Raw genomic sequence first — 65,022 nt, 5'->3', positions numbered from 1 at the left:
TATATATATATATATATATATATATATATATAGAGAGAGAGAGAGAGAGAGATTTCTATTCAAATGTGGCCGCGCCTTCCCGTGCGGCCGTGCGGTTTACACCACTCAATGTTAAGAAATACACCACTCAATGTTACGAAATGCACCACAATGAAAATGCATTTCTTAATATGAAATGCACCACCCAATGTTATTTGTGTGGTACATTTCTTAATATTGAGTGGTGCATTTCTTAACATTGAGTGGTGTAAACCGCACGGTCGCACGGGAAGGCACGACCACACCTGAACATGACCCTATATATATATATATATATATATATATATATAGAGAGAGAGAGAGAGTTAATTCCACTTTTGGTCCTAGACTTATTAGGCGTATGCCAGTTTTAGTCCTCCATAATAAAAATGGTCAGATTCTAGCCACGCTTTTTGATCGTTGGACACTTTCAATCCTTCGTGACTTATGTCGTCCGTGGACCGTGAATTAGAAGGCCTTTTTGGTCTTTTATGTTGTCCTTTTCTAATTCTTTTGTTCTCCATTTTAGTGGTTGTTTTCAGCTACAACTCTCTTTTCTTCGCGAATTCTGCGTTGCAATCGAAGGTCTCCATGGACGTCCGCACCAAGCTTTATAATCTCGACTGGAAATTCCGTACCAAGGACTACCCCTCTGACGGCCTCATCATACTCCCCGCTCTCTACTTCCTCTTCTCCCTCATCTATTTCAGATTCACCGCCGTCTGGACGCAGATCTGCGCCGTGTTCATGTGAAAACCTGCTTAACGTGAGACCGTACGAACAACTGTATGAGTACAAACATTTTATTACATGAATGCACATTAACTACTCCAAGCATGTTCGGATGACGATGGAGACCCTAGGAGTAGTTAGTGTGCACTCATACCGTATATTGTGTGCATCATGTATTTATGTGAGAATACATGCCCCTATAAAAAGTGTGGATGCGTCCATACTCTCCATCTTGAGATATCAAATGCTAGGATCTTATCATTACTAAACTTTCAAGTTTTCAATAATTATAAAATGAACCCTGATCTTAAAAGTTTTCAATAATTATAAAATTGACCCCATTTTTTAAAAATAAAACTTTCAACCATTAATGAGCTTTGATGGAGTGATGGACAACTGAGATTAGTTATCACTTTTTACTGAAAGACCCTAATCTCATTTGATATGCCCCAATATATATAATAAATCATATCAGATTTTTTAAAAAAATATTGTGGCATTTTCGCAATTGTCGTCAACTTTACTTTGTGTTGAGCGTCGACCGAGTTCAGCCCCTGCTCGATTCGAAATATGGTGATGTGGCTTACTATGAAAGGGTGTAGTTAAATGGTTAATCAATTGCTTTTAAGAAGGATATGACAACCAGATAATCAAAAAACTTCGTGGTTAAGCATGTTTGACTTACAAGATGGGTGACCTACTGGGAAGTAAGCATACTGCAACTTTGAGATCCATCCATTGTTATAAGAGCCGAGGTCATGGGTTTGAATTAATGGCGAGGTAGTTGTCAAGTCTAGTCCCGGATGGGATGAGCGTAGGTTAGACCAAGTCCAATCCCGGGAAAGAGATTAATGGCGTGGAGGCCAAGGACCGAGTCAGGCATGCTGCGCAAATGGGATTTATGATCAAAGGTTGCGACATGTGCTGGGAGGAGGATTTGAGACGTGGCGTATTGTGGATTACCAAGGAGGGATGTGGGGTTCACCCACTTATCACCAATTGGTTTTAAGAAGGATATGACAACAAGATAATTAAAGAACTTTGTGGTTAAGCATGCTGGACTTACAAGTTGGGTGACCTGCTGGAACTCTAAATGTAGCTATTATGCATTAATGTAGTACTTACCGTGCAACCCTTCAGTTCGCAGGTTCGCATGGGAAAGCTGTCTAGCACCTAATCGGGACCCTTTCACATAAAAATTATGGACAAATTTGAACTCTCAATTTAGTAGATGTGTGTGATTGTAATTTTTTTGTTTTTCTTTTGTTTTTTAATTTTGTTATTTTTTAGAGGGGTAATTTGGGGTATTTATGCTTGTTTTAAATATGTATATTATTTTATTTGGCTCGATTTTAAGAAGTGTATTTATGGTAAAATTGAATTTTCTTGATGATGTATTCTCCTTCTTTTTGTGGGGTAGGGTTTTTTTTTCATCTGTCTTTGAATTGTTCTTCTTTTACCTTTCTTTTATTCAACCATGCACTAAAGTTTAATTTTGTGTTTTTTAATTGTCTATCATTTGAATATAATATTGTATATATTTGTGATTGACCTAAGTGTAGTTTTCACAAGCAATGTACTGGTGTACACTATGGCCTCAGTAGGTGTGCATTTGCACTACGATCTTCACTGCTAGATTTTTGTCGTATGTATGCACCTCGTCATGGCCCAGTGTGCACTTTGTGTTTGTGTAAAGTGTGTGTGCATTGTGAACTTGACATATGTGCACTATAATACATATGTGTGTGCATTACGATTTACATCTAATGATGTGTTTATGTACTAGTCAAGTATATGAATTATTTGGGATTTTCGTTTTCTTGATAGTGGTTGTAGTGTATGATGTGTATGTGTGCATTTCAACATCAACTTGTGCACGTGCAATTTTAGATCTAGTGTGTATAGTGTACGTAATGTATTAAGTGTGGTGTTTGTGCATTATAGTACTTATGTGCGCGCATTTGTTTCTAGGTAGTGTTGTTCGCATTTAATAATGTGTTTATGCACTAGTAAGATATATGAATCAATTGGGTTTTTATCCTTGTTTTCATTGCTACTGATAGTGTATGTGTGCATTTTAATGTGAAAGTGTGCACAAGTGTAATATTAGAGTGTGTCCAGTACAATGTATAAGTGTGCATAGGGCAACATAGAAGTGTGCTCACAATTTTGACAATAGTCTATGGTACAAACAATGTTGTGCATGAGTGCACACAGTCGCCCAGAGCACAACACAACACTACACTATGTTCTTCTGTTCTCTACTCCATGTGTTTGCCTCACTAAATTAAAGTACCAAATATTAACAAAACAATCAGATTTTCTTATATTTAATAATAATAACAATAATTTATTATTTAAATGAATGGATTTAATAAATAAAAACTCATATTTTGTTGTTGACTATGTGAGACGAGTCGAGTTGTAGACAACTATGTGAGATGCTAATGGATGTATACTTTGTAAGTATCACAATTTCAGTTATAAGTATTACAATATTTATCATTAGTAACAATCAATTTTACCCTAAATAGCATTACAATTTCACATATAAGTATTACAACATCTAACATATAATAAGTAACGATTTACTTTTAATTAAAATTGGTATTAAATTTTCTGCAATATATATGTATTACAATTTATGAAAATATATGTATTACAATTTCTTTCATAAGTAACATTTCACATATAAATATTACAATATTTACATTAGAATTATGCTTTGTAAGTATCACAATTTCAATATATCTAAATAGTATCACAATTCCACATATAAATATTATAATATATGTTATAAGTAACAGTTTATTTATTTCAAATTAGTATTAATTTTTATAATAAGTATTATGATTTCTATTTTAATAATAAGCAACTATCTTAGATTGATTTGTGAGACGGTATCACACAAATGTGACTCCCAACCTACACAATTTATATATGAAAACATATGGCAAGATGAGAAGTAATTGTGGATAACGCAATGCAAATGATTTTGATAGGAAGAAAGGGGTGGACGACATTAAGGAGGAAAATGGACAGCCATGCCCATGCAGTGAGATGGGCCTCCAGTCCGTCTCTACTCTCGAGTGAACCCTTCACCTAGTCCCCAACTCACTATTTTAAAAAATGATATGATGTTTCATATTCCAAAAAGATTGGTTGATTAGATAAATTATAAATCTTGATTATTTCACTTTTTCACATACAAGTTATAAATTAAGTTTGATTCTTGTTAACACTCTCTCGACTAAGACTGTTATACACAATAGTGGCAACAAGTTTCTTTTATAAAAATAAAATGTCATTTCGTGGATTGAGCATTTCTAATGACATATAACGTGTTTAAATATTTTAACGTGACATTAAAATTGATTGGAAACCCATTTGAGTTAACAGAGTTGTCACTTAATTTATTGTTAGTACTTTTCATTCATCTTGTTGGACTAATTGGTACTCTTCGTAAATTTAAAAATGTATTATACTATTATATTCTTTTCCCGCAAGGGATTTTCTGGAGGATGTAAATAAATCAAAGGTTGCTCCGACAATTGCGGGTGAAACTTAATCTCTGGTCTCTTCTCCAAAACTTTATCATTGTGACCAGTTGAGCTGTTCATGCGGGCAAAATACGTAAAAAGCTAACTCTATTAGACTGTAGTATTTGTTCAAACAGGCTCGCTCATAACCTTCCATATGAGAGAGCCACTACTCTGCCATCTGAGCACAAGGTGCTTGGCATATAAGGTTTATTATTAGTATATTGAATGTTAATTTTTAATATATTAAGTGTTTATTTTTTTAAAGTTTATTTTTTGTGTATTGAAGGATCATTGTTAAGTATATTACAATTAATTAAGGAGTGATTTTCATTTTTATTGAAGGTTCATTGTTCAATATAAATAAAATCATAATATAAGTTGGAGCTAAGCATGAGCTAGAGTACATTGATTATGTTAGAAAATGAAACTTTATTGTATTATAATTATTAATATCATTATTAAAATATTAGTATTTTGTAAGAAATAATTTCACAATAGACAATTTCTGTTTATTTAAAAAAAATAAACAAATCAAATAGAAAAAGACAATTTTATAATTCCAATTCAAACAAAAATAATAATAATTTTCTAACTTTCAATCAAACGGTATTAAAAAAATTAAAAATATATTTTAGAAAACGAGTCATTTTTCTAAAAATTATTTAGAAAATATTTTTCAAGAAAATATTTTTCAATTTTCTAAACTGACCATTAATTAGTTAAATTTAGACATTTATAGGGAATGGGTATGAAAGTGATTGCTAGTGTTTGGTTGATAGGTTTTGAGAATGCTACTATGGGTTTGGAATATCTCATTAATGAGAAAACCCATACCCTTATTAAATAAGGGTTTCATTTCAATTCCTTATTTCTTCCCCAACTATTAATAATCATTCTCATTCCACCCAACTACCAAACATGCTAAATACTTTCACCAAAACCCATTACCCTTACCAAGTATTTGATACCCATTCCGATTCCGATTCCCATGTACGAACCAAACGCGCCCTAAACTACTTTACCATTATTGAGGTCCTACCTATAATAAGCATGATCAGTCTCGATATATGATCCAAATTGACTAATCAATGAAACTAATAAATTTTACTCTACTTAGTAAAATAGTAAAATAGATTCTCAATTTAAATAACCAAAAAAAAAAAAAAAGTTGCATCAAAGTTTTTGAAATTGGGGAAATAAGTACAATTGGCTAATTTAGTCGATTGTTATCTAATAAGAGCTTACATGACTTTTACTTGTATTTTTCCATCTTGCCTATTTGAATTTTTAATTTTTAATATTTTGCTCTTAGAATTAAAAGAATAAAATGAATAAATAAAATCAGTAAAACTCAAAACGCTATACAATCTTACTAGAAACCAAAGCAAATTAAAAAGAAAGTCTTGAACTACCCTAACCCAAAACTCAAAACCCTAATGTCTATCTTTCTCTTCAAAATAAAACTTTGAACAATCACATTCGCTCCCCTAACTTTCGTCTCTTTTAGTGTTAGTGTCAAGCTAGTAGAGTACATGCTTTCGTCATTGGTGTTCTTTTCGATCTCTACACATTTAATAGATCCATCAGAAATTCCCTCTACCCCTACCGTACTCTAGCTTGATAATTTCCACTATCTAAGGTTGATCCATGAGATTTGATGATGGTCTTAAAAAGCCATAGAGACTCCCACATACAGAAAATGTCACAAATAGAGTTAAATCAAGTAACATTATTGCAAAGGCATAATCATAATAGGGTTAGGGTATCCTCGCCTTTTGAACCAAGCGTGAAGATCTCCCCTTACCTGACTTTCTGTAGGGAAATCTCCACTCATGGTTTCCTCTAATATCTTATGATTGCTTTACCGCATCATAAGGATTTATAGGAAATCTATAGGCTTGGTTGGAAAGACTGCTATATTTTTAAAATAGCAATGTATGAATAATTTATTTGACCAATATTCATAGAATACCTTGTAAAAATGAATGTAAGAAAATAATAGAGATTGGAGTTTTATTAGGTTTTAACATAGGGTTTGAAATTTTGCATTCGGAGCTTTCTTTTTGTTTTGATTTATAGCAAGAGTGTAGGCTTTGTTTTTAATATATATATATATATATATATATATATATATATATATATTCTTGTTAGTTAGGTAAAGCAAAAATAAATGGGTCAATTACACTTTTTTTCAATTTTAAGAGTTTTGATAGATTTTTTTTTAGTTAAAGAGTTCAATTATATTATCTTACTAAATACACCAAGTTATTTGACTCTTTTTTCTTTGACAAAAATAATGACATATTAAGTCATGTTATATTCTCCTCACACACACACACACATGTGTGGGGGGTGGGGGGTGGGGGGGGGGGGGGAAGGGGACTAGCTCCTATGAAAATCAAGCTCCATGTGAGAACTGTGAACTGATCAAGACAAAAGTTTTAAATGACCAATGGTCAGATTTCAAAGGAAAAATACAGATGTTTCACATTAATTGAGGAGATTGTGCACAATTAATGTGGGTGAGGGGTGGGGTGGGGTGGGGGGGGGTGGCTCCTATGAAAACCAAGTTCCATGTGAGAAATGTGAACTGATCAAGACAAAAGATTTTAAATGACCAATGGTCAGATTTCAAAGGAAAAAGACGGATGTTTCACATTAATTGAGGAGCGCGTGCACATCTAAACCCTTCAATAAGGGCATTCAGTAAATGATGTGCCCAATAACCAACTCACATAAGGAAACCATGTGTAACTTGCCATTTGTGATTTGCCATCTCCAAAACTCAAACCTATGATAAACCGCTAGTAACAACCAAATTCAAAGTAGTGATTGAACGCAGTGTCCCCTGAAAACCATAACTATAAACGAACAAATGAAATCAAAATATGTTACACAATTCACAACATCGGGTTTCACAACTCACAACAAAGAGTTACACAACTCACAACAACGGGTTACACAACTCACACAACGGGTTTGCACAACCAACACAAATAAATGTACAATCATATTGCCAAAGACCTTGTGGTCTAGTGGCACTCGATGTCTCGATTTACATTCCCACATGGATGATGGGAGTGGGTTCGAGTAAAAAAAAAAAAAGAAAAAAAAAAGGAGATAATTTGACATTCAATCAAACATCAAAAAAAAATAAAATATTTTTTAAAAAATGAGTATTTTAAAAAAAATCATTTTTCAAGTTTCCTAACCGGCCCAATAGACTTTCTAGCAATCATTATTACATGGACCATGGTCCACACATTTATGTGAAGTATAAAATATACTCTTTTGTTTTTAGTACTACTGACTCTTGTGAGAGTGTAAACCGGGATACTAGGTGCCACTAAACCATAAGGTCTTTGGCTACATTATTAATATACTAAAAATACATTATTTGTATACATAAAGTACATTATTTGAAAATACATAATTTTATATATATAATCAAATAATGTACATTCAGTACACAAATAATATACTTTTAGTATATTAAAAATGTATATTGCATTCAAGGTCCACACAGCTATGTGAACCATGATCCACACAATAATGTGTCACTTTCTATGGTTCCGTTTAAATTAGGTCTATTTGTTAAAATTTATTTTAAAAAAACAAAACAAAACAAAACAAAACAAAAAAAAAGGAGCAAATTAAAACATAGGAATCTAATTGACAGGTTTGACAAAATAAGAGGGCTAAATTGATAATTGGGCCAAATAAAATTTGTGGTAGTGACCGTAAATATACGAAAACCAAAGGGCCAAGTTAGTGCTTCATTTTGTGGCAGCAAGCACTGATTCCATGCTGCTTTTGTGGCTCCTCTCAAACATTACTGCTTTCAGCTTTGTGGCTCTCTCTCTCTCTCTCTCCCTATATTCGCTGCTCTTCGCTAACCCCACCATTCCCCGCTCATTTTTTACTTCCATCTTCACCCGCGAACTCAAGAAAATGGCACAGGAGAAGCCCAAGCCCGCCGCCGGCGTTTGGTCCGCTGTCAAGCCTTTCGTTAATGGCGGTTGCTCTGGTATGCTAGCCACTTGCGCCGTCCAGCCCATTGACATGGTCAAGGTAAACTGCTTCTGTCTTTCTACACTTTCATTTTCCCTCCTTTTTTTTTAATTATTAATTATGAGATGCGTTTGAGTGGTGGGTTGGTTGGGGTCTTGGAGCAACTGGATTTTCTTTTGTGTGTGTGTGTGTTTTCCTTCCCATTTGATTTTTTGGGTCTTTTAGGTATATATTCAGGTTTGGGATCTTTGTTTTCCCAAAATGTTTATCACTAGTGTCTAAAATTTGAATGCTTTTGAGATTGTGTGGCTAGTATCAGGCTATTAGCTTAGCCTGCCTTTTACTACATTGGAAGCTACTACTTGGGCTCCCTGAGTTGGCAAAGTGTAGTGATAGATTTCGGTTCTGTTTGGCAAAGATTATTTAGAGCCTATAGCTTATTTTAAGTTACTAATAAGTTATAAGTTCGATTTTATACTGTTCACAAAATAAGCTAGTAGCTTAGTTTATTTTGAAAAGTTATTTTAGGTAGCTTTTCAAAAATAAGGTAGTAGTTTTTTAATTTTTTTTCATTTTTATCCTCATTATTTTAAATAAATGGCATCTTTCCCCCTTCTCAATTAAAACACTTTTGCCCCTTTTCTCTTCAATATGTTTGGTTGTAATTTCAATTTGACATTTATATTTGAACATTAATTGTTGTATGAACTAATTTTATGAATTATAAACATTTTGTTTTACTTTATATATTTTCAAATATATGTTCTTACTATATATTTTATTAAAATATATTGATTTCATTATTTTATATTTTAATATATAAATAAACTTATTTAAATTTAAAACTATTTAAATTGTATGAAGATGTTCTTTTTAGTCTTTTTACATTTATCAACTTATCAAAAAGCTAATTTTACCAAACATTTTTAAACATAACAACCTAGCTTAATAGCTCTTCATATTTCAGCTTCGAATCTATAGCTTTTCAACTTTCAGCTACCTTTCTAGATTTGCCAAACATAGCCTTCTTGTGTGCTCAGTCACCGACAAGACTGATTGGGAGGTTGATTGAACGATTCACAATTTATCTCTGGCAATTCTTGGACAATGGTTCTTGAGTCTTAGAATTAGTGTGACTTAAGCTGTGAAACTTAATATATAAAAGAAAATAAAATAATAATAATAAGGCTTATCATGGAATCATTTTCATCTTTTAGAAGGCATTTGGTTGGGAGGAAAGAATTAGGAGAGAAAAGAATTGTAATTTGGTAGGAATAAAGTAAGAAATCAAATTACATTGTTTGGTAGAGAGGATAGAATTATTGGGAATGGATTGGGAAGAAGTGGTATAAAAACTAAAATGTCCTTTGTGTAATAATAATAATAACCAATGGTAGCAGTGTCATTGCATCCTTTTTCATTTCCCACACCCATTGAATTGCAATTTAATAAAAGGAGAGAATTGCAATTCCTTCCAACCAAGCACGGTAATTTCGGATGCCAAAGAATTATGTTGTAAGTGAATTGCAACTACATCCAACCAAACAGCTTGTTAGTGAATCTGCATTTGATGTGGTGGTAATAATTGTCAAAGACATAACTTTGATGGGTCTGAATTTTTTTCTTACATTGATGGCAGGTAAGAATACAATTGGGTCAGGGATCAGCTGGCGAGGTGACCAAGAACATGATTAAAAATGAGGGGTTTGGTGCCTTATACAAGGTTTGTCTACACTCTACAGCATTTGATTCTTTGAATTAGTTTAGTAATTGAAAATCTGTAATACTCCATTAGGTAATCTAATTCTAAGTCACACAAATGTGATGATGATAGGCATTCTATCCATCTGCTTTAATTGTCCCAGGTTGGGTTAGTCCATCATTTTGAATATTAGATTTAGATAGAGGGCCATGAATTCCCCAGCTTGAACAAGAAGCTTGGGAGTTTGGCAACTTCATACTACATTCTGGTTTTTGTATTTACTTAGCAAGACCAAGGAACTGAAATACTTGTTTGGCGGAGGCCAATAAGGGCCAAGTCCAGCACCATGTGGCTAGGGGGATTGTTGGGCAAAGGCCGATAAAGGCCCAAGTCCAGCACCCTGGCTCTCGAAAATGTGTGGCGGTATAAGAAAATAAAGTTGAGCCTTCGTTATGAGCTAATAGCTTTTCGCGTAAGTGCTTGATCCTAAGAAGTGGTATAAGAGCTAGGTAGTTCGAGTTCTAGAGCTATAGTTTTTGGTGTAGTGGTAAGTGCTTGATCCTAACAATACTGAATTGGTTTTTCCAATACCATCTGGGCAGTGTCAAACAGTACTGAATTGAGCAATAGTTTTTGACATAGTGGTAAGCGCTTGATCCTAACAATACTGAATTCATTATTCCAATACCATCTAAGCAGTGTCAAACAGTACTAAATTGGTTATTCCAATACCATCTGGGCAGTGTCAAACAGTAGTATTCATCATATGCTTGCGTGGCTTGGTGTATATGTTGTTGCACAATCTTTTGGAGTTGAATTGCCGACGAGGGTTCCATGACACTCCCTCCAGTCATCTAACTTTTAGACTAGTTTTATTCTTATTAGCTGCAATTTTTAATTTCTGCAATTAAAGTAACTTATTTAATAACATAATGCATGAACTGGAAATTGTGATCATATTTATTTATTGCCTCTTTTTAATGTTGATTATATTATCATGCATCTTGAGCAGGGGTTGTCTGCAGGGTTGCTTAGACAAGCTACTTATACCACTGCACGACTTGGATCATTCAGGTGAATTATACTTTGAGTTTTTCATAGAGCCATGATCAAATATCGTAATAATGAAGTCCAACCATTGAACTAAGAGCTTATGTCTTGTGAAATCTGTTCAACCTCATCTTTGACTTGTGCATTCTGTGTCACATTGGATGGTTGAAAGATACTCTTTTTATTTTTTGTTTTTATTTTCTCACGTAAATTTGGAAATTTCAAGTTATTCTTGCTTTGAGTGTTCATTTTCTGCCTCATGTCGGAAGTTATTCTTGATTTTCACCTTTGCATTGTAGTCTTGAGTATATGTTACTCTGTACTCTCTTTCGGTTTATGGCGTGTCTTTAAACAACAGAAGACCATCTAGATTTTTTGGATTAAACGATATTCATCTTTATGCCTACTTGCTGCCTTTGCCAAACCGAACTTTTAACAAGGAAGGCTAGCTGCTGAATAAGTGATATTGATCTCTATATGCTTATTTGCTAACTTTGTGGTCATAGAATTTTAACGAACAAGGCTGTTGAAGCGAACGAGGGGAAGCCCTTGCCTTTGTATCAGAAGGCGTTGTGTGGACTGACAGCGGGAGCAATTGGAGCATGTGTTGGCAATCCAGCCGATTTAGCACTGATCCGTATGCAGGCGGATGCGACATTGCCTGCTGCCCAACGGCGTAACTACACGAATGCCTTCCATGCACTTTACCGCATTGCTGCTGACGAAGGGGTTCTAGCCCTTTGGAAGGGGGCTGGCCCGACTGTGGTGAGGGCAATGGCGCTAAACATGGGAATGCTTGCTTCTTATGATCAAAGCGTGGAGTTCTTCAAGGATAATCTCGGTATGGGAGAAGCCGCCACTGTGTTAGGTAAGACTATTTTCCTTTAGTCTCGTTAACTGTCATCTGTCAGCCAATTACTATGTAGTGTGATGGCACTTCTGTTACCATTCTAAATGAGTGGTCACAGGATCGAACCTATATAAAACAGATACTACCTTGTAAAGAATCATCATAAACTCCACCAGATGGATTCTGCATGACTTCCAATTAACTTTTGCTCCCCTTAAAGCATCAAACTGTCAAATACTCCTCTCAATTATGACTTCCAATTAACTTTTGCTCCCCTTGAAGCATCAAAACTGTCAAATACTCCTCTCCAAATACTCCTCTCGTTATGACTTCGAATTAACTTTTGCTCCCCTTAAAGCATCAAAACTGTCAAATACTCCTCTTGTTATGACTTCCAATTAACTTTTGCTCCCCTTAAAGCATCAAACTGTCGAATACTCCTCTCTCGTTTTAGTTAAATACACTGTTTTTTCGTGTCTAGGGGCCAGCAGCGTCTCCGGATTCTTTGCTTCTGCTTGCAGTTTACCATTCGATTACGTGAAAACACAAATACAGAAGATGCAACCTGATGCAGAAGGGAAATATCCCTACACTGGTTCTATGGATTGCGCTATGAAGACACTCAAGGCGGGAGGGCCTTTCAAATTCTACACTGGATTTCCAGTATATTGCGTTAGAATTGCGCCTCATGTCATGGTAAGTCACTCCAAATCTCCAATCCATCATCCTCTGATATGTATATATGTTCGACGCCAAAATCATGTCCTTTCCTTGTCTAAACGCCTGCTGGATCATATTGTTGTTGTGCAGTTGACATGGATATTCCTCAACCAAATCCAGAAGATTGAGAAGAATGCAGGATGGTGAAAGAGGGGGAGAAACAAATTAATTAAAGATCAACATTGAGATAAAGCTTTTTTATTTATCTAACGTAATGCACTTCTTGCAATGCTTTTGTAATTTCGTAACATTATACCAAAACCATTGATTACAGATTTTCATTCATCAACTTTTTGGTTATTTTCTTGACTGATTCTAGATATTTTAGGGCAGGGATTCGGGTTTTTTTTTTTTTGGGGTGATTTATTTCTTTAAAATTTCCAAAGAGAATCATTAACCAAAGTAATTCTTGTACTTTCACTACGGATGTAGTCAGGTTACTTAATAAATCCTTGGCACTTATAACAATCACTAGTCTTTTATATACTCAATATTATATAAAATAACTAACAAATTCTTACTAATTAAAATTTATATGAAAAAAATATTTATTATATTAATCCAATATATAATGTGTACAAATATTATTATCATTAAAAAAATATTTTAAAAAAAAAGTTAATAGAAAAGATAAGGGAAATTATAATGGTAAGGGTATTTTTGTCTAAAAAATTGTATAGTACAACTTTAAAAACACAATGTACAAAATGATTAGCACTAAAAACAGACATAAATTAGAGATAAAACTTTGATTGAAATTTATTATGTTTTTATATTCTATAGATGATGATATATAATAGAATTGAAATTCTATTTTATTATTTGGTTCATTGAAAGAATAACTTAAAGAATTATATTTTAGTGTGTGGTTAGTTTAAAAAAATAGAAATCAAATAATTAATCAATTTCTAAATTAAATTGAATATTATGCATGATTTTATTTGAAAAAAAAATAAGCTCTTTAATTACGAGTGAAATAATAATTGGGGCCAAGGACCTTGTGGTACAGTGGCATCAAACCATTCCCTTTATACGGAAGGTGATGGGTTCGAGCCTCAGTGGAGGCAATACTGATTCTTGTGCTTCAATATGTTGAGAAAGTAGTTATGAACAGATACTGCAGTGTAATAGAGTTTTTCAAAAAAAAAGAATAATTGGGCTCTTAAATTTTTTATATATTAAAAAATTATACACTTGAAAATAGAGTAATTAAATATATTTTATCGATAACCTAATCCGTAAATAAAAAATTAAAAAAAAATAACATGACAAAATGTTAAAAATAAAAAATCTTTGGCAACCATGGCAGCCGGCGACAAGTCACCGCCCCTATCAAAATCGGAAGAGGTGACATGTCATGGAGATGAAGAGTAATGGTGATGGGATGTAGCGGCAGCAGCGGAGGAGAAGAGAAAAGGGATGTGGCTGTGTTTTCACTCTATTATTTAATCATTAGAGAAACATGTAAAAATAAGCCCCTTCACCAGCTATTTTAGTTTCTTCCTTTCAACACTCGAGAACTCAATCAATGTCTACAAATCTGCCATTAAAAAAATGAAAACACTCTCCAAACCACTGTTTCTTATCTTACTATTTAATATCCAACAAAAATTCACCATGTAAAACTAAAGATAACATGATTAAAAATGCAGTTGAATTATTAGAATGCTTGTTACATCTATCGAGCGGCAATGTCAACAAAGAATGTTTGCCAACAATGAGAGTGCAGTGCAGTTGATTGATTATGAATCACGTTAAACCACTCTGATCTCTAAGCCCTGAATAATGAATAGCAACTGGTGTTATTATGTTTCAGTGAGTGGTTTGACTATTAGCATATCTTATCACAGTTTGCAAAGAAAATATAGAGAGCACACGCGCACTTACTTGCTCATGTAAGAGTTGTCAGTAGTATTGATAATTATCTTGTCCCCGGGTAAGATGTGCCCAGGTACCTAGAAAAGAACATATGCCAAAGTAGAAATAAGGCTATGGTTTAAAACTTGATGTGTAAATATTCAATAGCTGCCAAGTAGCAATGAAAGAAACTGTTGTCTGGAGTGGCTTCCACATGCCTAACGTTAAAAATAAGGTCAATCAGAAAGAAAATATTCTTTACTAAAACTAACCTGGACAGTGACACCGTTGTCCAAAACAGCCTTCTTGTATCTGGGGGGAGGAAAGTGAAATAATTTGAAAGGGTTAGTTTTCTTATCAGTTTCAGTTATGGAGAACGGGAAACAAAGTAGTAACATACTGTGGAGTAACTGAAGCACCCTTCACTTGAATTGGAGTTTCGGCAACAGTACATGTTACTCGTGTAGGAATTGATGCTGACATTGGCCTTTCATCATACAACTGCACACAGACTCTCATATCATCTGTTTACCACAGGTTTATGGAAATGTGAGGATTAATTTCATCCATAACCGATATACAATAACTCAGATTGTATCATGTAATGATGGGATTATATTATAACTACAGTACATGAAACTCAACCTACAATATCATAGATGCTATTGAAAAGTGAAAACCAAGAAAAACATTAATCACAACCAATCTCCAAGACAATGAAATTCCATAGTACTGTGGAACATATAATTAATTTCTCTCTTCGCCACTCAACTATAGAAGGAATTCCATTTTGGTCACCTGTCCCCCAACGATGAAAAAATGAGGGCAGAATTTGTCCTATCTCAAATTCAACCATCCATTTATCCCACCTAAACAAAACTCACTTAAGGAAAGACAAAAAACCAAACTAAGACTCGACTTGATTTCGCAGACAGCTAGTGGGCAAGTTTTGCTGTGACTTCTTCAATTTGATTGAAAGATAATGATAGAATCATTGTGAAAAACTGTAGCAATTGACCTCCTCCATGAGAAAGTTTTCTTTTGGCATCTCTGGGCAATCCAGTAGTAGATATCTTTTGAGGGTATCTGATTTTTTACATTAATAGAAATTGGCAGGCTTTGGGTAGTTAGATCTCAGTTTCTCACCTGTAGGTAGATTTCTTGAGGACCACTTGTTCTCTGAGATTTGCAGTGTCTATTCTAAACAAGATACTCTTTTATATAACAGATATGCAATTTATATTTATATGACTCTTTTCTCTGCTAAGCTGCTTTCTTTCTCAAAATCACATAATGAGATGTTCTTGATGAATCTTTGCTCATCAGATTTAAGTAAGAAAATGTTATATGGACGAATTTTAAAATGAATAGTGCCCCAAATAAACAATCTTTAACCTAATTTCAATACCTTGAAGGAAGACATAAGAATCACCGAACAGATGCTTTGGTACATCCAGCTGTGCATATGTATTAGGCCTAGAGTCAAGATGATAAAGTGAAAATTATATATAGAAACTGGTTCAATTGTACACTGTCGGACTGACCTAATCACAGTAGATAAGGAAAAAAAGAAAATCACGTTAAAAATCATTAAATAACCAAGAACACTCACTCCATTAGAACAATATTTCCAGTTTCATCATCAGTATAAAGGTATGTAAAAGGTTTTTCTTCAGCAAATACCCCTGTACATGTAAAGACTGTTAATATCAAGATGGAATGGCGTCAGAAAAATGTTTGGGAAATAGGTCACTGCAAGTGAGCTAGAGTTTGCCTTTATTAACATGCTCAAGAGCACTTACGAGCTCCTTATAGAATGAGCCAAATTTTAAGATGCCAAATATTTTAGTATATCAAAAAAGCACGTGAATATCCTCTGAAATATGCATAGTCACTTCATAAATCAATAAGGCATGAAGAAATGGAACTCCTGTAGTTGATCTCAATTAGATTGGTAATGAACTTAGTTGAATGTAGTTGAGTATTAAAAATAATTATCCAGTGTAGGAAAATAGGACAAAGATCAAGATGTCAGAAGCTAAGAGACATACTCTCAACTGCCTCATCTGTACGAAATCTTTCATTCACTTTGTTTCCACTATCAACATCCCGGAGCTCTACCTAGGATATCTCATGGAGACAAAATGTTGGTTCATATTAGTAATTATAGACTGAAACTGAGCTTTTTGAAGCACATAAAGATCACGAAATTACCTGTATAATAGCTCCTCCTCTTCCTTGTGTAGTATGTTGTGTCTTCACCACCTATGTAATTTTCCATTTTCGTAAGAGATTTGCACTTCAAGCATAAAACAACAGCAAACTTAAGTTTACACCCTCCACCAATCTCTAGGGTAGGAGTGGTGAGGGGCCTTAAGTTCGGGGTTCAAACTTATAAAACAACAACAAAATTTTATATTAGGAAAAAAAACACAATTTTAAAGCAACTTTTTACCTGATAAATCTTTCCTTAAGTACAAAAAAAGTTTGATTTTGCAACCACATTTAAGCAACATGTTAGTCTTGTGCATAATTGGTGTCCAAAATATATTAGTTTCTCAAAAAATACCTAACCTTTTCTCTCGATCACATTCCCCGGCTTCACCTACACCAAAGCAGAATAAAATCATTAAACTTGGAAATATCTTTTCTCATTCAATTAAGCAAATACGAAAGAACATAAAAGCATACAACATAGTTTCAACATCACTCTGTTGCTCTTTTGCACCAAACATCACAACACCAAAACATATCCAGAATCTTATACGGAGTAATTCAATGGATTCAAAGATATATCTTCATTACTCATTAGATTAAGTGATTAACAAACCGAACCTCCACTTAAAGCGGTTGAAACTTTAACTTTCCCATCTAAGGACTGTAAATCAATAAATTGATCGCAATATCAACAAATGACAATCAGTGTTTTCCAAAGCCACCACTAACACAACATCTACGTCTATTAAACAGCGGAAGTGGAACTTACATCAGCACCGCGCAATTTGACGCCGCGGAGTTGTGTGGCGGACCACGGAAATGCGAGGAAGCGGTGGGGTTTAAGAAGAGATTCGGAATTATTAAGGGAGTGAAGAGATGGCGAGGAATGAATACAAGTGGTTAGAGCTCTGGAGATACCACCGCGAGGAGCGAATGATGTTGGAAGGTAAGAAGCGGCGGCGGCGGCGGAGGAGGAGGAGTAGAGAGCTTGGCGGAGTCGGCTGGTAAGAAGTCGCATTTTTTCTCGGCACGGCTATGAAAGCATACAGAGGCAGCGGCGAAACGGGATTTCAGCTTTCAAGAGATCTCGGCGGCGTCGGCTGGTATATAGTTTTTGTACATTTGCATACATATTTTAAAATTAAAAAAATAATAATAAATGGAAAAATTTGTCAATTTGGCCCATAAGTAAATTGGATAGTGCAATTAGTCTCCTATGTTAAAAAAAAAAAAGGGAAAATTACATTTTTGGTCCCTAAGTTATATGATAATTGCAGAATTCGTCCCTAAGCTATGATAATACTCACTTTTCGTCCCTGAGTTCTCATTGGCGTTGCATTTTTCGTCCCTGAGTTATTCAAATTGCAAATTTCCTTCCGAAGTTATCATTGAGTTGCACTTTTCGTCCATAACATAGTGTGCAAACTTTGGTAAATTTTCACTTAAAAAATTTTTAATCGAACTTTTCCGGTTCAATGTCAATTTTTTTAACGAAGTTTACTGAAAAAGTTCGATTAAAAAATTTTTAAAACGAAAATTTACCAAAGTTTGCAAACTTAAGTTAGGGACAAAAACTGCAACGTAATGATAACTTAGGGACGAATTTGCAATTTGAATAACTTAGGGACGAAAATTGCAACACCAATAATAATTTAGGGACGAAAAGTGAGTATTATCATAACATGGGACGAATTCTGCAATTACCCTATAATTTAGGAATGAAAAATGCAATTTTCCCAAAAAAAATGTCCAATTAATTCCCCTAAACCAGTTTGATACTCCAATTAAGTGTAATTCTTCCCAACTCAACCGGTCATAGCTTGCATGTCGCCCATGTGGATTAGTTCTACACATTCTATCATAAGTGGCATTGTTTATTTAAAAATATATAGTCAGTATATGTTTTACGAAATAAAATCTTAGAATCTCTAAAATAAACTTTATCTCTCTTCTTTCTTCATTCTCGTAACCTTATGCTCAAAACATAACTTCTCGAAATTTCATCTCTACTTCTCTCAAATAAACCTAATCGTTCTTCACTCTTTTGATTTTCAAATTTGTTCTTCTGCTCTTCTTCTCCGAATTGTGGAGTCGCTCAATCGTTGAACCAAAAATGTCTTCTTCCTATCGAAGTGCGTTGTCGTTTTCATCAACTTCTTCAAACCCAAATCTCCACTATGAGCCAACAATCTATTGTCATTGTGGGTTGAAAGCTCCATTATGTCATTCACGAGATAGTGGCAAAAAAAGTTTGGGTGTCAAAGATAGTGGTTTGTACTTTTCTATATCAAATTATGTGGTGTCATTAGTCGTGAGTGTGTTTTTGAACTCATTTGCAAAGTTATATTAGTTGGCGTATTTTTGAATTCAACGTCTCAGATCTCACCTTATCTTTCACTTGAGAGACTTATGGCACGTGAACCATCCCATATATATATATATGTGTGTGTGTGTGTGTGTGTGTAATTATGTTCAAACGCGAATGGTGTGCCCAGGTGCGGAGGTGTGGTGAGATGAGAGTCATTGATCTTGCCTAAATCAACATCCAGGATTAACAATGATTAAAAAATGCGATGGCAATTTGATCTTTTTGCATCTAGGTCAAATTTAAGGTGCGTGATTTTCCTTCTTAAGGTGCGTAGTTTTTGTGTTGTGTGCTTAAGGTGGATCAGTGTTGAAACTTAAGTGTGTCGGCCTAAAGGTTTAGGTGCTTGGTTTTCCTTCTTAAAGTGTGTGTGTTTCTTTCTTAAGGTGTGCGATTTGTGTGTTTAAGGTGCGTCAATTGTTAAAACTTAAGGTGCATAGGCCTAAAACTTTAGGTGCGAGGTTTTCCTTCTTAAGGTGTGTTGTTTTCCTTCTCAATGTGCGTTGTTTTCCTTCTTAAGGTGCGTCCGTCTAAAGTTTTAGGTGTTTGATTTTCTTCCTTAAGGTGCTTTGTTTTCCTTCTTAAGGTGCTTTGTTTTCCTTCTTAAGGTGTGTTGTTTTCCTTATTAAGGTACGCTATTTTTACAGTTTTTTTTCACTCAACAGTACAAATGTTTTTCAGTTTTGGTTCCCAAGTTCACAATGATCCGATCTAGGTTTTGATGTTTTCAATTATCTAATTCAAAATAATAATAATAATATGATAGCAATATAATAACAGATATTGGAGTTGTTATATTTGGAGTAAACACGAAGAAGATGGATGCAGTTGAGGACACACTTTTTCTAAAAATAAAAAAATAAAAAAATCATCGATTTGAGTTGTTGATCTAGATTTGATCAATGTCTCAGATCTAACACCATTTTTTATCTGGGAACATATCCGCACCAGAACTCGTCCCTATATATATAAATGGGTTCCCGTGCAGTTGGCCTTCTCAGGTGCGGTTGCTTAAGTGCTTAGTTTTCCTTATTAAAGTGCGTGGTTTTCCTTCTTAAAGTATGTGGTTTTTGTATTTAAGGTACGTTAGTGTTGAAACTTAAGGTGCGTCAACCTAAAGCTTTAGGTGTGTGGTTTTCTTTCTTAAAGTGCGTTGTTTTTGTTCTTAATGTGCGTGATTTGTATGCTTAAGGTGCGCCATTTTAAAATTTTAGGTGCGTAATTTGTGTTCTTAAGATGCACCATTTAAAAACCTTAGGTACATGATTTATATTCTTAAATGTGCTTTGTTTGTGTGCTTAATGTGTGTAGTTTGTGTACTTAATGTGCGTCATTTTAATGGTTAAGATGCGTAACCGCACCAACGCACGAGAAGCTATACCCTTCAACATTTTATAATTTATCAAAATTATTTATAAAGAATAACAATTTTCTCCTCAATTATAAAACACAATTATCTAATTTGGGTACATGTCAGCAGAATGAGTGGACGACCCTAAGTACTTGCCCCAGAGAGCGAGGAGGTCTTCTTCCATGATCTTGCGCGTGTCGTCTGCTGTCGCAGAGTTCGGGAAACGAATTAGCTTAGTTTTCTCCGGAGTTTCCCCCTCCTTGTCTGATAAAAAAAATTATAAAACACAATTATTCGTATTATAATGCAATTAAAAGGAATTTAAAATAGATAATCCTATATTCCATTCGACAATTGACACATCATAATTTTTTTTTATAAATATTTATGCCTCACCCACTATAGGTCTATAGGTATGTTCCAACTTTCAACCACTTTATGTCCCCATTTATTGTTTTATTATTCTTTTTCCTAAAATAACCAACCAGACCATAATTTCAACACCAAGACATGATCATACAATCTTTGTAAGTTGTAAATATTAAGTGTTGATAGGACTTACTATCATTGGATCTACAAAAAAGTTCAAACCTAACAACATCAACATTCAATTGGAACCTAAAATCAAAAGGAGTAAGAAAATGGTTGCATTTAAAATGTGTTTCAACATTTTTACTTAAAAAATATTTTCTGAATTCTTATCTCACAATTAATTATTTCTCCTCTCGCTTTGAGTGGTGACAAATTGGTAGATTATACTATCTTCCGTATGGGTATTATTTGAACTAGGCTGGGCTAGTATTGTTAAAATATTGATTTGATTAGACTTAACAAACAATAAATATCTTGGTTAGTTCACAACCAAAAAAATAAATTAAGTTCTTTGTTCAATGTTATTACATTTATCCGTGTTAGATTAAATATGACTAGAGTGCAAGCGTTATACCAATATACCATGTACCAGGATCTACATTGCATTGTGGATCTTGGTAAGAAAACTTATGTGCTTGGAATTAACATATTATGTGTTTCCGGTTAATAAATTATGCATTAGTAAATAAACTAAAATACATAATTTGTTAATTACAAACACATAATATGTTAACTACAGACACATAATATGTTAACTACATATTATATGTCTTAGTTAACATATTATGCGCTTTCAATTTATTTACAAGCACATAATATGTTAATTGCAGACACATAATCTGAATATCATTTTGATTTAGGATGCACTGGATCCTGGTTTATGGTATAATTTGTCGAGTTGAGTGAAGCTAGGCTAAGTAGATCAATAAATTTTTTTAGCCCGAGTCGGCCCACATCCTAAAAAATACAAATTGCACAATGAACTATGGTCTATAATGCATTGTAGACAATAGTTCAAAATTGCATATCAAATTAAAAATGAGAATATTTTTTAAACAATAAATCATTTTTCATATGTCCATGTTTCTAAAATGACCCTAAAAATGTCATTATATTTGATGCATAAAAAATGGAACCTGTAACATGATATATTGTACAATAAATCAAAGCACCTGAAAATTTCACAAATTTTAATAAGCTTTTGACAAACACAAGCTAAGTTAAATCGGGAGTCGGCCACTCGTGATCTCTCACCTCCGTCCGTCTAGCGCGTGTACACTGTAATAGAAAAAAGCACAAAATCAACAAATATCAAATCGAAATCGTACGACGACAAAAGTGGCTAAGAAAAGAGAGAGAGAAGAGAGAGAGAGCATTTTCGGAAAGGTTGTTCGGTAGGAAAGAGGAAGAGAAACCATCGTTTCGGGTCGATTACCTATTTCTAGTTGTATAAATAAAATATATTGAAATAAATTATAGAGTTTTGAGAGTTTGGGATTTTGATTTTATTTTTGGATTTTGCCAAGGAAAAAAAAGATAGAGCTTTCGGGGATAAATTTTGTTGTTTATGGAGGTGTTGCCGATGAGATACGTACTCGTGGTTGTTGTTGTATTGGTGTATGAATTTTCTACTTTTAGCTACGTATCTTCGTATTCCAATCCGTATGCTTCCGAATCGACGTGCCGGCGCCGTCAGTCTCCTTCGTTTCTGTACGATCTGAAATTTCAGTGCTCCCTTCCGATCTCCAAGCCTTCCTTTCCCATTGAGGTATGAGGGTTTTATTTATTTATTTATTCTTTTCGTATTCATTTCTTGTCATTCTGCTGTAAATTTAAACGTTAAGTATCATTTTTACGATGTTAAACAGCGTTTGTTGAAGTTCTTGATCTGGATCGTTTTTTGGAAGTCGGGATCCTTTTGCATTTTATGGTTTTTTTGGGGGTAAAATTAGGGTTTTAGGGTATTATTGATGATTATCTTGATATAGAAAGAAGATGGCTTCTCTTGAGCAAACGTTTGCCCGAAAAATATGATTTTTTTAGTCTATGGTGCATATTTATTGAGTTACATCTTTGAAAAATTGGATCTTGTTGCTTTGTTACTTATTAGCATGGTTGAAAAAATCACGCCCCTGTATTTTTTATTTTTTAAAAATTTGTTTGAAAATTTTAAGATTAATAATTATAAACTATTTAATACTTTAATATTTAATACTAAAATATTAAATATTAACTTAAAAAAATTTAAAATTTGAACAATTTAGGGTTATTTCACTCAAAACGATATTGTTTTGAGTGAAATAGCCCATTTTAAAAAAAGAACAATAGCTAATCAGCCGACTAGGCTCTTAGTCGGCGCCTAGGAGGCCTAGGCGGTTGCCCGGCCGGCCGCCTAGACCACTGATTATGGTGATACGCTAGGCGGCCAGCCGGCGCCTAGGCAGGATTTTTGCAACACTGCTTATTAGTTTTGACAAAATTTTTATTAGCTTTCTTTATGGAACAAAAAAGGGCAGTGCCACAGGGTAAGAAAAAGTTGAAAAGAAAGTTAAAAGTTAACTGATTGCATGATGCTGAATGCATTTTTTATAATACGGGAATGTGCAAAATTTGATTGTTATAGAGGTCATTTGGAGACTAAACAAGAAATTTCTCTGTGATTAAGTAGGTATAAGGCGTGGGAAATCCTTGTTTGGTGCACAATTTGATTGTAGAGGAGAAATAGTTTAGCTCTATTTATTTATACCTATTCTGTAGCCCTTCGGGTACACAGTTAATATAGTTCTTTGTTGCTTTAGTGTTCCCGTGTTACCTTTTGTTTTTTGTTTTAATGTTAATAAATACATTCTTCTGCAACTCTTTGCTCAAAAATTCCTTTTCTTCAAATGTTTCTTTGATTTATTAAGCTAGTCATGCGCATGGATTTAGCTCTTATACCCCATCAAAATTACTATATTTCATAAGCACTTATTTTTTAAATACTCTGGCTTGACAAAGGTCTAGAATGGGATTTTCTTTTTTAATTTCTTATAAAAAAAATTCGGATTTCTCTTTGTTTTACTTCAGAAAAAAAAAAAAAGAAATCTTTTAATTGAGAAAAAATTGAAAATGGATAAGATCCTCAAAGCAATAATAAAGATGATGCAGAGCCAATCATATGATTGCCATCCTTCTTTAATAATTGTTTGGATATAATTTGTTTTTCTTTTGTCAATGGAACTTTACATGTGAGTTGAATGTGCATCTTCTCATTAATTCATTTCCTCTGGCATATCTAACAGACTTGTATAGTGGAGGAAATTTTTAATATCATTAAGGTTGTTTATCTTATGTATTTTTATTTGTTCTCTACTTTGTTTACTAATGCAATTGTTATTATATTCTCATTGAAGATGGATGGAGAGTCGCTTGACAAAGTTCTGGACTCCAGTCAAAAGGATGGGCTTACTGCTGTTTTATTCTATGCGGCATGGTGTCCTTTCTCCAGCCGTGCTAGACAAGTGTTTACCACTCTTAGCTCCATGTTCCCACAGATCAAGCATGTAATGGTTGAGCAATCTGCAACAAGGCCAAGGTATATATATATTTATTTTAGTTACTTGAAATTTGGTGGATGTTCTGTACATGCCCTGTAATACTTAACTTGTAGTCATCTCTCTCTTTTGTGTGTGGTGGATATTTGTTACTGCACATGTCTACATTTTGATTTATCAGTTGTCTCTACAAGTTTGTGCAGTTTAAGCAACCAGACTAATTAAATACTCTGTAATAATTACCAACTTAGGGTTTTATGGTTTTACCCTGTATGGAAATATTTTCACCATAAAATCATCTCTTAATGTTCCTCAAAATGTCATCTTCTGTAGTTCCATTGTCTCCCTGGTTTTCAGCCATCATCAATCTCTCTCACGTGATAAAATTTGTTGTTTGACTTAAATGTTGGGACTTGGGAGACCTCCTTTGGAAACATTTTCATAAATTTTGGAGCTTTGAAAATGGCTTTAGGGTCCCCAAACTCAATATAATCCATCTAGGTCTCTCAGCTAGGGATTTTAAAGCCATTTTAGAAGTTTTTTAGAGTTTAGGAATTTTTTTTTTCCAATGTTGAGGAAGGTCCCAACATTTAAGCCCTAACCAAAATATACTATAATATAAACTATATATCCTCATAAAACTCCATCTCCTAATCTATATTCCTTTGCCCAGTAACGAAATGAATGGCAAATAATAAATGCAAGGTGATATTCAAAAGCAAAATTCACATATGGGAATTTTTTTAGCAAATGTTTTCATAGGCAATGTTGTCCTAATATCTGATTGTGAATGGTTGCAGTGGCTGGCCAGAAGAGGAAAATTGGGGACTAAAGAAAAAGAGAAGAAAAAGTAAAGGATAAAAAAGGCAGATTCACGAATAAACAAAAGAAATTTGTGGGATGCTACCATGTGTAGTTCACTTTTTATTAGCATGTTATCTTTGATGAATTACTTTTATATTTAAATGATTTTATGCATCTATTGACCTGCCAATTTGTAGTCAATTGCTGAAATTAGGGCACAAAGTGGGTATTAATTATGGTTTAAAACTGGGGAGACTGCATTTTGATTGAACTTTGGTGCAGCTGTTCTTTACTTAACCTTTTAAGCTAAGCGTGACATTTGTTGCACAAGTTTTACTAGCCAAGAATGACTATAGAATTATAAATCAGATCAATTTATAAGAGTATTAAACAAAGCAGAATATATAACTTGTGGCTGTATTATCTGATGTCCACGTATTTTTGTAGATTTTTCTTGATTTTAACTTGTACATGTACCATCTCCTGTGCAGTGTTTTCTCGAGGTATGGTATTCACAGCTTGCCTTCAATTTTAATTGTGAATCAGACAGAAATGTTGCGATATAATGGCCACAAAGATCTCCATTCTCTTGTGAAGTTCTACAAGAAAACTACAGGTGGGACTTTTGCGGGTTCTCCTATGCAGATGCTTATTGTTTGGAGGCATTGTGATATCATTTATTCATTCATCAATTACATCAATGACTAGTCTCTCTCCATCTTTAGATCTTGCTGTCTCTTTACTGACAGATGTCATTCTTGGCATTTGGCTCTATTTAAAATTTGGCTTCTAACTATATCTTATGTCCACACACAAGTATGCATCTTCCTCTGGCTTTTCTTGTTTCTTACATTCGGTGGTGAGATAGATCTTCTCAGTGGTATTAGTTTTTTTTTTTTTGGGTCTCTAGGATTTATATTAATTATAGCAGGGGAGCCTTTTGGGATTAGGAAGATCATTAAAAAATACTTGTTAGTTTTTTTGTCACCGCATGCACGTCTGTGAGGCCTGACATTCTCTCTATTTTCAGGTCTTTATCCAATCATGGATATGAGTGAGAGTGAAAACAGCTATGTTGAGAAAACCCAAGAAATTTTCATTCCATGGAATGGAACCTCATTGAAGGAAACGTTCAGCACGGAGCCATACTTGGTACTTTCGGCAGCATTTGTGTTATTAAGGGCTTTATTGTATTTCTTCCCGGGGATAGTATCTCGTGCTGTGGCTTTGTGGGCTGCATATGTACCTCATCTAAACATGAGCGTATTTGGAGAGTCAAAGCAGCTTTTAGGGCATGTTCTCCACGTGATTGATCTGAAGAGGGTATTGAGCAAGCTAAAGCTGTGCAAAGCAAGGAACTTCCACCGAGGTGCACGGAATGCTCGAGTTTGGGCTTCATCTCTGACTTCCGTTTCCCTAGGAGAAGCTTCCTCTTCGAGAGTACTATCCCCTTCCGGGGACTTGTGAGTACGAGTACGAGCTGGTGGGGTGGGCGTTCAGTTCACATCCAAACATCAGAATCCAAACTGCAGGCAGGACTTAGATCACTGAAACCGGCTTCTAAAGCATGTAGATTTTGCCCCTTTTTTGCCCTTTTTCTTCTTGCTAGTTATTGTTGTGGCTCTGCTAAATCATTTGTTTTCTTTCTGCAAAGAATTATAGTGTTGTGCTTTGGAGCTGGAAGTATACAGCAGTGAATGTAAATTTCAGAAGAGATGCTTTCCTCCTGTGTATATTATTATGGTAAGTGAAGGAAAACTGACTTGCAAGCAAACTTGTTAATCGAAATGAATGTTGGTTGTTTCACTGCTATGCTGTAGCTCTTTTTATTTTTTGGGTGACGAGGAAAATCTTCGAAGGTGTGTACTGAGTAAATCTCGTCTTGTGACCTTAACTGGTAAAGGATCACAAAGAGGTAAATCAATGTATGTTGCATACAAGTTCAAATTAAAAAAGTTGAAATTTGAATTCGTGATTTTGTGTTTACAAGTTTGTATTTTTCGTCATTTGGCGGGGTTACCCTTCATATTTTTGGTACATGCTTAGAGACTTTCGAGGGTGAGAACACGTGCGAAAAGAGGAGATATTTCAGGTGCAAAATTTATACTAGAAATTCAGACAGAAAAAATACAGGTAATTTTTTTGAAAGTAAAAATTTCATTATATTCGTTAGATTATATAATATGTATTGAACAACTATCTAGTATTCTATTGAACAAGTTATGTAACAATATAATAGTACCAAAAAAGAAAAAAAAAAGTTTGTTTTTTTGTTGATGGGGTATGAGATTTTTTGAGGGATTTTACTCCAACAAGTTTTTGTTTTTTTTTTTTCAAAAAAAGAAAGAAAGAAAGAAAGAAAGAGAGATGATGGGGCGTTTGTTGATGGGGTTTTTTTGGGATGTTTTCCACACGTCTGCTGGGGTGCTTCAGAGTGGCCGCCAACTCTGAAGAGAAACCGTTACTTTGTTTTTTGTTTTATGTTTTTTTTTGTTTGTCAATTTTTTTTCCTTTTTTTTTTTCTCCTTCTTCTCTCTCCTAAGTGTCACCTAAAAATCACAAAATGTTAATCATTAATTTGGTTGCTAAAAAGTATAAACAAATTAGATAATGTCATGATGAAATAGGAGGGACAATATTATAATATTAAATTAATTTTATATAATTCAAATAGGTTAAACGAACTTTATTGTTCAACTAATTATTCATTCAAATTCTTTTTTAATAATAATAATAATAGTAATAATAATAATAATAAAGTGAAAGATAATTATTAGATGGGGATGGGACAAAGTGTTGCAATACAACCACCCTAACGTGGCCACCATCATCCCACCATATGAGGTGCACATGCCATGGGGCATCTATCATTCCATTGCCCAAATCATATTCCTTGCATTTTGCATTTACAACTTTGTTTTATTTTCTTTCAGTGTACATTTTTTTTCGTACAATTTATTTTAACCTTTTCAAATATTATAGAAATACTATCCATGGAGTCAGGGGTAAGTAAAATTCGATTCGAAGAAAAAAAAAAAAAAAAAAAAACATGGATAACCGACCAACCCAAACCCGTGAGCAAAGCTGGGTGGGTAATCGTATCCGATTACAATACCCGAATCGTCAAAGGTAATGAAAGCCCCTCAGTGTGGGTGGGTTAAAATTCCACCGACTCATCCGAACATCCGATTTAGGCTTAGGGTTTTGTGCGCATCTACTATACGACGTCGTGTAGTGTATGTATATATATAGCCTTATGAAGTCTTGAGACCCTAATTTGCACTGTCGCATCCTCTCTTTCTTCTCTGTGTTCTCTCGTTCTCCGACATCTCCTTGACTCCTCCAGTTCTCAGTTCTCTAACTTCTACTTCTTTGAGTTCTCTCATTCTTAGATTCTCTGGTTTATCTCTACTTTGCAGTTCTCAGTTCTCGTCTTCCCTAATATCTATCTCAAGTTTCTTTTCTCATAGACCAAGAATCTCTAGTCCTTGTCTCTCATCATATTTGTTACTTGTTTTGGAGTTTTGAGTGATCTCTCATCTCTCACTTCTCCGTTTTACACTTTTAGTCTGTCTTTCATATAATCTTGGTGGTCTAGTGACCTGTGGTGGTATGGTGGAAGCCCTAGGCCGTAGTTGGTGGCCGATGTCCGGTGATGGAAGCCCTAGGCCATAGCCGTTGTTTTAGTGACCTGTGTTGAAATTTGAAGCCCTTGTTCTCTGAGTATTTATTGGAGAAACGAAGTAATTTTGAAAATCCTAGTTTTTATTTTTATTTTTTATTTTTTTGTGTATTACTTATGTAATCTGTGAATGACCCATGAATGCGCTGATTTTATATGTCATCTCATCTGGAAAATATCCAGTTTACTTTAATAATTGATGTCTCTCATATGTAATTTGTGAAATTTCCAGCATGAATGTATGATATGACCCTTAAATGGGTAAAATGGCCACTGATTTTATATGTAATATGTGAAATTTTCAGTATGAATGTATGATATGTCACTTAAATTGTCTTTGATTTTACATGTCATCTCGTGTAAAATTTCCAATTTACTTCGAATCTTTGATATTAGATATGTCCCTTAAAGGCCTTAATTTTATATGTAATATGTGAAATCTCCAATATATATGATTGTATGAAGCTATAAATGTCCCTTAAATGGCCACTTATTTTATATGTAATGTGTGAAATTTTCAGTATGATATATTAATATGTGATATGTCCCTTATATGTCATCCGTGAAATTTTTCATTTACTTTGGTGGAAGCTCCTTAAATGGTGAAAGCCTTTAAATAAAATCGAGAAATCTATGATGAACTTTTTTTAAGTGTTTGATTCTGGATTTTACAAGTTGTACGTTTATGGATATATAACCCTTAAATTAAAATGAAACCCCTAAGGCTAAGTTGCAAACTGTGAATTGTGAAATACTGAAATCTAGATTATACATAATGAACTTTTTTTAAGTGCCTGATTCTAGATTTCTATCAATTCTGTCTCTTTAAGTAATTATGTGCATGCTTGATGCCTATGCCCATAATTTTTAATGATTTGAGATTGTGTGATTTTCCATTCACTAATACTTTCCCCTTTTTAGATGGAAAGTATTAGTGGTCTGAAAGTCAACCTAAGGTGGAAGCCCAAGCTGTAGAGACAAATACTTCTCAGCAGTTATGATAAAAAAAAATAATTAATTTAATTATTAACCGAAAATCAACCGGTGCTCACCCCTATGTTTTTTTGCTCTACTTCTACAACTTATGTTGACCTAAGTTGATTTACACTATCATTGGCACCCTTTGAACCGTCCTGTTGCTCCACCTTCTACAACTTATGTTGACCTAAGTCAATTTACACCGGTCCCGTTGCTTTACTTCTACAACTTATGTTGACCTAAGTCGATTTACACCATCATTGGCACCGTTTGAACCGCCCTTGCACCTTTCAAATCATGCAATGAAGATTAATCATTAAGACTTATGAATAGTATTTTCCTCTAATCTCACATAAAAGAAAATATCCTCATGGGACAACTCCAATCAAATTGATCAAGTTGTTATCTTGATAACCATAAAGTTACAAATTTAAATATCACCAGGAACGGTCTATTGTCTTTCTTGATTGATTTACCTTCTTGTAACCCTTTACCAGCTAGTCACAATGTAAAATTTACTTAGTGCAGACCATGATATAATGGATGCAGCCTGCAGATCACCCAAAAAAAAAATCTCCTCGCATTCCCATTGTTCACATTACAGCAAAATTATGTGATATAACTTAACTAAATGTCCCCTTAAAGTATTAGTCATCAACTGGCCTAGGGAATGCAACAGAATTGAAAGATAACACATTGTCTTCTTAGTAAGAAGAGAACACAAAGATGATTGAGAATAGACTATATTAAAGCCAAAACTTCCAACTTTACAAACAATTTTCCTTGCAACATTTCAAAATTGATGCTGAAACTGCAACTAAAACTCAGCAATATCGACGCTATGTGCCTTCGACCAATAAGGCGTACTCTAATACTAATACCTCTACCCTTTGATTAATATTCCCTCTTTTTTTAATTTTCTCATCACCCTTCATTTACAGAGTCACAATCCTATATTCTTACAACATCTACTCATGTACACAGCTTCACATCCCCGAGAACTCTCTTCGAGAGAACTTCAAATTGATGGATACCGAAAGGGCAAGCTTATAGATACCATTTTGACTCACCTTTCTGCGTTTGGAGAGTATCAGCCCAAACACGAAATGAACTTCTAAGAACTAGGGCTTCCTCAGCACACTTCGAGGTGAGGTGATGAAGTACACCAGTGGCTTTTGCATCTACGGCTGAAACTAGGCCTCGCTCAAAAAATGCTGTTTTAAGTGATGAATACAAGCACAATGTAGTCAAAAAGGCGAGTCATTAACAAAAAGTATAAGGCCCTGTTTGGTAAATGACTGTTAGCTGATTGGGTTAGAAGATATAATTAATTGATAATATTAGCTGATTGTAGAAAAGTGTTTGGTAAATTAGCTGTTAGCTGATAGCTGTTTGGTATAATTTTTTTTCTCAAAAGGCTAATTGAAAAGGTTGTTTTGAGTAGCCTTTTGAAATTTAGTATTTTGGAGTTACAAAAAAACTTATTAACCAAACACTTATATTGATTTTTTAACCAAGTCAAACAACTAATAATAGTCAAATAGGTCAAAATTGGCTGATAGGCTAATTATTTACCAAACAGGGCCTAAGTATGAAGTAGTGACTGCATATAAACGGTGCAAGCAACTTACAGCGCATTCTGTCACAGATTTGTCATTAACAGCCGCCAGACACGAATGGTTCAGGGATATAGCAACTAACAAGGATAAGCTTCTCGTCGTCGATGTGCTCTGAACCCAAAAAGGATGATGGAGCCGAACTGATGGCTGGGTCTAGCGCCTCTATAAAGCTTCGAGTGTAACTGATGCCTTTGTAAACACAGAAAGTACAAAAGGAGCCTCTTCGCCAGGATGTATAGTTGTAGGAACAATTGTGTAGCCTTTAGGGTCGGGATCCAGGACCATCTCACACGAAATTTCTCGAGAGTTTACATAATCCGTCCCACCAACAGATTCATGCAAGTAAATGTTGTAGGCAGCACGCCGGCCACGGGTCTTTAGTATCCTCATTCCAATGTAGAACATCAGTGAATCGTGGCTTGACTGAAAATTTCTGAAACCAGCTGTAGTCCTCGAGAAGCTCACACCCTAGTGATAACTCGTCTTTAGATTTTCATATGGTCAACAAGGTACAGCTACTTATAGAGTTATATGACTAAATAGCACAGGAAATTTATACTGTACCTGGGTTAAAGTAATGAAAACATGAATGGGCAAAGAAGCATCAGCCCCTCTGGCCCTCAGTCGGAACTGTGGGTTCTGATGCCACGTATCATAATCCTGGCAGCCACCAGCACTATAACCTCGCCACTGTCCATGGACAGAATAACGCATTTCTGGTGGGTAAACACGACAAACATATATTGACCTAAAGTGTATTTGAAAATCTTGCCAAGACATCCAGAATATGCCATCTTTTGCCTGCATTTAATAATAATCAACAGGAAACTTGTAACACTTGCAAAGGAAGGTCATTGGCCTTGATGAAATAAATACAGCACAGTAAAACCAAATAATTACTTTCGTACGTAATAACTAAAATATAACACCTAAGAATAGCTACCTGGGGGACATGTTTCAGCTTGTGCTTCATCCTGTCTGTCCATTCAGGTGATGAATCAGACCAAGGACCATTCCACTCAACCTCATTTGCCCATGGATTTCGGATTTGAACAAGTTTATGGCCATCTACTTCTCGTACCTTATAACACACACCAAACACAAGTAAATAGAAGAGCAACAGTAATTCTTTAAATTATCGGATCTATTTCCTGCACTAGGCCATTAGCAAATATATTCTAAGGAACAAGGATTACAATGATATATGTATGTCTGAAGAAAGAGAATGTGAAAAATACAGAGAAATTTTTTATATATTTCTAGGAGACTTTTAGCGTATCTAAGAGTCTTTTGAATTATCTGAATAAGCCTAAAAATACAAATTCTAGGCTCTATTGTAATCATTATATCACACATATCATGTCAATATATGCATTCCTTCTCTCTTCTTCTACTTACTCATCATATTGTGTAAGCCGGCCTTAAATACAAGCAAGAATGTGTGAAGCACTTGATAGACAGTGAGTTCTAAGCAGAGACTATGCTGTGGTGATGCATGAATGCTTTGTGAGAGTGATCCATAAGTGTTAAATGTTGGTCTATGGTAGGTGATGGAGATAGGATTGTGTTGGCACAATGGGCTTGTTGAGTCATTGTCAAGAGCAGTGGAACTTCCCATGTTTCAAGAGAGGGGGAGTACGAAGTATTTTCCATAGTTTCTCAACTACTAATTTGAATATATTAAATGTATTGCTTTTGTGCGAGTTGAATATGCTCCACCTGGGTAGTGTCAAGAAAGAGAGTAGTGTGTGTGTGTGTGTGTGTGTATATATATATATATGTAGAGAGAGAGAGAGACAGAGATTCTTCTCTAGGAGACTTAGCTAAAAGTCTTTTCAATTATCTGAATAATCCTATAAACACTAAGCTCCCTTGTATTCTTTATACAATACATTATATCAAAACATGCTCTATCTACTGGACCGGTCAATATTTTAGTTCGTATTACAGTAATTATAACGTGTGTGTTATCTAATGATTATAATTGATATACCTGTAATATTGAATAGGCATGCCCTTGAACAATACCACTTGAAGAAATATGCACATCTGAACCCGAAGGGCTACCGGCACCAAGTAGGAAACCCTCTTGTTTGAAGCGTAACAATTGAGACCATAATCTTCCACTTGCAAGATCAATCTGTGCTTCCGCACTTCTCATGTCAATTTCCTCACCAGCACCTCCAGTGAGATCCACAAGAGCATCTTGAACAAGTCCACCTTCTAATGCCTCATACGAACCATGAAGCTTAGCATAAGCTTTCTCCAATATAGAGACCCATAGCTCATTTCCCTTTCTGCTGGTGGCAAATGCAGGTTTACCAGGTGACTCACAAGGAATCCAATCATCAACAACAACAGGAACCCATTCCCCCTGAATCAACAAAGCCAAAAGCATTAAGCAGATAATTTAGCTAAATAGAAGCTCTTCAAAAAAAAAAAATTATCACAAGTCACGTAAACCATTAGATCAAGGATGAAGTATCTCGTGTTCATTTGCTTAGAGCATTAGTTGGGATGTCAAAGAGGAGTACCCATGAGAACATGCTTGAACATATTTACAACTGGCAACCTATAGGCTATAACACTGTAATTTGCAAACTTATCCAGAAGCATGACTTTGGTCTAAGCAACATTTATGGGTGACCAAGAAAATTCAGGCTTGAATCCACAAAGAGATGATGTTTTTAGTATATGATTAATTGAGGAACTTGGTGATAAGAAATACATTTGAAATGAACCGACGTCATTCATTCACACCAGACATGAACCGACATCATTCACTGCCAAAAGATATCACAAAATTTTGAGGCAGAGTAAGAAAATATTTATACATTTCAAAGAAAAATAAAATAAAAATTAAACAGAGTTTCAAGATAACACTGACTTTAAAGTGAAAAGCTGGTGATTTCAGAGCAGCACTTCAGCAAAATTGAGTCAAACTTGAGACATAATGTTTTGAATATTGACATTTCTTTAAAGAAGTGATAACGTGATGTAGCCAACTAATTGAGGGGAAACTTGTACTGATTTAATGTATAGATTCATAAATTTTAAATATGTATGATGACTCACCTGGATACAGAACCGAACTGTATAGATTCCTTCCTCATTGTATTCGGGTGTAATTATGACTTCTGATATTTGTGAAACCTCCGTTAACACAGCAACAGCACTCAGGAACCAACAATCACCCAATCGACCCTGACAAATGCATAGTGACAATGATCACAAACACACACACCCACATACACATAAGCAAATTGTCTCCAAAGGGGAAAAGCCAAAGAGAGATGTTTGGACAGAGATAGGACAGCATGATTGTTGATTAGTTTGGTACTCTAGCTTTTAAATTTATTTTTTAGCATCCCATTTCTTTAATAAAATCATTGACTTATCAGAGAATGCAAAACCTGGCAAACATCTGAAGAATTTGCTGCTCCAGAAAACATGCACGGGCTAGAAACAAGACGTTTCTCTCGGACTATTTCAATGGGTCTCATCCATGCAGCAACCACCTTCAAGCAAACTTATTGTGAGTGCTTGCAGCAGGTATTACATAAATATATCACTCTAGAAGTGAAAATTGAGCCAAAACAAAATCCAGAGCAGATAGATGCCAAGGAAACTCACCTGCAACTTTGAAGGAGGGTTATCTGGATCGACAAACAATGAGCGGTCACTTGGAGGAAATTCTTGATCCGTGAATTGGGATTCTCCTCTTGCCAATAGAGCCTCCTTCACAGCCATTTCAACCGAGAGCATGCGTTGATTCATTTCTTCCTGTGTCTCCATCGAAGGTTTCCTCAACCTCCGAGTAAAAGAATCAACATCTAATACCACACCATCCCGTTCTGATCTTCTCCTCCTCCCACTTGAATATTGTCCATCCCAGTCTACATCATCTCTGTCATAAAGATCGACATCTGCAGGATCACTCTCCCAGTCATCCACCTAGATGAGAAAACATAAACTTGCAGTGAGGAGAAGATCCAAGAAGATGGACAAAAAAGAGAAAGGAATGGGTGTTAGAAATATTCCCTCCATCCAAAAATAATCGTCTCTTTGGCAGGACACACAAATTTAGGAGAGTACTCAATGCATTGACCAAGGGATACATTTCCAAATTTGCCCACATTAAATGTATTTACAATAAAATAACTTTTTATTTCAAAATTTTATTTAAAGGATACTTTGGATAATGAACCTATGAATTTATTTTGTTGGACATCCCAATATGGTAAGGAGTGGCGGACAATTTTTAACAAGTAGAGGTAATAAAAAGATTTTTAAAAATAGCAGCAGGGAGAAGGTCCAATAAGATGGATGACAAGGAGAATGGAAATTGGAAAAAGCAGGCAGTGTTATAAATCATTATAGCCACAACTATTCTTATAGATGGAAATGACCCTATAATTGGAAGTTCTTAGATATAGAATACAAACCCTAGTTGGAGATTCTGCCCATTGCCAATTATCATCAGGTAGATTGATCATGTTATACTCCGCAGAACCCATTGCACCTGGGAGAGTGGCAATCTCATCTTCAGTTAAGCACCTTCCCCAAAGAAACACATCCATTATCTGCATCTTGGAATCAGCTGCTTCACTATCTGATCTCCCAAATGCATCAACATCAATAGGTGGCCTTATGCCCACCCAGACTTCTGTCCCTTGCTCCCATATGCAACTACCGACATGCAGCGGGAGCCCTGTCTGATAGCCATCATAATTACCGTCTAGAAAGCAAGTCACCTCACCTAAATCAGCATCTACAGTCATTGTAACGATATGCCACCTGCAAAGCGAATTTGTTTGCTAATCAGGAAATACTTAATAAACTCCCAGCTAAGAAAAGATTATGAGATCATGAAATTACGAAGTAAATGCCAAACATTGGCAGATTCTAAACAAATTTAGGAGATTTAGAAATAGTTAGCCACTGCAAGCTCATTCCACAGGCAAACTGAAAACAAAAGGAAAACAAACCTCCCATCAGCAATATTACTGGCACCTATACTCCACTCCTTTGAAACTGTTGTTTGTCTATCACCCTTGGTAATTAATCTAAGCCCAACTTGTCCAGCTTCAATGCCTTGCTCAGATCCAGCAACAAGAAACTCCCAACATATTTTCTTCTGCAATTCAGAACCCAATAGACAAACTGGTCCAGACTCCAGCTGCACCATAACGGCAATAGAAATGCTAATTTTTTGACTGTGACAGACACTGAGATCAATAGGGCCACAGTGTCTGCCGCTAGTAGTTGGTTCATCATCAAGAATACATACAGCACCACTAAGTCCAGTCTGCAACAAAAATGAAATTCAGAAGGCATGCAATAAATGACAATCTATAGTATAAATCACAGGCACTTTCTGACATGAAAAATTGAAACTATATCTTTAGCATATCAAATCCAGAAGGGAGGATACCAACAGATATAGATATGTGGTTTCAGAATTAAGAGTAATGTACTATAATTGCATTAAAAGAATGCTCGGAAGGGAATATATATATATATATATATATATATATANATATATATATATATATATATATATATATAAAGCTAAACGCATTGCACTAAGATCATCTTTGAGGCTTTCACAGACAGCAATTAATGAGGAGATTATGACAACCTGTAGTGCTCGACGAGATAACTGAGCTGCACGTATACGACGTGCAATGCTTGAAACTCTCTCACGAGCAAAAGAATCATCAAGAACAGAATCACCTCCAACTGCACGAACAGCAGCTGCCAATGCTGCTGCTTCTCTGTTGCCAGCATTTGGGATAGAAGATATAAGTGAAGCCTCTATTTCTTTCCATTTGCGTTCTTCCTTCTCCAGAAGAGCTTTCCTCCTTTCTTTACCCCTTCCTTCCTCTTCGCGCCTCTGCATCAAGATTTCCTCTTCCATCTCTTTCTCTCTTATATAACTACAAGCATAGGTATACAAAACTTAAGAAATAATCTCACTGTTGATAGAGGAAGAGTAGTACACTAATAGCTTGAGAGGAACTTATATACCTCTCTTGTACAAGTTCAAACCGCCTACGTTCTTCTGGTACCCACTTTTTGATATCCTTAGCACTAAGATCTGAAAATCCTATGCTGTCAAGGAAAAGTCTCAAACGAACCTCATCCTGTAAAAGCAGAAGGTTAGCAGGAAAACATAAATGCTTGAGCTGTAGGAAAGAAAGCTGAAACATTACTACCTGTACTCGTTCAGCTTTAGCAGTCAAACCAAGCAAAAGAAGTAAATAACCACCAAACTTATCCCACATGTAAACCCATTCGGTGTCAATTGCTTCTTCCAAAGCTAGTATTCGGGCATGCGCACACATTTCTCTTCTGTGGCCTACATCACTGGTAGCTTCATGTAGCAGTGTTCTATTTCTCAGTCTAGAGAAAAATGATCCAGCAGCTAGTTCTTCATTTCTCAAACGGTCTCTTAATTTCATGACATCTGCCCTAGGAAGTACAAAATTTCCTCCTTTATCTCTGATTATGGTAGGATCCCCAACTAAAAGAGCAGCTGAGCTGGCAGACCTCTGTGGCGCAGAGTACGTTCCGGCTAAAGCGTTTCTGGTCTGAATAGGAAACAATTTTAGATTAGAATAATGACATGCAGGAGCATGATTTCTTCTTCTTTTTTCACTATCTAAAAAGATGCCGCATTTTTCTTCACCAAAAGAAAGGAGAAAAAAGTAGCACTGCTTGATTATAAAGAATCCATCACAAGATAAAAACTGCTAACAGAAGTACTCGCACCTTGGTGGCAGATCGAGCAATTGCTTGAACTACAGTTTCCTTACTAAGAAAGTGAACAGCATCTTCTACCATCTGGGGTTTCAGACAATGTAGTAAGCCACAAGTAAAAGAGTTGCAACAAGCTCAAAAATAAACAATTAAAATGTTGTCTCAAAGGGCAACAAGATTATTTTAGTCAAGATTCGAAAAACGATTTTTTATACAAATAAAAGAAAGAAAGGCAAATCTTCAATAGCTAACTCAGAAATATCATAAATGGTAAAACCTCAAGAGTCAAACATGGGCGAGAGACAGCAAATCCAAAGGCTACAACAAGTGTAATTGCTGAAACAGCAGCTCCAGCAAAAGGTGGATAGATCTTCAAACTAGCAACTACACCCCATCCTTCAGTCGCTAATGCAATGCCATAAAGCACAAGAAATGCAGCACTGTGGAACGAAAATATAATAAATCATCAAGTACTTGAAGAATCATAAATAAATAAATAAAATAATAATAGTAATAATAATAATAATAATAATAATAATAATAACAACAATATCCAGATAACAAATTAAATATTCAAAAACAACAAGTGAATCTCAAAAACTTGGACAAGCAGAGGAAAGTTTGACGAAGTCACAAAACCTGACGTTTTTCCCACAATCTGCATGAGCATCATACACATACACAGGCAACACCCTTGGGGAATAGACTACTATAGGAGGTGAAAGGAGCACCTACAGAAGGCAGAGAATAAATTACTGATATATAGAAGAGAAGCAAAATCTGAAAGCAAATAGTAAGTGCATCCATCTACGGAAGAGACCTGATAAAAAAACAGATGCACCAACAAAAGCCTTAATTTACTATTGCAAGAAACAGTAACTTACAGTCAATGCCCTTCCAGCCAGAAGGAAAAGAAATGAAAAGTAACCAACAGATGCGCCAACAAAAGCCTTGTCTGAAACAGAAATGGAATAAATACCATTATGAAGCAGAAAATTTGGTATTGGCCTTTTATCTAAGCCCAATGGTGAATCAAATCATCATGAATGGCAGATAAGAGTGTCGAATCACCTTGAAACCTTCCTACAAGAAAGGCTGCCAAAGCCAGAAGAAATGCTAGGAAACAAACAACAAGCATCTGCACCCTTGTCAGATAGAAATTATTTGAAGCCCAATAGTGAATTACACCAATTGCTAGAACAAGGAGAAGGAGAACTAAAAGGAATGCTGCTCCTATCTGTCATAATATAAATTGACACTCATATCAGATAGCCACAATAAGAGTTATACCAATAAGAGCTATACCAATAAGTAATATTCACTTACTGTCCATGGATGAACTGTAACAATAATGGCCGAAATAGCACCAAGCAAAAGCAGAAGACCAATAGTAATGAATATATAAGCACCTCGAGAAAGTTTCCAGTTATCATCTTTCCTGAAATTGTTTTCAATAGTGTTATTCTGGATAAATATGAACAAGTATCTTCAATATAGGTAGTTTGAAAGTGTAAACAAAACAAAGACCCCAATTAGAATTTTAATGATCAAAGTCATGAAAAACAACATTACCATTTGAATAAACCAGAAGAAAGTGACAGGACTGCTGGAATGCATATCAAAGGAAGCAACGCAGCAAGGAAATCCTCCTGTGTTGGGACCTGGTCAATCCTAGAGCTCACAACTTTCAAATAGGAAGCACCACAGAATGCCACAAGAACAGCTACAAACAAATGAAGTATAAATGAACTTTAGTAGTACTAAAGATAAACTAATAATAAAGAAAATAATGTAAACATTTTATGCTAGTAAAGTAATGACCATTAGTTACTAATGAAAGTGAAGAGGAAAAAATTACCTGCAAAAATACCAATAGAAATACCAGATGAGAGAGAAAACCGGTAGGTTGCAAACCATGATATGATGGGCAGCAAGCCACTAACTAACAAAGCAATTGCAGATGCCATTGCCCAACCAATGTAAACAGATGATGCATAGGGAGAGGTGACACCATTCTGATCACCAGTTAAACCCCTGTACCCTAAATCATCTAATGGTTTTGCAGACACTATTGCTCCAAGAGCTACAACAGATCCAGCAAAAAAGGACATGAGCGCAAATAGAAGAATGCCCTGAAAAATAAATTCAATCAATTTTTTCAATCATTAGTTAGTAATAACAATGACAAAAGATGAGTCTGTATTTTATTGAACTCCAAATGTAACTGTATCCACAGATTATTAAAAAGAGAGAGATAGAGAAAGAGAGGAGTAGAATTAATGTTATACTTCTGGTTTTGACAAGTTATACTTAATTATGCTTAGTATCCACATGGCACACATAAGAATGGGAGAAGATTCTTCCGAAAATGGAGAGAATACTAATGTACACACACACTTCTAGAAGAGCCTCCTCATATCAACCACCAATAGAGCAATTTAAATGGTTAGCAAATCCATTTCTTGAACTGAAAAACTATATATTACCATGCACTAATACAGAGTAGAGAAGGTACCGATTTTTACCTCTTTCACCCCCAGAGTTTGATGATTTCCCGCACCACCTTCATTCTCAACTCTTGACACCCAAAACTGATAACCATTACGAATCCATATTGGAATTGCAAAAGACAAGCATGCTACCATTAGGGGCACCATCAAAGACAATCCCAGAAGTACTGATGATTTACTGTAGATGAAATGCATGATACAATTCATTCAAAAGATAAATCAATCAAACAATTCAAGGAAACGAGACAACAAAAGGAATGAAACAGTGGTATCAAATCACAACAACATTTGCAAAATAAATAAATAATGAATATATAATAAACAGAGGATTTAATATTGTTAAGAGTCCCACATTGAAAAAATAAGAGAGAACACATGGGTTTATAAGGTCATGAGTTAGATTAGTTAATTGATTGGATTTAGTCTTTTAGTGTGATTTGGTCCAATCTTAGTTTAAAACAAATATCATTTCTCAATTTGTCAATCAAAGCAAAAACAAGCATCATAAACACTACAGGTCTTAGAACATAGAACAACACTGGGATGGCTTTAAAACAGTGGCAAGTCAGAGTCATTTAGGCCTTTTATGGGTAGTACTTCCCACTAGAGCCAAATGACAACAGTTGAACCCACAGAAATAGGCCAACACTGATAATTCAAACATAAAATTCTCTTGATTATTTTTATGTTATGCAACTCAAAAACATATCAAAAATGGGTCACCAGCACATTGGCATGGTTCTTGGTGTGTCAAAATTAAGCAAAAAAATAAGGAAAATCTCATAGCATGTCAGACAGATATCAAAGTGATTGTCAATGATAACCGATCCCAAAGAGGGACACATCATCTTGTGTGTACTGTTTTATTTTTTATTTGCCCAATTTATAAGATAGATAATAATGGTTGTAAAAGACAACCTTTTGCCACAAGAGTTCTCTTTTTTATCATGTTTTTGAGTGTATAATTAGGAATGGATATGTATTATCATTTGCTTTATAAAAATAAATAAAATGCTGAATTCAAAAAATTGTCAGGGTTTTACCTTAGGAATGAAAGAAGCAAACCAACACAAGTGCTTAGCATCCAAGCAATAAAACCATACTGCAAAATATGATTAGATTATTAAATAAATTACATATATGATGAATACCATCATTTGCCACATGAGGTATGGAAAGAATGGCAACCATATGGAATAACAGAATAAATGTGCTAACTACTCATGAAAAAAATCAACTTTTACGGAACACCAATCAAGATTTCCTTTAAGAAACAAATTTGAAACAAGTGTTCTGGAAGAATATATCAATGAATGTGAACAACAGTATACCAGCTTTATGGACAGATATTGAGACAAGCTGAAGCTAATGCTTCATATAGGGACAAGTACAAAGAATATAGATTTTAACAAGACATACTGTGCTCTGTGCCAATGACTAAAAAGTAAAATACCTTCCGTGACTTTGAAGTCATTGCAAGCTCTTCTGCTTGAAGAGACCGAAGGAACGCCAGTATTGAACAAATTACGGGAGACAAAAGCAGCACCACAATACCAAATTCAAACTACAGAAGAAGTTTTAAAACATTTGAGAAAGGAGAAATCAAACTCAATACAAGACTTTACTGAAGCACAAATCAACTTTCTTACTTGTTGGTGTGTAGCATTTATGAGTTTTATGGTCTTTGGACGAAAAACTCCCACAATTACAGTTTCAAGAATGAAGACTAAACTGAAAAGAAGCCATGCTCTTTCGGGAGTTCCTACTATGTGATGCAAAATTATTCTGCAAAATTGAAGCCAATTCCCTAATCCCTGGAGTCGAAGTTCTTCTGAAAAAGATATTTGATTAGGTAACACATGGTCAACACTGTTGGAGTCAATGACTGTCACATTGGTATTGTCACGGTGATCTCGATCAGCATCCAAACTACTTCTCTGCAATAATGCAAGGATCATCGGATCCAAACCATTCTCCTTCAGCATCACAGCAAAATTTGGATCTAGTCCTTTATCTTGCAGTAAACTAGTGAGTTCAAGGTCTCCTTGTCTTGCCTTCCTCTTTAACATTGATGTAATTCTGGGATCATTCAACTTTTCCTGGAAAGCAAATGCCAAATTCAAGTCCAGTATTTGCTGATTTGCAGAAGTTGATGCACTAGACTCACAGCCTTGGCTTTCCATGCCACTACTTGAACAAACTAGCAGAGAGTTATGATCAAAATTCTTGTCAACAAATGATGAACCTACTTCAGGCTCCTGAACTACTGAACGGCAGGAACTACTACGCAATGCTAAACTGGGTCTTCCACTATCCATACTCTTATCACTATTGACACCCTCAATATTATTCCAGCTACTAACATCACCAGTGCAAGGCACGGTAGTGTTTCCAAGATGACCGGCATCTGCACTACTGCTACGTTTCACACTGGAGCCACAACCCTCAGAAGAACTAGCAGAACTATTCTGATCTTTTCGACGGAAACCTTCTCTAAGGCGAATAACTGTACCCTGTAGGGCATCTCTTCTTGCCACTGATGGATCTGTAGCAGATAAGTGGCGTGAAACAGCAGCACCTAGGAGCACAGTTGCAACAACTGCATAACTAGTGCAATGTCCTAAATACCTGCAAAAGGAAAGATGCAGCAGAGCAATTAACAAAATGGCTAGTGCAATATGAGTGAGAAAAAAAAATCTGCCATGGAATCTCAGACAAACCAGTAATGAACTCCAAAACATATCAGGAACACCCTAGACGCGCCAGCAACAAAAAGTGCAACAACACGGTTTTTAAGAAGTTGAAATCCATACAAGCATGCCCCTATGTTCCAGTCTGACAAGACAATTCAAGATAATGGTAAGATACAAAGAGTAATGGTAGAATGGTAAAATTTGTTTAACCTAGTAAGCAACAGAGAAAACTATTTATTACTGTATGCATTGATCAGAAAAATAAAAGGAGCATGAAGTCAAAGAACTACCAAGTATAATAATGGCAGCTGACGTTATAGCGCCGAGCCAGTGTGATTCCTTTGCAGTTAGGCCATACAAGATGGAATATACAAGTAGTACTAGAAGTGAACCAAGATAGAGAAGCCCAAGATGCAAAGCCCTGCAGACTTCATTCAATGAGAAATCAAATTTGACAACATAATTTCTTATATATACATTATAGTAGCTTGCGAATAGACATGTAGGAAAGTAAAGAGAAAGCTCTATCAAATGTTTAAGCACAAGTTTGCTATTAGGTAGCATGCAGGACTGGTTCATATACAGGACCACATGAGACATACATATACCAGAATATATGGATTCATAAAGCATAAAACCTTTACAACAATAGATTACTCGTCAAAAACCAAAAGATTTATAAAATAAAATTTATTTATAATAATAATAATAATAATAATAATAATAATAAATAAATAAATAATTTTAAAAAAAAATTAAAAAAAAAAAAAAAACAATTTAAGAGAATTTGGTTTATAGCTTGCCTTCTAGTTTGACGAGGATACAACTCATTAGGATCAGGAGGTTCTTGTAAGCAAGCAATTGGCCCCACTTCAATACAATCAGAATAAGCAAATTTGTATGCCCTCCGCACATATTCATCAACATCTAAGCCATTACCTGTTGTGATTGGTATCAAGAGAATTACTCACTAAATAAGTCAGATATAAAGGAAAAAAGGCAATGGACAAATAGAGCCAAAACAGCAGTTTACTCAAAGGAAAATTTATGTTATTCACTGTACCAAGAAATGGACTAAAAAAATTAGAAGTCAGCGAGCATCATTAAGGAAACAACACAAAAGCCAAGACATATGATGACAAAAAGAACTACTGTAACTTACCATTAAAGACCATTCTACAAATAAAGAGCATGTTGATGGCTAAGGCAATTGCTGACACACCAAAGAAAAAACCAGAAGGCGAATATCTCTCAGATGCACTAACACCAGCTGTAACATACACGGCACAAAGTTCATATGCACAAAGCAATCCAACAGCCAGCAACAGAAGAACAGCTACAGCTCCTGCCCAACATACCATACTAATGATTAAGTAATTGAACTATAAGAGGAAACACATTATTAGCAACTTTTATCAATAGTATACACAAAATTAGTGACCATCTCTCATATCCAAATTAACTTCAGAACCAATACACATCGTAAAATTCTCTAGAACCTTATTACGTTGAAGTTGAATTTGAGAAATGTAGCTTTAAGGTCATATTACTATGATACCACACAATATTCGCATTTTTGTATGGGATTTTTAAATTACCAATTAAATAAATTTGGTTAAATAAAAAATATTTCAGAAATTTCTTCCAGAAATGACACATAAACATTCAGCATGTGTTTCATGAAGTAACATAGATGTAAAGGAATTGATCAATGAGGGAAAATCATTAGACAAAAGAACAAATGAAATTTAAATAAAGTAAATATTAAATCCTTAAAGGGATCATGACTTTGCACTGACTATGCAAAGGAAGATGATACATACTTGAGCTTTGCCATTGCGTTCTCCACCAAAGCATGATTGAGTAGAAGGCTAAAAGAAGAGCAATACCAGCCATTATCACAGCTAAACCAATTATGTCCCGTCCCAATATTATGATTAACCAGCTTCCCCACATAATAAGCACCACGATTGGAGAGATAACAATCAGCCATGCAACAAGGGAAATAAAACTACATATAATTCCCAACTGAGGACCTTGCAGCAATTCAGGCCATTTTCTGGCAAAGATCCAACTGAACAGGTAAGAAAGAAAGAAGTGTTAAAACAGGGCTGTATAGTTCGCTCTTAAGAAGTACAGACATACACTGAATCCTATCACACAGGAAACCGCATTTCATTTACTCATTTTTAACACAATCTTGATTTGGTTGGCTGCTTCATTTCATTTTCCATAAATATGGAACACAAAATTAAATTTTATTCTTGCATATATAAACAAATTTCTATCCATCTGGTTAGTATTTGTATTTATACATCTTTCATTTATATTCATGATTGTATAGTTGTATTAACTATATACATTTATCTGACTTTGATAATATTTTGTCTTTCAATTTTGCAACTGTATTAAATACCAATCAGCATGCTTTGAAGTGATAGTTTAACAAACTTGTTAGGATCAAAGAGCTGCTTTGGTGGAGACTTTCTCTCCTCACCTCCCACTTTACCCCTTACTGACAGTGGCCATTAATACAGAAGACGGCCTGTTGGATAGTGCTTACAACTGCCGCCTCATTTGTGAAATAGAAGCAAACAAGTTCAGAGAATTAGGAAAGTGCTACCTATTGTAGTTTTATACTGTCTGGATTAGAGAAGACTGGTTTTTTGAGAATTATTTTGAATAAGATGATTTTTCTTTTTTTGTTCTTTATTTTTTTATATGTAGTAAGGAGTAATGAGAAAGAACAATTGAGTACTGACAAATGAAGAAGTGCTCCAATACCCATTACTGGAAACAAAGGAGCCATTTCTATATTACACAAGTGATGTCCACTTGTATTCAATAATTGGTGTGTCTATTACTTTGAGATGGGAGGAATCAGAAGCTTTTGATTCCTAAATATGTAGAGAGCTGTAGAGGTGTCATCAAAAGGCATCAAGATTTTCAAAGTAACCAAATAGAAGAAGTGGGTTTATTTCATCTTGCATCAATCCTGTTTGGAATATCTTCTCATAGTATACAAATGGATGACGAGGAAGTCCTTACTACTTTCTGTCATGTTCATATATACTCTGTAATTCATAATATCATTGGCATTTATACTGGAGGCTCTGTATCACTTATCATTGCATCTTTTCTTGGTCAAATCAGGTCCAACAGAAAACCAGATTCAATTGCAACAAGCCAATAATTTGTGCCAGATATTAGAAATAATGGATGTAGACTTGTAGACTTCTACTCTCTTTATATGGTACCCAATTAGGAAACTATTCCAAATGTTGATTTCAATAATTAAGCAAACAAGATCCAACAGTTCTAGATAAATGCATGAATTTAATTTCACCCTTCAATTACAGTTATCACATCTAGCACCATCTACTCTTTTTTTCTTTGAGAAGCCTACCACCATCTAAAATTGATAAGGTAAAAATATAAATAAAATAAAACTATAGGCCTTTTAAAATGGTTTGAGATAACACCATTACAATGCAAAGCAATCATAGTTTTATATAATAAAGTAAGGTGTCTCGGAATTTTATGTAAGGTTTTGTAAAATCATTCCTATTGACTACCAAAAATGCTTATGAGTCAAATTTTATTGGATAAAAGATAAATGTTTAAGTTATTTAAGATTTTATATAATAAAGTGAGGTTTTGTAAAAGTATTCGAATTGGCTACTAATAATACTAATATGTCAAAATTCTACATAAGATTTTGTAAAAGGCACACTCCTATTGACTACTAATGATGTTTAGGCGTCAAAATTTTATTGGATATTAGAAACAAATGTTAAGTTATTTATAATTGGTTTTATACTATATAATAATATAAGGTTTAGACTTTAGTAAATGCAATCCTACTGGCTACTAATAATGCTTATGGCTCAAAATTTTAAGTTTTGTAAAAGCATTCGTTGACTAGCTTATGTGTCAAATTTTTATTGGACATAACCATAGGGGATAAAAGATAAATGTTAAGTTATTTAAAATTGGATAGTTTTATTTTAAAATGTTAATGTTGATAATGATGAACTAAAATTTTAAAAATAAATAAATAAAAATAATAAGTTATTTAGAATTTTGATAATGATAAATAATTATTAAGTTATTCAATTGCTGTTCATATTTTTATATAGACTTTCTTTATAGATTTAAAAATGAATTCTAATAATAATTATAATGCGAATGTATAACTAAAAAAAAAAAACCAAAAAAAAATAAAAATAAAAAACAATATAAGATTTATCATTTCTCCCTAATAACAATAAAATTTGTACATTAATAATCTAATTTTTTTTTTACACAAACACAATCATCTAACCAAATTCTAATATTTCAAAACATATAAATGAACTACTTTATTAATTAAAAAATGTACTCTAAAGAACAAAAAACCACTAAACATTAACAAATCCAGACACAATCAAAATACAATCACATTGAATCTCAAACAAATAAATAAATATCATAAACCATATTAAAATATACAATAATAATAATAATAGTCTATTACATTTTACCAAACAACAATACTTGAAATTCTAAATGAAATAAAACTAAAATCCAAAAAACTACATATATAAAATATTCATTGATCAAAATATAATTCAAGATTGTAAACAAACAACCATTAGAGTGAAACTTGAGATAGGCACGGCACTAGTTTGAAAATAAAATAGAGAGATTAAAACAAGTCACCTATAAATCCGCCATGGTCGCCAGTTGACAGCCCAAAGTATTGCAAAAGAAGCAGAACCCAGCACAGAGAAGAGGGTTCCAGGAACCACACATGCCAACATTAGTTCATGTTCATTCCCTTCCATTCTCCTTATTTGTACTATCTCCTTCTCCTCTCTTGACTACATTTGTATACACCAATAATCAATTAAAAATTTACTAAAATGTTCCTAAACATCTAACCTCTATACTGAAAATACCCCCACTGTATATCCATCAAAAATTAAGGGAAACTAAGTAAAAGCATTTACAGTACACCTAAAGAAGCCAAAATGTAAATTAAAAATAAAATGAAATTCCCATCAAGCTCTAATCTTTTTTAATGAAATAAATCCGCCTAAGTTTGAACAAGAAAATAGAATCAATAGAACCCAATTTAGTAAATACATTCAGTGCTCAGCTCCATAAATATCCATATATATATATATATATATATATATTAAAATTCCCATGAAACTCGTATCTTTATTTGAGGAAATAAATCCACGTCGGATTCCCAACACGAAAACTAAAACAATAAAACCCAATTCACCAAATACATTGAATGTTCTACTCCACAAAATTTTGAAAAAGGGGAAATCAATTAGCAACCTTTACCTGGTTCGCTGAAAGTGTTCCGAGTTAGGGAGGCGAAAACACAGGCATTTCAAAGCAGATTCCAGCTGAAAGCTAGGCTTCTTCAGCAAGTTCCAAAACCATATTCAAGACCAAAGCTAGGGTTTTAATCCAACACTTGCTGTTCCCCCCCTCAGCTCCGCAAACAAAAAAGTTCAAAAATCAAACAGAAATCAAAGAAATTCAACCGCCCTACCTCGAATTCCTCTATCCAGATTCTCTCATTTAGGGTCAAGCAGGCAGAGAGAAAGTCAGTGAGTCTTAGAGAGAGAGAGATTAAAACCCTACTGAGTTTTTTTAGAGAGAGAAGTGTAAGAAGAAGAGTAAAGGTGCGAGTGTGGATATAAATTTCCTGAAATGTTAGTGGTTGTAAATAATAAAATAACAGCTGGGCATTTGTCTAAACGGATTGGCTGACCTCGGCGCGTGTTCCCCACGCCTCGTGTGAACAGGGATTCTAATTGGAGAGTGGGGGCACGCTCCTGAGGTGACTGTGGGCGTGATATGAGTTTCAGACAAAACTGGATTTTTTGCCCTAAATTAACTTGGGCAAAAAACATGCTCGCATTAGAAAGAATTAATGGAGATCATTAGTCATAATTGTTTCTATTTTTTTTTTTTTATCAACATCATTATTAAACTATGCAAATTTTATTAAATAATCTTATTTATTTGATGAAATTGTATAATATGCTCTTTTTTTATATATATGATGGAGGGGTGAACCCGAATAGAGCAAAATTAATTACTATTCCCTGCGATCCTCCTGGTCTGAGGGATCCCTTCTTGGTCCTTGCAAACTATCTCATGCACCATCGGGGGAATTTCATGCCACTCATTCCAATCACTATTCATGATCATCGCCAATTTTACCAAGCCATCAGCAACTGCATTCTGTTCTCTGTAAATATGTTTGATCTTAACTATCCAATACTTGTTCATCCATTGGTGGCAATCATGAATGACATTCCGCAGAGGCCCTCTCAATTGCTCCGGGCTTTCAATCCATCTTACTACTTCCTGAGAATCCATTTGGACTTCTATATTCTGAAAACCTTTGTTCCAAGCCCATCTTAGTCCCTTGTGAAGTCCCCAAGCTTACATTCATAACATTGTAATTTTTTATCTATTATGTTATAGATTGTTATAGATAGTTTCAATAGCATCATACGAGTTCATATAATACTCTTAAAAATAAAATAATTATACTTGTACATTATTGTTTCTCACTTTCTATCGATTGAGTTCGTTACACACAATTTTTTATTTTAAATTTACTTCTCATGTGTGATTTGCATGCACAGCGCATGAGCAAAATTTACTCATCGCACACATTCGAGTAATGATTGGGGGTTTCTTTGGTCACCCCTAATAAAATGTAATTGGTCATAAATTTTACCTCAGTTTTTACTAGATATTGGATTGATATATATTCATTAACTAATTCATAAGAAGTACCTCATGTCCCTTCTAAATTAACTAATGACAAAGCTCCACATAAGCATTTCATATAATTTTATAATTTTTTTTCAATACATCAGTAAAATCCTTCTAAAACATACATTATATAAAACCTCTTAGACCATAATCAAGGTTACATGGTCTATTTACTGACAAATTATTTAATTGTTGTGTAATAATTATATTAGTTTTGTGATAGAAAACATTCAATATAATTAATTTGTGTATCATTGTAATATAAAAATAAAAGTTACATATTCGATCTTTGATTTCTATATAATTTATTGATGGATTGGACGTTGAAATTAATACTACGTAGTTTGTTATTGAAATTGATAAAAAGTGATTTTATAGTTCATGAATTGTTTGGTCGAAGTGTTACACAAATAGTAATCGTTAAAAACTCAACAACGATCTATTTAAAAAAAAATGATTATATTATTTATCTTTCTTTATGAGTCCACGCATATAACCTCAAATCTTAAAAGTTGTGTAATGATATTTAGTTTTTTTTTTTCGAATATATTATTCTCCACTGATTAGTTCATTCTATATTTATGAAATGATTTGTAATTTCATGTTTTTTTATCAAACATATGTATAGAGAACAAAATCATGTTGCAGGTTGTATTGCCAATCTTATTATTTAGCAAAGAGATAACTGAAGGGAACTTTGTACGCTCCTAATGGTATACTCCCTATATTTCATAATGACATATACCAGACATCCCTATCTAGAGAAAAAACACACCCTATCTAGAGAAAAAACACAGCTAAACAATATTAGATAAGTGTTCATCATGATTTTTTTTGGGGCCTCCTTTTGTCTCTATTTTCTTTTTTCTTCTTCTTCTTGATATACCTATACCAAAAGCAGTAATTTTATTTCAAATTTGATATTAGTATAGGATTGCAAACTATTGGACCATCCGACCATGTACGTAATTCTTGAGTCTCTTGTACCCACTCTCAAAGTAGGGCTAAAAGGGTTGTACATTAAACATGTGAAAACAAGATTAATTTGAAATCATCAATAGGTAGTGAATGATAATTTATGTGGCAATATTAATTTTAAAAAAATGGATTAAATTAACGAAAAGCAAATAAATTGCTAATTACTCGTTCAATTTGAAATTATAATATGATGATAGACTTATAAATTTGATTAAATAAATATGATATATAATGATATTGATCAAACAGTAAAAATATGCGTGTCAATTTCATATTTTAACATTATTAATTTCCCTCTTTAAATATTAGTGTTGTCAAAGGTATAATAGCAGAAGGGTATATATGTGTCAAGTAAAAATGCAATGTACAATATTTAATATTTTAAGCACCAAGTGCATCACCACTAGCACAAGAAAAACGAACAAAAAATCGATGTTATAGTATGAATTCACACATATATGAGTTTTAGATTATATTTAACTACAATTATAAATAAAAATTTGTATTAGGTGACATGTAATAAATTTAATAACATTCAAAAATTCAAAAAAAATTCACATTTAATATTTCGACTATTTGTGAATATTGTGATATTATCATATGTAGTCTTAACTTCTAATTTGAGCATAATTAACTCCACAACTTTATTGATATTGCTACATTTTAGTCTTTTATTACAATTTTTATAAACATTATATGTGCGCTTTCAGGTTATATACTTATATATGTGATTTTGTATGTATTTTTTAGGGCTAATAGGTTTGAACATTGAGTTTAAAATGTTGTACAACATATTTTGCCATGACAACATGTTAAAAACTATTTAAGGAGCATTATTTCAAGGTAATATTATATAGCAATATTAGTAATTTTGTCTAAAAATAATTGGTTCACATATTTAAATTAATTTCCAATTTTTCCCATCATAATGCATAAACATAAATAATATCGCAATAATTAATTCCATATTCATCAAATAGGATATTTCTCAAAATATAGAATTTTCATAAAAGTATTTTTTTAATGAAAGGGGTACCCAACAAGCTAGCGCCTATTCTTACTATTTCCTTTGGCGAAACTCTCACCATCCTTGTGACCTGTCATCTACCAGCATCTTTATAGTTTCACTCGTGAAAACATGCATCTCAATCCAATTGCGACGTTTCCCTCAAGTAAATTTTGTAATCGCGTCCACCACCATATAATTATGATGGGTTAAAAATAATATTGTAAATTATTTTAATCTTTAAATAATTTGAGCTTATGATTTTGCATTCATTATATCATTACCATAGTCCACCATGCCCATTGTGGACCATAGTATAAATTATGTATATGCAATTAATATATTATGTACCTTCAATTTATTTATCTATAATCATATTATTAACATAGAACAATGTTATCATATGTGCATAATATGTTATATAAATGTTAGCTTTTTAAATACTTTGATAATTTCATAATCTGTACATCATCTCCTTTAAAAAATAATACAAAATAATTTGATATACATTATTATTCACTAAAAGTTAGTTTTCTATGTCATGTCATTTATAATTTTTTTACAAGTATATAATATACAAATTATTAATCTATCTAAAAGAAAATTAACTTACAACATTCAATTTCTTCATTATCAAATTACAAAACTAATTGAATTCGATTTAGATCACACTTAAATCTAAAAAAAAAAATGAGGGAGAGAAACCCAAGGCAAATTATTGTAACAAAAATCAAATATGGGAGCTAAATATTACTAGTTCCCTAGTAATAATATAATAATTGTGAAATTAAAAATAAAACTTTTTATTTTCTGAATAATTCAATAGTATGTGTATTTCTAGACCTTTTACAATTAAATATAATTGTTCCAATTCCTTGAGCACGAAAAAGTGTTGCCATTTTCTCGAGACTGTCAATATTGGACGACCAATTTATTTATTCAATGCCTATTATTTGTTTATTTTATTTTCCACTGCTACAATCCAAAAGACTATTATAATATTTAAATTAACACAAGGGGAAGTTTTGTTTTGCCCCTATTGTTGAAGCTAATTACAGAAAAAACCACAACATTTTGCAATGGTCCTCGTGGGGGCCCACAGTTGAATGTTTTTTTGCCCTTTGTACCCACAAGTAGCCAAATTATAATAGCACCGTTTTGTCACCTTTCATACCATTCGGTGCAACTTCTATATGCCAACATTTTCTCACTTGCAACATTCTTTAATCTTTTGCATTTGTTTTCTTCTAAAAGGTATAAATAAATAAATAGTAAAAAGGAAGACAAGTATTCAAATCGTGTCTGCGCTCTAAATGACAAAATAGAAAATTTGAGATTTTTTATTATTATTATTTTTACTTTGTTTTCACCTAAAACAGTAAAAATTCTAAAGAATATAATTTGATGAATAAAAAAAATATTATACATTGATATGACATGTTAGTTGTTATTGTTCTATTTAAAAATAAATTTTATTAATTATTAATAATAACATGTGTAAATATAGTTTTTGCTGGGCCTTTTGGTCTGTTTCTCAATGCCCTAGACCAGAGTATTCACCGTGCAAACACAATAATATCATGAATCGGTGGTTCAAGATTAATAAGAAGGAAAAACCACGACCAAGTAATAATTTTTGTTTATTTTTTTACATAATATAATAATACGTTGTAAATAATCAACACAAAGTTACCTGCCTCTATAGTATAGTATAGAGAAAGTTTCCAACGTTAAAAAGACATTGTATCTATTATTATAAATAAAAAAAATCTGAGGTCATTTTATTGGGAAAGTCTTGACCTAAGCAGGTGTCCATTTTTATTGTTAGGAGATAAAGAATCTTGGAGCAAAATATTAAAGGATGGACGTGCTACTAGGAAGGATTAAACTCATTACCTCCAACATAACAACATACATCCTAAACCATCAAGCAACGCTATCTCTTATGTATTAAAAAACATGATGCTCTATTTACCCGTATGAAGATCGATGACATCCAAGTAGTAAGGGGACACATGTATGGCCACTGTTGCAAAAATCCCCGCCTAGGCGCTAGGCGCTCCTAGACCGAGGCGAATTGCTCGCTAGGCGTCCGCCAAGGTGGCCGGCCGCTTAGGAGGCCGCCTAGCGTCTAACTCGAACGACTGGGCCGAGTTGGCGACCGACTAGGCCGAATTTGGCCGAGTTAACTCGCCAACTCAGCAGAGTTAGCCGAGTTAACTCGAGCGAGACAACCTTGTTAATTTTATTATTATATTTATATATATATTTAAATTTATTTATTTATATAAGTAAGAGAAGTAAAAGATATATTTATAATATATATAATATAATATATGACATACACCCACACAAATGAATTATTTTTTTGTTTTTATAGGTCGCCGCTTAGAACCGCCTAGGTGCCGCCTAAAACGCTTAGGTGCTAGGCGCTGTTTACCGTCCGATTAGCGCCTATTGCAACCATGTGTATGGCTAAGATTAAAGGCTGGTTGATGTCATACATTTGTCAACACTATATAAGGTACCCTTCCCTCACTTTAAGACATCATTACTTGGTTCACTTAATCTCTTGGTCTAGTGGTATGTGTTCCTAACAGTAGGTACGATATTATTCTTAGTCCATTCATTAGGCTATAACTTGTATTATTTATTTATTATCTGGCCCGCCGTTTTGGGCCAGTATCTGAAACTTTGTACGCATTATTTTGGGTCTAGCCCCCGAGCAATAATACTACTATTTTCTTACCCCCGTTATATATTTTCATACCCGATTTATGGTAAACTCGGTCCCAACAAAACCATGATTTCTAAATAGAATTAAAGTTATTTACAAAAAAGGCTACTGCCCATTTCTAGTTGTAACTTGATACTTTTTTGTTATTGTGTTGTAGAAATATTCATAAATTATATCTACTATGCTAATAAGAGCCAAAGAGAGTTAGGCCAAAAATGGGTAGAAAAAATGGCGGTCAAATTATTTAATCAAATGGATGGTTCAGATGAATTATTTAATCGAATAGATGGTTAAGATAATTCATATTAATATTATTAATAGAGATTACCTAATTTAACCATTTTTGAGAATACCTAATTTAACCATACTTTTATGATTATCCGTTAAGTTTTTCGTTAAATATTATCTTCTCCGTTAATATTCCGTTAACTTTTAACTTACCCATTAATTTCTATAAGAAAGGTCTTAGGTTCGAACCTCATCTCAATCAAATTTGACATAATTAAGTTTCTTACTCTATTTTACTCTTATTAAATTAAATAAATTAGTAGCTACAACAAAAAATGATACATATGTATTTCTTTAATTTATAATTATGTGTCTACAATACCTTTTTTTGAAAAATTTATTCATTATCAAAAAATTAAATTAAATAAGATAAATAATTTCATTAGTTATATTGTCTTTATTTTCTCTCATGCAAAGATTCTTTACATTCAAATTTATCAATTGATATTCATTACATTGTCCATTATCTTATTTTTACAATAGCTTGTAATTAAATATCAAAGTTATAGTACAAAATAATGTTATATATTTATTTACCAAGTATTTTATTAATACTATGAAAAAAAATTAAAATAATTTGAAGCTAATTATATTAACTACTTGGGGATTGGTTGACAAAGAGAGTACTCAAATAATAACCCAACAAATTGAAGCGGCATCACTCTATTTTACTCTTATTCGATTAAATAAATTAGCAGTTACACCAAAAAATGATACGGAGTACATATATATTTCTTTAATACCATAAAAAAATAAAAAAGAATAGTTTGAAACCAATCATATTAACTACTTGGGAGATTTGTTGACAATGAAAGTAATCAAATAACCCATCCATAACCCAGCAAATTGAAGCGAGAAACTACCTTTTAATATCTTTAGAATACATAATATTTTAAATTTTCAAATTTTTATTAATTTATTTAATCTTTTTTCTTAAACTAGGGATTTTTTTTATCCACAATAAGTCATTCAACAATAATGGTTAAACCAAATGAACCCCAAGCAGAACACCTAAAGAAAAGTTCATAGCTCCTATATCATAATCTCATTGCATGACATTGCCATCTATGCTACCAACAATAACCGAATTGCAAATAACACACTACCAACAAAAAGGAAGAGAACAGATAGTAAAGATGAAGACAATGACAATGTTACTTAAAAGAGAATTAAGAACATTTAGAAAAATTCAAATTAAAAGTTGTATTTATTTAGACTATCATTTGTAGACTATTGATTTTACAAAGTTGCAAACATTTATTTTAGTAATAATTATAATGAATTTTCTATATTATCTTGGATTCAAATACTTTGAGTCAGATATTTAAATAAAAAAAAATTCGACGTTCAATTACCCATGTATAAACTTCTCCTATATAATCTTGCATTGATATACTTTTAAATATTTAATTAAATATAAACATTGTGCATTAACCCATTCGCGCAATGCGCGTATAAAACTAGTACTTATATAAAATTACAAATTACACTATGTGTCGGAAAAAATGTTTATTTTTAATATATTTAATTTTATTTTTATTTTTAGATAATATATTTAAATACAAATCTTTGATAAACTAAAAATGAACATTTAATTTACTAATGATAAATTTTATATCACTGATCCACGGCATAATGATTGTTATAAAATATCATGTATATAATTCATCAACTATAATCTTATTAAGATACTCCTAATTTAGTATTATGATTATTGGCCCAATAGAGATTGAAGCCCAATTGAGAATTCCACTCGTTGGGCCCGGAAGGTTTAATGTATAAAAGTATTCAAAGTAACACCTCAATAGTTCACTAATTCATGTGTCGTGACAATTGCATTTTTTTTTTTTAATATCAATTAGGTATCCTATCTGGCAATGTAAAATATCAAATAACATGAAAAATAATGTAAACACAAGAGAATATGTAGGTGTTACAAACTTACAAAGTGATAGTAACTGCACATAAGCAATATTCCACCCCAAATTAATATCCCCTTCGTCTCATTTAATAATTTGATTCAGTTAATGAGACTTGACTAAAATTATTTATAATTATTTTTTCATAATATTATGTTTAGAATTTGTATATTAAATTTATATATTTAAAAACTACCATAAAAGTACAAATAAACACAAAAATTAAAATTTTAAAACTATAAAAAAGATACTAAAGAAAATAAGTAGAAAAAATTGATTTGACCAATAAATATTAAACAATACATGTAAAATGGGATAGGGGAAATAATAAATGATCAACTTTGAATTAATTATACACTTAATGTAATAATGTGTTGTCTCCAAAACATTATATTGTACATTTACATGTATTACTAGCCAAATATTGTGCATGATTGAATATTTGCCTAATAAAGAAAAGTAACTTATAAAGAGAAAAGATAATAGAAATAAGCCATATATCATAAGCAAAGAAGAAATATAAAATTTAAAAGAATTTATAAATGTACAAGAAAATAAGAACGTAAAAGTTTTCTTTCTTTTTTGAAAGTAAAAACGAAATTTCAATAACTAGAAATTAAAGCATATCTAATATATAAATAAAAACATAATAAGTTTCAATCCAGGTTATACCCTTAGTTTATGTCCGCTTTTTCTGTTAATTTTTGTTGTATCTTATGCTATAAAAATTATACTACATAATTTTTTGGACAAAAATATCCCTACCGTTATGACTTCTGTTATCTTTTCACATTATAATTATCATGCACATACATACACAATATTTTTTCTTACACTCTTCAATGGTAAGTTTGAATTCATTTAGATTTTAATTAAATATTACCATAGTTATATTTAGTAATTTATCATTTCTATAATTCTTACTTCAATAATATTAAAATGGATTCTACAATTATAAATAAATAAATAAATATATATATATATATATACACACACACGCACACTATTATATTTAAAAAATATTAATATTATAAATGAGCAGCAACATAAATGTATTTGCAGTTGAATTGAGACAAAATTTTTTAGATATCAATCGGTGATAGTTGTTAAATTGAGATAGTTGAAATCAAGTAATATGTATATCCATATATGAATATGAATTTATAAGGGATATATCTCTAATTAGAAGAAGACTACATTTAAACAAATTTTATTCATTTTCAAAGACAAAAAAGTTGTAATACAACATTGAATACCCTTAAAATTACAGTGGAATATATTTATCACAATGAATTTGAATTTCTTGTGTTAATTTCAAATACATACACAACAAAAATTTTACTCGAATATCTATGAAACTTCGACAACTAAAAAAAACGCATTATATCTATTTCAAAATGATTTACTAATTGGGTTGAAATATTGGGCACAAGTCTTCGCGCAAAGCACCTAGAAAAAAACTAGTAAATACAATAAGGGGGATGGAATCCCACACCCTTAAACTAGCTGATTTGTTGATCTACAACATTGTGAACTAAAACTAACATTCTAATAACATAATCTTAAGACGTACACTAATCAGGCCAATAACTAATCATAATCTTAAGACGTACACTAATCAGGCCAATAACTAATCCTAAATAAAAATAATCATGAGAATCACTATAAATTGTATTTCAATATAATGATGTTATATTTTTTTTTTTTGGTAAATTGACAGGGTCTTTCTCTCCGTCCGTTTAACGGTCCGGGGTCCACCCACGTTCGCTCCGAGAGACACAGGAGCTGGCCCAGGGGGAATCGTCACTTGTGGGAATTGAACCCAGGTTCTCCCGAAATTCCTCCCCACAAAGAGAGCTCACTTGCCACTTTGAGCTACCCCACTGAGTTATATAATGATGTTATTAACAACACCTCTCCAAGCACGTTTTTCTCTCTAGGGTTCTAGACTTTTTCCCTCCGTGGTTTCTTGGGGTTTTATCATTGTTTATGTTTTGTTTCGTCCAATCGTTGCTAGTCGATTTCTATTGTGTTCAAATAGAGGATTTGGCTAACTGGTGGGCTGATATATCCCTGGTGGCAAATGAGGAGGGTTTACGTTTAGAGGGTGGGGGTGACTCGTCGGCGGCTACCAGAACTCAACAAGAGGTTTGTGCGGTTGCGAGGAGGCTGTTGACTGATTGGTCGGTTAAGTTCGACATCATGCGTAATGTTTTTGCCTTAGTTTGGTGTCCGTTGTTGGGGGTTAAGGTTTTTGAGGTTTAGGCCAACTCGTTTCTCTTTGATTTTTTCAATGAGGGCGACATACGCTAGGTTTTGTATGAGAGTTCTTAGGCATTCGATAATCGTTTTCTAGTGTGTAAGCTATTAGAGCCATGGGAGGGGCTGGGTAGTGTGGAGCTGAATATACTGAACTTCTTGGTGAAAGGAGATAGTATGAGAAAAGATGACTTGGGAAAAACAACAAAAAAACAACGAAGGATAAAGAGGTATTTTAGGAGGTTGTAAATTCGAGTCGTGTGTTATCCACACTATCCTTAAAACCTTATTTGCTACCTTCCAAAAGTGCTAGGAGCGTTGTAGCCTAGGTTTCCCAGGATAAAACGAATTTCGATCTAATTATTGAGCACTCAATAAAATAGACCCGGCGAACTAGAAACAAAGGTAGAACACAATTTTATGTAGAGTATGGCTAAACAATACTCCTAAAATAAGAGTTGTCAGGAATTGGACAAAGAATAGTAATAATAGAATAAACCCAAGTAAGATTGTTTATTTCTATTATACTAACTATGCCTACTGCCGAAATGGAAAGGGGGGAACAAATGGTTTAAAGCTTTGTTTTTGAATTCTCTTTCTGTTGTGTGCTAATCTCCACGTATTGCACTCCCTTATATAGGGAAAGAAAGTCAGGCAAAACAAGGATTAGTGCACTAACCTAACTTACCCATTACAAACAATAATAATAAAAAAATTGAATATGGGCTGCTAACCAAACATAATGGGGCGGTAAATAATATATAATAAAATAATAATATAACATTATTAAGATGAACAATAGGTACATTTTGAGAATCAATTTCTCATTCACCCATTTTCTACTTTATGAATACAAAATATTAATTTCTCCTACGGAGTCAAATCCACTTTAACCCAATTAAATTGGAAGTGAATTTCCATATTTTATACCATAAAATAGTCACTTAAAATGCAATATTATCCAACAATCCCCCACATGAATGAAAAAATTGATTTCGAAACTGACTAGGAGACAGAATTGTGTTCTAAGGAAGATTCCTGCATAGGATAGGTAGGTGTTACCCTTTGAACCTTCCCTTGTAAAGATATATTACTCTACTGACTGTCTGGTAGAACGCGATGTCTTTGAACCGACAGTCGTTTGTGTAGACGATGACATATCTCACACAGAAACCTTCTAACCTCGTTCTGTTCTTATGAGTGTGCCCGTTTTGGTCGTGGGTCACCGTTCCTGGTTCTGCGAGAGTTTCTAAAGAATTGAGCCCTATCAATTCTCCTTTGAAGCGACTCTCACTTCTCTCTAACATAGGTGATTCTTTTCCGAGTATCCTGCATACTCATATATGTCCACAGGCATTCGAATCATTAAAGCATCTACGTGCTAGCCTCATACAGGAGTCACTGTTCTACGAGGAAAAGGTAGGAGTTCGAGACCCCCACAGTGACACAATTCATTCTACAATTTAGTTGTCCCATTGAACCTAGGTGCCAGCTAGGTTGGGTATCCACTATAGAATTTTTCAATCCAAGGGCTTTAATCCCATTCCTCGTATCAACTTTTCTAACAACTCTTTATTTAACCCTTTGGTTAGCGGATCCGCTATGTTGTCTTTTGATTTTACAAAATCAACAGAGACAACACCGGTTGTGAGAAGTTGTTTAATGGTATTATGTCTACGACGTATATGTCTAGACTTACCATTGTATATATTACTCTGTACCCTACTAATTGCAGCTTGACTATCACAATGCACACAGATAGGAGGTACAGGTTTTTCCCAACAAGAAATATCCTCGAGAAAATGGTGTAGCCATTCAGCCTCTTCACAACATTTGTCTAAGGCTATTAGCTCAGATTCCATCGTGGATCTAGCTATCAAGGTTTGTTTCGAGGATTTCCATGAAACAGCTGCACCGGCTAACGTAAACACGTAGCCACTCGTGGACTTAGAATCCTTGATATCCGCTATCCAATTAGCGTCGCTGTAACCCTCAAGTACAGCAGGATATCTTGTATAGTGCAGTCCTAGGTCACGAGTATATCTTAAATATCTCATAACCCTTATAATTGCATTCCAGTGCATTTTACCAGGATTACTTGTATATCTACTGAGTTTACTAACTGCAAAGGCAATATCTGGCCTAGTACAACTCATTAGATACATTAAACTACCAATAATTCGAGCATATTCTACTTGAAAAATACACTCTCCTTGATTTTTGGTTAGTCCAATATTTATATCAAATGGTGTCTTAGCCATTTGATTATCATCCTTGTTAAATTTTTCAAGGATTTTATCAACATAATGAGTTTGACTTAACATAAGACCATCAGGTCTTCTAATGATGTTAATCCCGAGAATTAAATCAGCCAAACCCATATCCTTCATGTCAAATCTCATATTTAACATATTTTTAGTAGATTTGATCATACGATCATTACTACCAACGATGAGTATATCATCTACGTATAAACAGAGAATGGCATAACCGTCTATTGTTTCTTTAACATAGACACACTTGTCACTTTCGTTTATTTTAAATCCATTTGTTAACATCGCATGGTCAAACTTCTCGTGCCATTGTTTAGGAGCCTGTTTTAAACCATATAGCGATTTAACCAATCTACACACTTTCTTTTCTTGTCCGGAAACAACAAACCCTTCGGGTTGTTCCATATAGATTTCTTCATCTAACTCGCCATTTAAGAAAGCTGTTTTCACATCCATTTGATGAACTTCCAAATTCCGCAATGCGGCTATGGCAAGTATTATCCTAATGGAATTTATTCTCATCACGGGAGAATACGTGTCAAAATAATCAAGGCCCTCTCGTTGCTTGTAACCTTTAATTACAAGTCTAGCCTTATACTTGTCGATAGAACCATCCGGTTTCATCTTTCTTTTAAAAACCCACTTGGATCCTAAGGGTTTACTACCTGGAGGAAGATCAACAAGTTCCCAAGTATGATTCTGTAAAATAGAATCCACCTCACTTTTTATAGCTTCTTTCCACATTGGTCCTTCTGTAGAAGTCACAGCTTCTGCATAAGTTCGAGGCTCATTTTCTAACAAACAAGTTAGAAAATCTGGTTCATTTTCTGATAAGCAAGTTAAAGTACTAAAGTCATATTCTAACAAATAATTTAGAAAATCTGGACCAAATGACTTTTCAATTCTTGCTCGTTTACTACGTCTAGGCTCGAACTCGAGTTCTTTTCCAGAATTCCCATGATCATTATCGTCAAACGTCCATTTTGACGTACTAAGTCCCTTGTTTGACCTACAAGGAAATATATTTTCGAAGAACCAAGCATTCCTCGATTCTATTATCGTATTCTTATGTACATCTGGATTATGAGACTCGTGTACTAAGAATCGGTAAGCACTACTATTACGTGCATAGCCAATAAAGATACAGTCTACTGTTTTAGGACCTATCTTTATTTTCTTTGGTGTTGGAACCAAAACTTTTGCAAGACACCCCCACACTTTAAGGTATTGGTAGGAAGGTTTTCTACCTTTCCACAGCTCATAAGGAGTCTTATCGAGCTTCTTGTGGGGTACCTTATTTAAAAGGTAATTACTTGTCAAAATTGCCTCACCCCACATGTTTTGAGGTAGGCCCGAACTTATAAGCATTGCATTCATCATATCTTTCAATGTACGATTCTTTCGTTCGGCAACTCCATTTGATTGAGGTGCATAAGGTGCCGTACGCTCATGTATGATACCTACACTTGCGCAGAAGTCACCGATAGGTGCTTCATACTCACCACCTCTATCGCTTCTAAACTTCTTAATCCTACGATTAAGTTGGTTTTCTACTTCATTCTTGTAAAGATTGAATTTCTCTAAAGCTTCATCTTTGCTTTTGAGCAAATATACATAGCAATAACGTGTGCTATCATCGATAAATGTGATAAAATATTTATTACCACCTTTGGTTTGTATCGATTTAAAATCACACAAATCACTATGAATTAATTCAAGTGGCTCAGTTTGCCTTTCAACCAATTTGAAAGGTGTCTTAGTTAATTTTGCCTCAACACAAATTTCACATTTATTATTTGTGTTAATTTGAAACATAGGAATGTGGTTCATGCTAATTAATCTACGTATAGAATTAAAATTAACATGACCTAGTCTACCATGCCACAAATTAGAAGACTCAAGCAAGTAAACAGAATTAACTTTGCTTTTATTCATGATAATAGGCAATACATTGAGCTTAAAAAGCCCATTAGTTACATAACCTTTACCAACAAACATTCCTTGTTTAGATAAAACTACTTTATCTGACTCAAAAACCATACGGAATCCATGCTTGTTCAGCAACGAGCCAGACACCAAATTCTTTCGCAGCTCCGGGACATACAGCACATTGTTCAATGTTAGTTCCTTCCCGGAAGTCATCTTCAGAATCACCTTGCCTACTCCTTCCACAGCAGAATAAGCAGAGTTACCCATCCACACTTTCTCACCACTAATGGTCTCAAAGGTGCTAAACAGCTCTCGGTTGCAACATATATGCCTTGTTGCACCGGTGTCGATAAACCACTCACGCAGGTCAGATCCCACGAGGTTCACTTCAGTAACCATGGCCGAAAGGATGATCTCGGCCTCTTTCTGACTGCTTTCTCCAACAGCATAGGCTTCAGAACTCTTATTCTTCTTCTTTGGAGCCCTGCATTCAGATATCTTGTGGCCATTCTTGCCACAATTAAAGCACTTACCATGAAACTTCGTCTTGGTAACGCCTCCTTTGTGAACAAATTTCTGCTTGTTCTTCTTGACTTTCTTGGAGCTATTACCGTGCTCCACAACATTGGCTTTAACACCATCAATGATTGGAATTCTTCCATCATTTTTCCTATTACGTTCTTCAACCCGTAATCTTTGGACCAAAGTATCCATGTTCATTTCCTTTCGCTTATGCTTAAGGTAATTCTTGAAGTCTTTCCAACCTGGAGGCAACAAGTGAATTACAGATGCCACTTGGAAAGCTTCACTCACTACCATGCCTTCGTCACGAATCTCGTCAAAGATTAATTGTAAATCTTCAACTTGACTAAGCACGGTCTTGGAATCAACCATTTCAAAGTCAAGGAATCGACCAACAACAAATTTCTTTGAGCCGGAATCCTCGTCTTTATACTTGTGATCTAAGGCTTTCCACAACTCTTTAGCTGTGTTAAATTTGCGATATACATCGTATAACGCATCAGACAACCCGCTGAGTATGTAATTACAGCAAAGGAAGTCAGAATCCTTCCATGCATTTGCAACATACTCAGATTGAGCATCATTCTCCCTTATCTCAGGAGGATTCTCGTTCAAGAACCTTGCCAAGCCAAGAGTTACCAGATAAAACAACATCTTTTGTTGCCACCGCTTGAAATTCGAGTTCAACCCATTGAACTTTTCTGGTTTCTCAGCTGATCCACTTGGTACCGAGACAGGTACCTGCATCATAGGGTGATACCCTTGCATGCCACCACCGGTTTGCGAACCAAAATTCACCGGAGCATCAGAATGTGCAACATTATTGCCATTCATGCCAATAGTTCCAAAAACCATATCTTGATCCTCGTTGTTATTAGCAGGCAAAACGGTAGAATCCATCTTTTCTCGAGAAAAAACAAATAAGGTTTTAAGACTGAAAGGAGATAGTAT

At 34.0% G+C, this 65,022-nt stretch overlaps 4 protein-coding genes across 4 annotated transcripts; 2 read left to right on the top strand and 2 right to left on the bottom strand.

Annotated features, from left to right (window-relative positions):
- The first annotated feature begins 8,106 nt into the window (after nt 1-8,106).
- On the top strand, nt 8,107-12,925 carry LOC116003563 (mitochondrial dicarboxylate/tricarboxylate transporter DTC-like). Its single transcript, XM_031243459.1, has 6 exons — nt 8,107-8,363; nt 9,943-10,026; nt 11,018-11,079; nt 11,562-11,923; nt 12,387-12,601; nt 12,716-12,925. Exons 1-6 carry the CDS (start codon nt 8,244-8,246, stop codon nt 12,770-12,772), a joined length of 900 nt encoding a protein of 299 aa, XP_031099319.1. The 5' UTR covers nt 8,107-8,243; the 3' UTR covers nt 12,773-12,925.
- Nucleotides 12,926-14,045: 1,120 nt separating this feature from the next.
- On the bottom strand, nt 14,046-17,798 carry LOC116003806 (elongation factor P). Its single transcript, XM_031243745.1, has 11 exons — nt 17,469-17,798; nt 17,057-17,087; nt 16,938-16,951; nt 16,697-16,747; nt 16,534-16,603; nt 16,095-16,167; nt 15,891-15,958; nt 14,883-15,006; nt 14,755-14,794; nt 14,513-14,580; nt 14,046-14,403 (listed from the first exon to the last, which is right to left on the bottom strand). The coding sequence occupies exons 1-11, from the start codon at nt 17,715-17,717 to the stop codon at nt 14,397-14,399; spliced, it is 795 nt and encodes a 264-aa protein (XP_031099605.1). The 5' UTR covers nt 17,718-17,798; the 3' UTR covers nt 14,046-14,396.
- A 4,287-nt stretch (nt 17,799-22,085) lies between these two features.
- On the top strand, nt 22,086-26,934 carry LOC116004908 (5'-adenylylsulfate reductase-like 5). Its single transcript, XM_031245111.1, has 4 exons — nt 22,086-22,555; nt 24,180-24,361; nt 25,616-25,740; nt 26,155-26,934. Exons 1-4 carry the CDS (start codon nt 22,355-22,357, stop codon nt 26,589-26,591), a joined length of 945 nt encoding a protein of 314 aa, XP_031100971.1. The 5' UTR covers nt 22,086-22,354; the 3' UTR covers nt 26,592-26,934.
- A 3,577-nt stretch (nt 26,935-30,511) lies between these two features.
- Nucleotides 30,512-49,045, bottom strand: LOC116004660 (calpain-type cysteine protease DEK1). Its single transcript, XM_031244794.1, has 32 exons — nt 48,706-49,045; nt 48,070-48,230; nt 45,192-45,442; nt 44,531-44,713; nt 44,172-44,307; nt 43,659-43,789; nt 43,396-43,510; nt 42,325-43,303; nt 42,129-42,239; nt 41,719-41,777; nt 40,691-40,853; nt 40,024-40,297; nt 39,738-39,888; nt 39,492-39,603; nt 39,237-39,402; nt 39,050-39,120; nt 38,805-38,896; nt 38,443-38,605; nt 38,178-38,249; nt 37,622-37,996; nt 37,434-37,549; nt 37,045-37,342; nt 36,392-36,711; nt 35,849-36,200; nt 35,037-35,357; nt 34,817-34,921; nt 34,479-34,607; nt 33,397-33,777; nt 32,347-32,484; nt 31,968-32,204; nt 31,416-31,871; nt 30,512-30,998 (listed from the first exon to the last, which is right to left on the bottom strand). Exons 2-31 carry the CDS (start codon nt 48,192-48,194, stop codon nt 31,566-31,568), a joined length of 6,432 nt encoding a protein of 2,143 aa, XP_031100654.1. The 5' UTR covers nt 48,195-48,230; nt 48,706-49,045; the 3' UTR covers nt 30,512-30,998; nt 31,416-31,565.
- Nucleotides 49,046-65,022: the final 15,977 nt, after the last annotated feature.

Source organism: Ipomoea triloba, chromosome 14, assembly GCF_003576645.1.
Source record: "Ipomoea triloba cultivar NCNSP0323 chromosome 14, ASM357664v1".
Taxonomy (NCBI): domain Eukaryota; kingdom Viridiplantae; phylum Streptophyta; class Magnoliopsida; order Solanales; family Convolvulaceae; genus Ipomoea; species Ipomoea triloba.
The sequence above is the reverse complement of the archived record's forward strand: the minus strand, read 5'-3'. Positions and strand labels throughout refer to the sequence as shown.

Excerpts from the sequence above, each read along its gene's own strand:
- LOC116003563 (XM_031243459.1), top strand. The coding sequence starts at position 8,244 with ATGGCACAGGAGAAGCCCAAGCCCGCCGCCGGCGTTTGGTCCGCTGTC. Across the intron at positions 11,080-11,561 it reads GCACGACTTGGATCATTCAG|AATTTTAACGAACAAGGCTG; the intron begins GTGAATTATACT and ends TTGTGGTCATAG. Across the intron at positions 12,602-12,715 it reads GAATTGCGCCTCATGTCATG|TTGACATGGATATTCCTCAA; the intron begins GTAAGTCACTCC and ends GTTGTTGTGCAG.
- LOC116003806 (XM_031243745.1), bottom strand. The coding sequence starts at position 17,717 with ATGCGACTTCTTACCAGCCGACTCCGCCAAGCTCTCTACTCCTCCTCC. Across the intron at positions 14,795-14,882 it reads GGTGCTTCAGTTACTCCACA|ATACAAGAAGGCTGTTTTGG; the intron begins GTATGTTACTAC and ends TCCTCCCCCCAG. Across the intron at positions 14,581-14,754 it reads ACAACGGTGTCACTGTCCAG|GTACCTGGGCACATCTTACC; the intron begins GTTAGTTTTAGT and ends GTTCTTTTCTAG.
- LOC116004908 (XM_031245111.1), top strand. The coding sequence starts at position 22,355 with ATGGAGGTGTTGCCGATGAGATACGTACTCGTGGTTGTTGTTGTATTG. Across the intron at positions 24,362-25,615 it reads CAATCTGCAACAAGGCCAAG|TGTTTTCTCGAGGTATGGTA; the intron begins GTATATATATAT and ends TCTCCTGTGCAG. Across the intron at positions 25,741-26,154 it reads GTTCTACAAGAAAACTACAG|GTCTTTATCCAATCATGGAT; the intron begins GTGGGACTTTTG and ends CTCTATTTTCAG.
- LOC116004660 (XM_031244794.1), bottom strand. The coding sequence starts at position 48,194 with ATGGAAGGGAATGAACATGAACTAATGTTGGCATGTGTGGTTCCTGGA. Across the intron at positions 43,304-43,395 it reads TGTTTTGGAGTTCATTACTG|GTATTTAGGACATTGCACTA; the intron begins GTTTGTCTGAGA and ends TTCCTTTTGCAG. Across the intron at positions 39,121-39,236 it reads TCTTGTAGGAAGGTTTCAAG|ACAAGGCTTTTGTTGGCGCA; the intron begins GTGATTCGACAC and ends TTTCTGTTTCAG.